General features: G+C 51.0%; 1 protein-coding gene across 1 annotated transcript; it reads left to right on the forward strand.

Annotated features, from left to right (window-relative positions):
- Positions 1 to 258: 258 nt before the first annotated feature.
- LOC144268845 (antigen WC1.1-like) lies at positions 259 to 37,870 on the forward strand. Its single transcript, XM_077824121.1, has 15 exons — positions 259 to 322; positions 5,600 to 5,914; positions 18,367 to 18,681; positions 18,926 to 19,240; positions 23,286 to 23,603; positions 23,683 to 23,997; positions 28,240 to 28,554; positions 29,128 to 29,190; positions 29,266 to 29,584; positions 29,980 to 30,173; positions 32,448 to 32,543; positions 34,009 to 34,092; positions 35,217 to 35,306; positions 36,165 to 36,308; positions 37,533 to 37,870. The coding sequence occupies exons 1-15, from the start codon at positions 259 to 261 to the stop codon at positions 37,679 to 37,681; spliced, it is 3,096 nt and encodes a 1,031-aa protein (XP_077680247.1). The 3' UTR covers positions 37,682 to 37,870.
- The last annotated feature ends 33,431 nt before the right edge of the window (positions 37,871 to 71,301 follow it).

Consider the following 71,301-nt stretch of genomic DNA (forward strand, 5'->3'; position numbering starts at 1 on the left):
ACTCATATATGGTGATGTTTGTTGCTTTCGAGTTTTATTGGATGTTTTAGCTGCGTAAAGTTACAGATAAAACCACTGATAATAACTAAAAAGGCAGATGGTTTTGCTATTGGTTCCTTCCCGCAGCTGATGTCAGCCTCTGAATCTATATATTTCCCTTCCACTGCTTTGTTGTCACTTGTCAGACACAGAGGAGCTCTGGCAGGTGTTTAGAGGCAGCCAGTGCAGTGAGTAGGGGGACAGCAAGTCAGGCTGGCAATGAAGGGCCATCTCTCCCCTCTGGTGCTGTGGCTTCTTCTCCTCACAATTCAGGACATTGCAGGTAAGTCTCCTCAGTGTTTCACCAGGGGAGCTGGGTTAAGTGGAACTAGGGTGGTAACTTTTAGAGTCAGCTTTTTACCATTGGTACCTGGCTTGGACGTTGTGACTTTTCCTTTCGGGATTAGACCTTGCCACTGTTATCAAGGTGTTTGTAACCTTGAGATTGGACTATTCAAATGACCCTAATGTGGGGCTGTACCTTAGAACCATTCAGAGAACGAAGCTGGTGCAAATAGCAGCGACTCACTGATCAGCACATCTCATTGGGAGCATGTTACAGCCGTGCTAGAGGGTCTGCACTAGCTGCCCATTTCTGGGTGGAGGTTAAGGTGTTGGTGATGATTTATAAAGTCCTGAATGGTCTGGGACCAGCCTCCCTGAGAGATCCCCTCTCTCCCCGTGACGTACGGCCACAGCTCTGGTTAGCGGGGGCACCTGAGCTGGTTCCCCCTTTTTATAAAGGAGAGGGGTGGCTGGCAGGGTGCTTTCTGTGAGGGCTCCAGGACTCTGAAACTTCTTGTCCCCTTTGGGCCAAAATAGCCCATATCTGGTGACCTTCTGGGCACACTGCAACAGACACTTGTTTGGGGGTGCGGGTGGGAAGGACCCAGGCTGTGCGTCACATAAAGAGAAAAGGGTGGGAAGGAGTTTCTGTGGGTGTCTGCCTGGCGGAGTTCCTGTTGAAATGGTCACTTCATGCTGAAGGGATTTGAGTGTTATCCATGCCGTCTGCATGCCTAGAGCCTTGGCTGGGCATCGCTTTAGTAATTTCAATCCCAATAAACACATCAATAATTTGGGATCCAACAGAAACGTCTGTTTGGTCCAGAATCCAACAGCTCCAAGGGCCAAGTCCTGGCTCCTCACTGCCCCATTCACTCACTGAAGGCAGAAGAAGTTTTGCAATTTTGAAGTGAGCAGGATTTATCCAAATAAACCCAGAGCTGATTCCTCCCAGAGAAGGGGGTTGTGCATGTGTTGGGGTGCAGTGTGCAATGCCCTGTTCCCATGGGAGTATTGGAAGCTCTGCCAGCAGGAAGAGTTATCCTGCAGGAGCCCTGCCTCTCTCCCCCACTGTTTCTGCTGGAGCAGAGAAGCTTTGAATCCTAGGTGGAGACTAGAGAAGCCCGACCAGCACAAGCTACATGGCAGAGGTGCTGCATCAGGGCCTCTCACGGCCACACTGGTTTCATTCTCTCAAGGCCACTCCTGCCCAGTTTCAGGGCTGCTCTCATTCCTCTAGCACAGAGGGGACTGCAGGCTCCTTGCCATCCCATGTCCCAGCTCCAGGAAGACTTAACAGCAATGCGGGTGGGGGTAGCAGATCATGAGGTACATCAGCATGTGCTGGTGTGTCTTAGGGAGTGAATCTGTCCCAAAGACTCCAAAACTGATCAGCAATAGGATTCAAATTGAAGGTGGGACCCAGATATGATTGAAATAATACAGTGATTGGAACCTGCTGGGCTGGTGTTAGCAGCACAAGAATGATCCATGTGTCTAGCAGGGCAGTGAACTGCTCAGCAGTAGCTGGTTCATGGGAACCCAATGTGCTGCTGTGCCAGCCTGAGAAACTGACCCTGACCTTGATAATCAGCAAGGTCAGTCTAAATTATTGTCTTTGAGAAAAACCTGCCCTGATGTATATTTCACAGACAGCTCAGTCACTGTGAAGTGAGTAGGGGGCTGGTACCCAGAAAATCCTGACAAAACCAACCATCTAGCAGGTGACTTGGACTTTATATTTCAGATTCCCAAGAAGTTCCTATATAATGTGCTGGGATTAGAGCCCATAACACAGCTGTACATGACCGGAAAGCATGGAATTCTGTGGTGACTTCTGCTGATCAGACTGACATTACAGGGGATGGACAATTATTACCACGTGAGGGATGAATTACTGCACAATTGTGGGATGGTGTCATATAGTGATGCCAAGCACATGCTCAGCTCAAAGTATTTTTGTTTGATTGCTGAGGAAATGTGCATCATCTCTTTCATATTTTTTTTTATTTTCTATTGGAAATCTGAGTTTGCTTCACATGACACAGCCACAGTGATGTGGGGGAGTTTACAACATAGGGGATATCACCATGTAGCTACTCTTCCGTTTCCCTCAGTGCCACAATTCTCCTCCTTGAGCTCTAAGTAGAGGCCAGGTCAATCTTTGCCAGAAGATCATGTTTCACAATTATTGACCTCTTTACATTGTGCGGTAAAACTAATTTGTAAAATTCAGTGGGGTTCAGGCCAACAAATGAGAATATATCAGGGATGGGCCAAAGCTGCAGGTTTCACGCCAGACCCAGATCTGAACTTCCCCAACATTCAGAGTGCTGGGTGGGGTCATTATTCCAAGTTGGGTCACAGAAGTGGAGCCAGCTTATGAGAGGTGCAGTATGTAAATGTGATTGTTATCCTGAAAGGTGCTGATGGCTGCCATTGGGGAGTCTTCGATCCTAAGACAATCACAGACCTCATGAAAGCCAATGGCAGGGCGAGAACTCTATTTTAGGCTCAACAGACAGAGCAATCAAGATCCTTTAGGTAGTAAAAACAGCTGCAGACAATGGGGGCTACTGCCAAAGGCACTGGGCACATGGTCAGGGCAGAGCTAAGCCAAGGGTTTCCATTGTTGCCAATACAGGGGCTAGGATACTGGCGTCAGACTGTGTCTGTTGGGGGAGAAGCCAGTAGAAGGAGTTGTGACCGGGATCTTGGAAGCAGAAAAGAAACAAAGTCAGTTGGAGCTCACTGGAGGGGCAGGCTGGGGGATTTCTGAGCAAGGAAACTGCTGGCTGTTCTTAGTTTCTACTGGGTGCAGGGAAACAGAACTGTGTGTGCACCTAGCTACAGCAGTGTTGCAGCCTTGGGTCCTGCCACAAGTGAGTATCGCGGAGTTAAATCCATTGAAAAAAAGCCCCTATTTTTCTTCGTGCAGACTAGGCCCCATGGGTTCCCTGTGGGAGTGCACTGAAGTGAGCTGTACCTGAATAAACGCCCCTGTGGATTGCAGCAAAGTGAGTGGTTTGTATTTCCTTGGCATTAAAGGAGCAGGATGGTCTGGCCACATTGTGGTGTGAACTGCACTGTTCTCTGAGTTCCACGGAGTCTCCACAAACACGGTGTCCCTGGCTCAGCCATCCACTGCTGCAACCAGCCTGTTCCAGGGGTCACAGTGGAACTCTGCATGTAGCCGTAACTCCTGGGCATTGTAACGATACCTGTACTTGCTCCCAGTCTCAGGGACAGTCCTGGCTCTTCACACCCTGTCCTGGGGGCCAGTTCTCCCAGCCAATATCCCATGATTGTGTTGCAGGCAGTGGCCCCTCCTCTCATTCCCTGTTAACTGCCTCGCTCACAGCAGCCAGCTTTGCCTCTCAACAACCCCCACAGATACAAACAACTCTAGAGACAACTGGGGGCAGGAGGAGGAGCTGAGAGCTACTGGGAGAAAAGCCAGTGTCTGGGAGTGGGGGCAGAGTCTGCTTCTCATGTGGGGAAGGAGCAGCCTGTACATGCAGGGCGGAGAGGCCAGGTAGAAAGGGGAGAAGAGAAGGGGGAAGAGCCCAGGGGAGGCGGGTGGAAAGAGACCAGCGGAAGAGGGAAATGTGTGGGGAGGTGGGGAGAGGAAACTCCTGTGGGGAGCACAAGGCTGTGATGCCAAGCTCCACAGAACAAAAATTACGAGGTTATAAAAACCATCCAGTCATGTTACTCAGTCTGTCTCTGGACTGTAGAACCCCCCTCTATTCCTCGGCCAGCGTGGGGGTGAGAACTGCAGACTGAAAAGTCACTGTTCAATGCACCCGAACTGCACGACTCCCCCCAGCTGCTCAGCTGGAGACTGCGCTTACCCTCCCCTCACCCCTGAGACGGGGAACTGCTGTCCATTGCCCCGCACTGCCTTCGCTCTCCCCTCCTGGTTCAGTTCCTCTGACAGACGAAGGGCTGACTGGGAAATAGTTTGACAGCCACTGAGCTAATTCATGCAGCGTGGTTCACACTCAGACAGAACTTCTGTTACTATTCAGGGGCGAGTTACAGATATTCGAGACCTTCACATTGACATCAACCATTCACATCCGCTATAATGTCACCGTAACAGGACAGAGTTGATTTAGCCATTTGCAAACAGCAACACTTCCCAGGCTTCCCCCACCACGGCTCCGCAACTTCTGTGCCTGAGGTGGGAAAGCACTGCCCCCATTCTAGAGCCCCCTCCCCTCTCCTCTCCTTCTCTCCTTTGCTCCTGCCCCTCCCACTCCGGACCCCATCCCCTGCCTACTCCAGACTCCATTCCCCGCCCCAATACTCCCTCCTGTCCCCCTGCTCCAGAACCCCTCCCCTACCTCCTGTCTACCAGCACCAGACTCCCCACTCCATCCCCACTCCTCCATCCTCCCCAATACTCCTGCATATACCCCTGCTCCAGTCTCTCTCCACTCACTCCCATCCTCTGCGCCACACCCCTCCCCTCCTCACCCTCTTGCTGCCCTGCTTCAGGCCCCCTCACTCCTCCCCCTACACATGACCACCCTTCCCCACCCTACCTCCCCCTTCCCCACATTTGAGAGCCCCCTTTTCTCCCCATGCCTCCTTCTGCCCCCCTCTGCTCCCTCTCCCTTCCCCTCTCTTTCTCCTGCCCAATTCCTCACCCCTCCTCACTTCTCACTCCTGTCCCCCACTCCAGACCCCCTCCTCTCTCCACCTCTTCATGCAGACCCCCTTCTCTAAACCCCCTTCTCCACCCATCCCTCCTGCCCCCAGCTCAATAACCCCCTCTCTCCCTCCAGACCACCCTGTGCTCCATCTCCACTCCTCCCTCCTGCCCCAATTTCAGATCCCTGTCCCCTCCCCGCCCCGCCCCTCCCCTTCCCTCCCTTCTGACTTTCTCTCCTGCCTCTCTGTTACCCTACTGTGGACCTTCTCCCCACCATCTCACTGGCTTCAGCCCCAGTGACAAGTGACAGGAGAGGGCACCATTTGGAATAAGAGAAACTCCATGAGTTGGCGCCTTCCATCGTGTTCTCACGAGACAGGTAAAAACTCCCCAAACCACCAGATTGGGGATAAAATGGGGAGAGCTGCAGCACTGACAGCCCCAAGTGCGAGGCCCTGAGATGTTAGAAGGTGGTGCCATGAGGCAGCTCTGGGCAGGTCCCATTCTCCTGGTTGTGGGCGCGGATCCCCTGCTGTCGAGCGCGGACTCTGCTGTGATAATGCTGAGGAGGGGGCTCTCTGCTGCTCTGACCCTGCTCTGTGTCTGTCTTTGAAGGTGCTGAGGAGCTGAGGCTGGTGGATGGAGGCAGCCCCTGTGCCGGGAGAGTGGAGGTTAAACACCAGGATCAGTGGGGGACGGTGTGTCATTTTGGCTGGGACATGGCAGATGCTGGGGTTGTCTGTAAGCAGTTGGAATGTGGAGCTGCTGTCAGTGCCCATCGTAATGCTCATTTTGGAGCAGGATTTGGACCAATTTGGCTGGATAACATTGCCTGTCGTGGTACCGAGTCTGCTCTCTGGCATTGCAGGAACAGCGGATGGGGAGTGCATTATTGTGATCACACAGAGGATGCTGGAGTGATCTGTTCAGGTAAGAATCAGCCAACTCTGTCCTGAAAGACAAATCCCCTGAGACAAAAGGGCTTGAACCCACAGCGTGTTGTGTGCCTGTGACCCTAACGAGAAATGAACCAAAAGCAGAGCAAGTCCTGTAATTATTGTTATTACTGAGCTGCTGTCATAAATATAAAGGGAAGGGTAAACCCCTTTAAAATCCCTCCTGGCCAGAGGAAAACTCCTCTCATCTGTAAAGGGTTAAGAAGCTAAAGGTAACCTCGCTGGCACCTGACCAAAATGACCAATGAGGAGACAAGATACTTTCAAAAGCTGGGAGGAGGGAGAAAAAACAAAGGGTCTGTATCTGTCTGTATGCTGCTTTTGCCAGGGACAGAACAGGAATGGAGTCTTAGAACTTTTAGTAAGTAATCTAGCTAGATATGTGTTAGATTATGATTTCTTTAAATGGCTGAGAAAAGAACTGTGCTGAATAGAATGACTATCCCTGTCTGTGTGTCTTTTTTGTAACTTCAGGTTTTGCCTAGATGGATTCTCTATGTTTTGAATCTAATTACCCTGTAAGGTATCTACCATCCTGATTTTACAGAGGTGATTTCTTTACTTCTATTAAAAATCTTCTGATAAGAAAACTGAATGCTTTTTCATTGTTCTAAGATCAAAGGGTTTGGGTCTGTGGTCACCTATCGAAATTGGTGAGGATTTTTACCAAACCTTCCCCAGGAAGTGGGGTGCAAGGTTTGGGAGGATTTTGGGGGGAAAGACGTGTCCAAACTACGTTTCCCAGTAAACCCAGTTAAAGGTTGGTGGTGGCAGTGGAAATTCCAAGGGCAAAGGGTAAAATCAATTTGTCCCTTGGGGAAGTTTTAACCTAAGCTGGTAAAAGTAAGCTTAGGAGGTTTTCATGCAGGTCCCCACATCTTTACCCTAGAGTTCAGAGTGGGGAAGGAACCTTGACAGCTGCAATTATTACTGTTCATGTCACTGGGCACTGAGGAGCCCCCTGTGTGACTGTGAAGCATTTTCATTATCTCATTTCCAGTTGTTTCAGTGCCACATTGTTCCTTTCCCTTTCCCTCTGAATGGGTCTAAAAATGCAGATAGGAGAGAAAATGGAAAAGGAAAATGTCACGTAGGCTCCTAAGTCACTGAGGCACTTTTGAAAATGTTACACTCATGCTAAAATCCAGACCCAGACACCCAACCGCAGAGATACAGAGGCTGGGGCATGTACGTAGCCCCTTTGCCATCCTCATAGGGTGACCAAGGAATGGGTAGATTCTCCCAGCTTGGCCAAAATTAGATTTCGCTGAAAGCACTCCCCCATCTGCTCTGTTACTTCTCACATTTTGGACCAACCAGTAACAGAAAATTTCACACTCTCTGATACCCTGTAGATCTAGAGTAGAATAGAGAGCTCAGCCAAAAATATACCTCAACCCTACACAGCACAGGAATATCATATTATGGAGGCATTTGTTGTAATTGAATAGTTAACATTACAGCTACAGACCCATTATAAGTTTTATTTTTAAGTTCTCTCTTCTTAACATTTAGTAGGAATAATATCTTCCCCTGAAAGAGCGCAAGGAAGGGTAGAATATTTTCCTATAGTTCCAAAAGTTTTAGCAGCTCCCCCTGGCAATGGGAGCTTAGGGCAGGGTTTAATCTCAACCCTTTCCTGGATTTTGAGTGTTTCAGTGACACACCTCAACATTCTCTTCACATGGTTAGTGGGGGATGTGTGTGTGTATGTGTCACCCTTCTGCCAGGTGGAGCCAGCAGCAACCAGGGCTTGGTTCAATACCTAGTGGTTCCTTTTCAACAATATGGCACAGAACTGGTTTGAGCCCCCACCCAGTAATCTGGAAAATTACACACCACCCCTGGGTGACTTAGAGAGGCAATACTTCCCCACTCTCAAGCAGAGTCTGCATGTAGAAAAGAAACTTTTAATGAAAGGAGGGAAATCAGCTGACATTCATTCAGGAAAATGCTGCAAGCAGGATTCATAAACATAAAACTGTGAGCAGGGCACCTACCCCAGCGTGTGTGGGGCAGCACCTTCCACCTCATGTTCTTGAGTTCTACAACCAAAAGTTCCTTTTCTGTGCCCCTCTCTGCTCCCTCATCACACCCCACTCACAGTGGTTGTCCTTGGTCAGCAAGAACCCAGAGTTCAGAGGTGCATCTGTGAAAGTTCACCTTCTACCCAGAGAAGAAGGCACCTTGCTTGCTCTACTATGTGAGCACTTGCTTTAGCTAGTTAGCTTACCAGCCACTGTTTTTCTCTGTCAGCCACCTGGCCTCCCTACTATACCTGTGCATATCACTCTCTTAAGAGTCCATGCAGCGCCTAATGATTGTCAGCTCTCAATAAAGCAGGCTAGACAGAAATAATACTCCACCACAAGTGTTTTCAGCTCTAGTAAGTACTTAACATGGTTAAAGGACTCCTAATAAAACCTATTTAGCTTTATTTTTGAACAGTGGAGAGAAACAGGTTAAACCAGACCAGGAACCCTTAGGAAGAATCCACACCTTCTAGCTAACACACCCTTCTTAGATTTACAGTGGTCTAGCATTCAAGTCCCTGACTTAACAAGTTTCTTTCAGCTGAGGGTGACCCCCTCATTTGGGACAGGTTAAGCACAGTTCTGCTCCCCTTTACTCATACAGTAAAGAAAACAACACTGATAACAACATTTCACTACCCCTGCATTCAGTACTAAGGTGCTTTGTAACCCAACATTAGCCAAGTTGATCACGTTGAGCAACATGGCTCTATCTGTTGATATCTAGGCAGAGTAGGTGTGTTCATGTAAATACAGTTTGCTCCCAAAGTCTCTCCTCATCCCCGCAGCTGTCAGGGGAGAACTCATTCAGACCCTGCTCACAGCTGCCATTTCCTAGTATTTTTAAGCAATAAAAAGAGGGGTTGGGCAGGAACTTTACAAAAATGAGCTTCACTGTCAGGACTTTGAAACTCTGCAGAAAACAGATCGACCTGCACCAATGTAAACACACTAATCTGGAAATAACAACTGCACAATGCCTTGTGCTGCTCACTGAGCAAGTGCACAGTAGAGAATCCTTTTTTTCTGAACCTCACTAGGAGGGGAGAAGGTTTGACTGAGGAGACCATGACTACTTTCTGGTACCTGTCCCAGTTGGTAGGTTAGTGTTTTTTTTTTTTTCAGGGAGAGAGGTAGATAGTTCCTGCTTTTTTACCTGTCAGCCCTTAACCCGGCCAGGTTCTCTCTTTTTCTGTTCTCTAGGCCTGGTATTAGCTGCAGGTATAGTATGGTGGGGCTAGCTGGGCTGGAAGGCTCCCTTTCATCCCTGCTATGCTGGTAAGGTAGTTCTACAGGGCCTTATATAGTCTTTCTTTTGTGGTTAGAAATCCCCTGCACAAAATGGAGTTTGTAGTCACCTGGGCAAGTCATGTCTATGAATGATTCAGCTTTTTGCAGGCTGATACTATTGTTTACATGTTAGTTTGAATGTTCCCAGGAAAGCTCAGATGTGGATTGGTGTCTCCCAAAGTCCATTGTCGGTTAAGTGTTTCTTGATTGGGCACTTACCGAGAATAGTCCTTTCTCTAGAAGCCGACTAAATGCTTCATTGAGGCTACTTAGAATCAAATAAGTATGTAACCCTTCTGCCTGTCAGAGTTGGTAGCAACAAGGGCTGGGTTCAGTATCTAGGGGTTCCATTCCAATAACACAATACAAAACCAGCTCGAGCCCCCACCCAGTGACCTGGGACAAATATATACCACCCCCGCTGGGCGCCTCCAAGAGGCAATACTTCCCCTCTCGCAAGCACATAGTCTGAGTGTAACAACAAGCCTTTTAATAACAGAGAGAAACAATGTGGCATTATGTTGGGGAAACACCACCAACAGGATTCGTAACACAACCCATGAGCAAAACCCACCCCAAGCAAATTGGGGTATGTCCTTGCCCTTTGGTTCTTGAGTCCAGCAACCCCAAATCACCCAAAGTCCCAAAAGTCCAACGACCCTAAAAGTCTCTGTCCTGGGTAAGGGCAGCCCCAGAGTTCAAAAGTTTATCTGCAGAGTTTTACCTACCAACCTGGGTGGAGATGGGCGGGGGGTTTGTTAAGGGGCACCTTACATGGTCTAACGCTGATGGCCCCACCTCTCCATGGGGCTCTGCTCCGCCAGTCACTCCACTTTTCATCCCACAAACTGCTCTGCCATATAGCTTCAGGCTCCCCCACTACTTAATACAACACTCAGTGATTTCAGCTTGTAGTAGGGGAAACTCAGTGCTGAAGCACCATTAGCCCAAAGTGAATTCAGCTCAACAGCCTGTAACTAGACTCCAAATAGAATCAAAATTAGCTCTGATATTCCACAGTGGAGAGAGGAAGAAATGCAATTAGCATGTAAGGCCCTCACCAGAGACCCATACTACCACATATTAATACCTATTTCCAGCCTCTCTCAAGTCACAGAGTTTTGGAACCCATGTCCCTTGCCTAGCGAGTGCTACTTAGTTGATGGCGAGTCCTTCCATCATAACAAAAGGTCAAGTAGAGTTCCACTGTCCTTGATTCCCATAATCAGGGTAATAAAAATTTATTCTTCCTGCCCCAATAACAGAGACACTGGGGATCCCACAGCAGCCAAAGTGACCATTTGGGCAGCTATGGCCTCATTCTAGGTGGGGTGGGTGTGCCTATACAAATGAGATCAGCCCCTGAAGTTCTTTTCCACAACTTGCCACACCTCACCACCAGATGTCAGGGTGGAGCTCATCCTGACTCTACTTACAAGTACATAGCCAATATTCATAACTTCGAAAACAAAAATGATACACACATACAGGCAGCATAATCATAACCAGCAAACTACAACCTTCCCCTAGACAATGATCTATTAGGTCACAGTTCATGTCAATAACATCACAACTGTAATGTGAGTTTGCTTTGTACAGACTGAGTAGAAACAGAATAAAGGACTCAAGATTGGGTCTATTAAGAATTATTCCAGAAATAACCAGTCATCTGTCGACAAACTGCCCTGTGCAGTGGATATCACTGAGAACAAACACCTACGGGAGCTGTGATGGTTCTGCGATTTTTCAGAGATGCTGACCTGATAGAATACTAGAAAACTTTCCCAAAAGTGACAGTCGTCTCCTCATACGCAGTGTTGCTGTAGCCATGTTAGTCCCAGGATATTAGAGAGACAAGGCGTGTGAGGCAATATCTTTTATTGGACCCATTTCTGTTGGAGAGAGACAAATGTTTGATCTGACAGAGAAGAGCTCAGAAGCTTGTCTCTTTCACCAACAAGAGTGGGTCCAATAAAAGATATTACCTCAGCCATTTTGTCTCTCTTAACCTCTTCTCATCCAGTTTCAGTTTTCATTTCTGGTTGGATTAATACCAAACTTTGCCAAAACATTCTCCTCTGCCAAGGTCCTTGCCTCAGTCAGTGCACAGGCTGGATGGTGACAAAGGAATGAATCAGGGATGCACTGTGGCAGAGGCTGTTGTCTGTAGGCCCACAGCCTCATTGGTTGCAGCAGCATCATCGTCATCATTGACGATCCCTCCATTCCAGGATGATCTCCACCACAGATTTACATATTGGTCCTGAGACGACTAAGGAGTCCGATCCTGGAACCATAGATCTGCCTGCAGTAGGTACAGATGTTTCCTGACGGGTCAGCTGCCTGCTGGGAGAAAGTTCTTTTTCTTTCCCTCCCTCCCTCCCTCCCTCTTTTCAACTTCGAGGGCAAGGCACTTCTCCTCAAAGTGGGCCACTGCCTGTTGGAGGATGTGGCATCACTGAGATCAGTTGGTTGCTTGCTCCTCCCAGCTTGTGATGAGTTTTTTTGAGACATGCTTTCAGTGTGTCTTTGTAGGGTTTCCTCTGACTACCATGGGATCTCTGACCATGGGTGAGCTGAGAGTAGAGGGCTTGTTTTGGGAGGCGAGAGTCTGGCATCCGCACACAATGTCCAGCCCAGCGGAGTTGGTGAGTGAGGATCATTGCTTCAATGCTGGTGACATTCACTTCGATGAGGATGCTGGTGTTAGTGCAGCGATCTTCCCACTTGATGCAAAGGATCTTCCAGAGGCATCGTGGGTGGTACCTCTCCAGACTCTTACAGTGCTGTCTATAGGTCACCCAGGTTTTGCGTCTATAAAGGAGTGTAGGAATAACAATTGTCTCATAGACCTGGATCTTGGTTTCCTCCCGTAGGTCACGGTCTGTGAAAATGCTCCAGATCAGTTTCCCAAAGGAAGCACTTGCGCAATGGATCCTGTGCTGGATCTCACTGTCCATTTTTGCATTTTGAGAAAGTTGGCTACCGAGGTAACAGAAGTCCTCAACTCTCTCCAAAGTCTGTCCCTTGATGGTGATTTGTGGTGGCTCATGTGCAAGGCCTTAAGCAGGCTGATGGAGCACTTTAGCTTTCTTGATATGGAGTGAGAGTCATAAGCTTCGGTAAGTGTGTGCAAAAAAATCCATTGTGGACTGAAGGTCATTCTCAGTGTGCGTGATGATGACACAGTCATCAGCGTTTTGAAGATCAGTCATGGACACCCTGAGGACTTTAGACTTTGAGCAGAAATGTCAAAGATTAATAAACAGCCCATCCATTCTATATTGAATGTCAACTCCAGTGGGGAGGTGGTCTTTATCAAGGACCAAAATGACTGCTAAATACCTGGAGAACAGGGTTGCAGCAATAACGGATCCTTGCTGAACCCCAGTTTTGACAATGAGAAGATCCATCTCTAGGCCATTACAGAGAATGGTCGCAGTCATCTTATCATGAAGAAGCCTTAGGCCCTTAATACATTTTGTAGAGCAGCCAAAACTGGCCAGCACCTTCCCACAGGGCTTCGCGATTGACAGAATCAAAGTCCTTTGTCAAATCGATGAGAGCCATGTACAGGTCCTGATTTTGCTCCCGAGACTTTTCCTGGATTTGGTGGGCAAGAAGATCATATTGGTTGGCCAGCAGGATGGTCTGAAACTGCACTGAGATTCCGGCAATATTTCCTCAGCAAGGGGAAGTAATCGGTTTAAGAGGATATGGGCAAGAATTTTCCCTGCTGCAGATTGCAAGTCAATGCCACGATAATTTGCACACTCCAATTTATCTCCTTTCTTACAGATTGTACCAATGTTAGCATTCCTCAAGTCTTCTGTAATCTTCTCATTACACCAAATTTGAAGAAAAATGAATCTCCCGACAACATAGCTCTGAGGATCATTGGAGCACGCAAGCCCCTTCACCGTAAGAAGATGACGGTCTCCGAAGAGGGGCTGCAGCAGTGGCAAGATGTGTAACCAATAAAATTATGCTGAAAATTTATGCTCCTGGCTGCTGTGGGCCAGACTGGCACCAGGCACCAGAACGGAGATGAGGGAGACTGTATCCACCTATTGGGCCCAGGCAGTGTCGGGAGGAAGGTACCCGAATTGAATGCAGACCGGGGTGTCAGGGGAAAGTAGATGAGGATAAGGATGCAGGGGGAATATTCTGAGTCTGGAGGCTGGTGGATGGAGAGAAACTGGGACTGGGAGAGAAAGCGGGAGATGGGGACTGGCTGGGCAAGGAGCCTGGGACTGGGAGGAGGGGGAAAGAGACTAGGACTGGCTAGGCAGGGCGATTAGGACAGGGAGTGGGTGGGGAGAGACTGTGATGTGCTGAGCAAGGAGGTGGGGAGCTGGGGGAGACTGGGACTGACTGGGGGAGGAATCTGGGACTAAGAACCAGTGGGGAGGAACTGGAGGTGGGTGAGGAAACAGACCAGATGAGGAACCAGGGTTTCAGGGGAGTCTGAGACTAACTGGGTGATGAGACTGGAATAAGCAGCCAGAGTGGGCTGTGGGAGACTGAGAGCAGACCTCCATGAACATTTAGTTCGTGGCAAGCTGGGGTGTAAATCTACCCTGCACTGTCCTGCCATGAACCGAGTGTCCATGGCCCCTGGGGGAGGTGTGGCTGAGCACTGCTTAAGTTGATGTAAGTTACATCGCTCAGGGGTGTGAAAACAACTCCCCCCGTTGGAGCGATGTAACTTACATCGACTTAAAGCAGTGTCTGCATTGCACTATGTCAGTGGGAGACGCTCTCCCACCAGCAGAGCTTCTGCCTCTCAACGAGGTGGACTAATTATGTGGACAGGAGAGCGCTCACCCATCGACGTAATGCATCTTCACCAGACGTGTTAAATCGGCGCCGCTGCACGGATACAGTGGCACTGATTTAGTGTGGGAGCAAAGAGAAGCCCGAGCAGTTCCCTTGTGTGCTTTGATCTCTCCCGGTTCCAAGCACTAGGGAACTGTTAGTGCGCAGCAGCAGGCTCCACAGGGACACTGAGTGTGCAGCAGGCTAGTGCAGGGTAAATTTATACCCCAGTTTGACACAAGCTAAGTGTGTGTAGAGAGAAACCCTGAGACAGGAAGAGGCATCCAGGGAGGGGAACTGGGGCTTGGGGCAGACAGGACAACCCAAGGCAGGGATAAGTGTGAGAAACAGATCAGCTGAGGACCCCAGAGGGACAGCACAGAGAACAGGGGGAAATTGGCAGAGGAAGCCAGAGGTGAAGTCTAGGACTGGCTTGTCCAGGAGACTGGGCCTGGGGATGAGAAGCTTGAGGAGTGGAGACTGGCACTGGGTAGACAAGAAGAATGAGACTGGGATACAGAGCAAGGGATGGAGAAGAGACAGGACTGATACAGGGACTGCTTGGAGGGGATGGGGCAGAAGGGGTTAGGCTTCGGGGGACAGGGGAAGACGGGTCTGTCACTACCAGAACACACACCTCTCCAGAGCCTGGAATGGAACCAGGATCCCTGAGTTTTGCCATTCCCCTGCTGTCAGCAAATATCTGTCAAACTCTCCAACAAAATTTTCTGATCCCGCTCTAGTGCTGGTCCACAAAGAGGATGACAACCTACTACTACTGTCAGTTACGCCGTTAGCTCAAGTGGCTTCTGTGGTGGATCAAGGCCCCGCCCCTTCTCTGCCTCTTCCCCTCAAGGCTCTGCCCTCATCGCTCACTCCCCCTCTCCCCTCGTCACTTGCTGGATCATCTCAAGGAGCCGGCCTGCAGGTACGAAGCTGCCCTGGCTGAGCAGGGGCTGGCACAGATTAATGACCCGGTTCCCCACCCCCCCCCCATGGAAACCAGATTTTTGGTTCAGGTGTCATTTAGGTCCCTTTTCGACTGGATTTTCCAGTCGGAAACCAGGCACCTGGCAACCCTAAATGACATCTGGACACAGAAGCCAAAAACCGGACTGTCCGGGTAAAACTGAGATGGGTGGCATCCGGAGGGTGGCAACATGATTCTGAATCTTGGAACTTCTGTTTTTTCAGTTTGCTTTTTTAAAAACCACAGAAATTATGCACAAAAACATTACTTTTAAGGAATGTTAAGTTTGCAAAGTTGAGCTGTAAAAAATAACGAAATGGCAGAATTAAAGTTGTCTTTGTAACTTTATTTTGGCCCACTTGTACACCTGCGTTGAGATACCTTCTTTAATTACAGGATAACAAGCTATTTTCTCCATGAGACCCCTGCCTCATTCAGTGCACAGGACAGACAGCATGGGCATAGTTTGGGAGGGTGCAGGGGGGCATTGGCAGAGGAAAGGCATGGGGGGGACATGTGGGGTCGGTGCAGGGAACGGGGGTGGGGGGGGATGGAGCCACTTCTCCTGAGGCTGAGAGTAGCTGCTCCGGGTTGTCGCTCTGCAGCTGTGCACGGCTGCCTGGGTCCTAGTGCCTGCCCGTTTCCGGTAAAGCGGTGAGTGCCTGCAGGGGGCAGAGGACACTGGGAAAGGGGGAGGGGCACGGGGCAGCGGGCAGGTGAAGGGGGTGGGATGGGAAGAGAAGGAGAGAGAGGAATGGGAGCGGGGAGCGGGAGCCCAGCATGTGGCGTCCCCTCGGCAGCAGCAGCCCCAGCAGGGAGGCGGCTGCAACGGCCCTGGGAGGCCCCAGAGCAGCAACATCTCTGCAACAGCCGGTGCTGGAGTGGCCACAGCTCCCAAGCTCAGGTCGCTGCAGCAGACAGCAGCAGCTGGGGCTCACCCATTGAGCCATCCTGCCCCGCCCCCAGCCCTGGCAGCCCAGAGACCACTCCAGGCTGGGGTGGGGGGAGGGAGAGTCAGTGAGACAAGATAACTGGCTTCAGCATGCGTCTGTGTGTGTGTGTGTGTGTGAGCGCTCTCTGTCCCCCCCAGATACAGCAGTCAAACTACGCCTGTGCTCGACAGGGCTCTGAATCAGGGTTGGTTGTGGCGTGAAGGAGGCTGGTCTGTGTAGGACCCTGCTTCATTGGTTGCAGAAACTGTGAAGTGTGCTGTGTGTGAGGCAGGGGATTGCAGAAAGAGAAAGGAGGGTCTCTTGTTAAGGCAGCTGAATCCTGCCCTGGGGAACTGGATTCTCTCCCTGCCTCTGCCACAGAGATCCTATGTGATGCTTGACAAGTCTCTGAAACCAAATATTTCACAGGTGGTCATTAATTGTGTGTTCCACATTTTATGGGTGGCCTCCTTGTAACCGTGGGGGTCTGGTCTGCTGAGCATATGCTGCTGTAAACTGAAGTCAGTAGGTCAGGGGTGCGCAAACTACGGCCCATGTTTATGAGTGTGAATATGATGTAACTGGAATATGCTTTTTGCAAAAGGTCTCATGTAAGGTATCAAAACAAAAGTTATAACCTACTGAATATATTCCTCCTATTTGTATGTATGTATCATTCTTGTATCTGAAGCTAGACATATGAAGTATGACTCTGAGGTCCAATTGTAATTATGCAAAGTGTGGGCCATTAATGGTGGTTTAGAATCTTGATGGCTCCCATTGACTACGACAATTGGTTGTAGATGGTTTATTTACCTGCAAGCCTTCCTGTGTATGTGTGGGCCAGCCTGTGGGTAATGAACAATGAGTTCTCACAGGACATCCATCTTAAATCCATCTTAAATCTGGTACTTTTCCATTTAGAAGGAGGGGTAGGGACAAAAGATTCCTACCTCATGCCAAAGCTATAAAAAAGAGGTGGAGCAGGACAGACGGGACTGTCAGTCATGAGAAAACCCCTGTTTTCCACCTCAGATGTCTGGTGGAACTAATAAGGACTGTACCAGGGGTCAGGATTGGGCCCAGACTAGAAAGGAGTCTAGTCTGTGAAGGAAGCTTATTGGAACATCCCTGAGGGTGAGATTTTACCTGTAATCAGTTTCTGAATGTATTAGGCTTAGACTTGCATGTTTTTTATTTATTTTGCTGGATGACTTACTTTGTTCTGTCTGTTATTACTTGAAATCACTTAAATCCTACTTCTTATTCTTAATAAAATCATTTTTGTTTATTAATAAACCCAGAGTAAGTGATTAATACCTGGGGGAGCAAGCAGCTGTGCATATCTCTCTGTCAGTGTTATAGAGGGTGGACAATTTATGAGTTTACCCTGTATAGGCTTTATACAGAGTAAAACGGATTTATTTGGGATTTGGATCCCACTGGGAACTGGGTGTCTGGATGCTGGAGATAGGTGACCTGCTGAGCAGTTTTTGGTTGAAGTCTGCAGCTTTCGGGGTGTGGACCAGATCTGGGTCTGTGTTGCAGCAGGCTAGCATGTCTGGCTCAACAAGGCAGGGTTTTGGAGTCCCAAGCTGGCAGGGAAAACGGGCTCAGAGGTAATTTCAGAACATGAGGTGACAGTCCCAAGGGGGTGTCTGTGACCGAACCCGTCGCACACGTCATTAGTGACTTTTAAGAATAGGTTAGACAAACATCTATCAGGGATGGACTAGGTATACTTAAACCTCTCTTGGTGTGGGGGGATAGACTAGATGACTTTCTGAGGTTCCTTCCAGTCCTACATTTCTATTTATTCCAAGATTTCATAAGCTATTCAGGCCTGCTGATTTTTTTAAAAAGTTTATCCCTACTAGATACTGTTTAACATCCTCCTTAGTTACCAACAGACTGCAGAGTGGTTCACCCTCTTCACATAGTATGAATACACTTCCTGCTTCTATCCAAAACCAGAAAAGTTTATTGAACACTTCTGTCTTATTTGCATCATTATAAACTATTTTACCATCTCCATTTGTAATGGGCTACACCTTTGTTAGGATTTGTTTGTTTGTTTGTCTTTACTCCTAATATACTGAAAAAAATGGTCATTATTGTTCCTAGCCCTGCCAACTTTGGAGTTTTCCCTGATAGCTTTAGCTTCCCTTATCGATTTTCTACATTTCAGAACTTCCAATGTATATCGATTGCTATTAAATTCCCCTCTTTCCATTTGTAGTACATTGTTTTTTTTTAAAATGTCTAATTGCTGCCTGCACTGTCCCACTGCACCAGGATGGGCTTTTGGCTAAAGTTCTAAGGCAGTGGAACAACGAACTCCCTAAGGCTCCTTTGTAATTTTCATCCTTCATTGGCTTTCTAGGACACATTGAGCTCCAGCTGGTTGGAGGGGACAGTGCCTGCTCAGGACGTGTGGAAGTAAGACATGGAGACACTTGGGCTACAATCTGTGATGCACACTTTGATCTCAAAGCTGCCAGTGTTATCTGTAATGGACTACAGTGTGGAACAGCTCTATCTATCCCAGGAGGAGCTCATTTCAGAGAAGGACATGGACCAATCTGGACTGAGGAATTCCAGTGTGTAGGGAATGAGTCACACTTCATGTACTGTCCCAGGATATCACACAGGAATCAGACGTGCTCACATGCAAATGATGCAAGTGTCATATGCTCACGTAAGAATTTGGCACAATGTCTCTAAAATCCCAGTGATGTGTATTCTAGAGTAGGGTGCAGCAAAAAAATGATCCTACTCTGTAGGAAGCTGGGATAACAAAGCTGCTATCAGCTTCCAGTAAAACCTAAACAACTCAATATAATGGAAATGGGTTCAATCCCCCCCAACTTTCCTTTTCTTTATTATTTAATCTAAAATATCTTAAATGCTCCCTCTCTAAACCCCTTCTCCCTTCTCCCCAGGGCTCACAGGGTTCCGGCTGGTGAACGGCAGCACAGCGTGCTCAGGGAGGGTGGAGATCCAGGTTCTTGGTGCCTGGGGAACCCTCTGTGACTCACGCTGGGATTTACCAGACGCCAACGTTCTCTGTCGTCAGCTCGAGTGCGGATTCGCTGAATCAGCCCCAGGAGGAGGGTCTTTTGGGAAGGGAACTGGCTCTGTCTGGACAGACACATTTCACTGCAAAGGGACTGAAACCCATTTGGGCCATTGCTCTGTTACTGCCCTGGGGGCCTCTCCGTGCTCACACAACAACGATGCCGGTGTGATTTGCTCAGGTAAGTGCAAGAGAGATGCTGGATTAAGGACACCTGCCCCTCAGTGTGTGATGCTGCCCCACAGTACTTACAACGATTAAAGCCAAAATTCCCAACTCGCTACTTATTTGGGAAAAAGAAAAGGAATACTTGTGGCACCTTAGAGACTAACCAATTTATTTGAGCATAAGCTTTCGTGAGCTACAGCTCACTTCATTGGATGCATACTGTGGAAAGTGTAGAAGATCTTTTTATACACACAAAGCATGAAAAAATACCTCTGTGTGTATAAAAAGATCATCTACACTTTCCACAGTATGCATCCGATGAAGTGAGCTGTAGCTCACAAAAGCTTATGCTCAAATAAATTGGTTAGTCTCTAAGGTGCCACAAGTCCTCCTTTTCTTTTTGCGAATACAGACTAACACAGCTGTTACTCTGAAACCTACTTATTTGGGGTGATTGAGCAGCAACCTGAGACCTTCAGGGCCTGATTCTCCAGAGTACTCACCATTTCTGCAGAGCTTTATGTGTTCAAAGTACTCTCCAGACACTAATAAACCCTCACCAAACTCCAGGGAAGTAGGTGGGTAAGTATTATTATTATTAGCTCCTGTGATAGGTTGGATCACAGAAACCCCTTGGGGGCTGCCACCTGATGTGTCAAGACTACTTCTGCCCCTGCTTTCCCTGCCAGCTTAGGACTCCAGCACCCTGTCTCGCTGAGCCAGACATTCCAGTCTGCTCCAGCACAGACCCAGGGTCTGAAGCACGTACCCCAAAGCTGCAGACTTAACTGAAAGCAATTAAGAAGTGTTCCTGTCTTTAACACTCAGATGCCCAACTCCCAATGGGGTCCAAACCACAAATAAATCCGTTTTACCTTGTATAACGCTTATACAGGGTAAACTCATAACTTGTCCGCCCTCTATAACACTCGGAGAAAGATATGCACAGCTGTTTACCCCCCTCCCTGGTATGAATACATACTCTGGGTTAATTAATAAGTAAAATGTGATTTTATTAAATACAGAAAGTAGGATTTAAGTGGTTCCAAGTAGTGTCAGACAGATCAAAGTGAATTATCAAGTAAAATACAATAAAACACGCAAATCTAAGCCTAATACAGTAATAAAACTGAGTACAGATAAAATCTCACCCTCAGAGATGTTTCAATAAGTTTCTTTCACAGACTGGATGCCTTCCTAGTCTGGGCACAATCCTTTCCCTGGTACAGCTCTTGTTCCAGCTCAGGTGGTAGCGAGGGGATTTCTCATGCTGGCTGCCCAGTTTGTTCTGTTCCACTCACTTATATATCTTTTGCATAAGGCGGGAATCCTTTGTCCCTCTCTGGGTTCCCACCCCTCCTTTTCAATGGAAAAGCACCAGGTTAAAGATGGATTCAAGTTCAGGTGCCAAGATCACATGTCACTGTAAGACTTCATTACATGCTTGCTAGTATACAGGAAGATTTAGAAGTAAAACAGAGCAATCCACAGTCAATTGTCCTGGTTAATGGGAGCCATTAAGATTCCAAACCACCATGAATGACCCACACTGTGCATAACTACAATAGGACCTCAGAGTTATATTTCATATTTCTAGTTTCAGATACACGAGTGATACATTTATACAAATAGGATGACCACACTCAGTAGATTATAAACTTTGCAATTATACCTTACAAAAGACCTTTTGCAGGAAGCATATTTCAGTTACATTATATTCACACTCATCAGCATACTTTCATAAAATCCTACAGCGTGCAATGTCACAGCTCCATTTTACAAACGGTGAAACGGAGAAAGAAAAGCAAAGTGACTTGCCCAAGGCCACCCAGAACTCTCAACAGACATCTACTCTCCTCTTTACAACTGATACCTTTGTACCTTGGGGGCAAAAAACCTGGCAGTTCTCCTGCTTCTCACAGAGGCTGCTACCGGCATTCCTAACTGAATTCCCTGCAGCCCTGCCCGGACTCTCCTAACTAGATACCCAGCCCATACCCTGGTTCTTGGAGGGAACTCCTCAGCACATGAAAGATGCTGATTTCTCCCTAGAATTGCTGGAAGGAGAATCCCTTCTAAGGAAAAGCACCTGGTCCCTTCCATATGAGCTCCATCTGCTGTGATCCCATCCGGCCTTCCTGAGGGGCTGTGGTACCCAGTTATATCCATGAGCCTCCTCGGAAAGCCCCAGATCTACTCTCTGCCCTCACACTACACTAGTGGCATACTTAGGACAGGAAACTTGGCTGAGCCCCAGCTTTCGGGGCTGTGACGGGAGGAGCAGAGGGAGGGGTGCAGGAGGAATCCGGTGCCCTGGGAAGGGGGCAGGAGGGAGGGGGGCTCTCCTCCCTCCACCCCTTCCAGCCGGCCCTTACCGCTCAGCAGGCACCCAAAGCTGAGGCTGCCCGGGCACAGAGGCTGCGGGGCGTGCCTAGGGTAACCAGATAGGAAATGTGAAAAATTGGACAAGTGGTGGGAGGTAATAGGCGTCTATATAAGAAAAAGACCCAAATATCAGGACTGTCCCTATAAAATCGGGACATCTGGTCACCTAAGCGTGCCTTTTGGGCAAAGTGGGGTCCCACTAGGGCTCAAGCTCTGCTCACCCTCCCCGACCCTGGCTCAGTGTCCGTCAGCCCAGCCACGTCCCTTTCCTGCCGGTGCTGGGAGCTGCTGCCCATGTCTTTGGCCCCAGCACTAGCCCCACCCAGACCTGCCCTCACGAGGCACACCCCCCATGGGGCTAGTGCTTGGGTAAGAGACCAGGGAAGCAGCGCATGGCGCTGGCAGGAGAAAGATGCAGCCAGGCTGTTGGACACCGAGCTGGGGGTGGGAATCCCAGCCTGTGGATTCGGGGGGCTCCAGCCCTGATTTGGGTGGGCCTGGATGATAACTGGGTGGGCCACAGCCCACCCGTGGCTACACCCCTGCACTACACTAGCTGCATGCAGGCAGTCTCCTGGACCAGTCTTCGGGCGAACTCCTGGCTCCGTTGAAGTCAATGGAGGTTTTACCATTGCCGTCAGTGGGGCCAGGATTTCACTCTTCGCCTTGAAATGTCATTTGGCTACTGAGATCCTTGAGCTGGTTGGATCCAGTGCGCACACACTGCACCTGTCAGGTTGCCATACTAGTACATACTGTACCCGGCACAGCCAGTGGGTGTGCCCTGCACTGACTCTGCTGTTGTCTTTTAACATTGTCAGTCTCTCCTGGCTGCACCTGGGTCTGAACTCGGGGAGTAATTCCTAACTTACCACCTTGCTGTAGGACTCTCTAATTCTAAGACACACACAAATACTGAGATTCACATCCCAAGGGAGTCACAATATTCACCAACAGAGCACGTCCCCTTCCCCACCCCACACACAACCTGCTTCTTGTGCTATGAATTGATCAGCTGAAATCTCATGTTAGACTCAGAGATGACACCACATTTCAGGGGACAGCTCCAGTTAGAACCACCAGTGCTGGGAACTATCTAACACTAGGAGCTCCTGCACTGGATCCATGTGAACCAAGAAGGTTGCCACCTGCTGAGCAAAGATCAGGGGGAACTAAGGGAATTTACCAACAATAACCTGTTCCTGACCACCATGAACCCTGCTCTTCCATTGGCCAAACTCCCTCAAGGCAAACTTGCCTAAATCATTCACGACCCACCTGCTAAGTGCTTGTGCAGACACCATTCACTGGCTTCCAGGCATTTAAGCCTGGATAAAGTGACTACAAACCTCAGCAGCCATTCCACCACCACACACAGAGACTATTTTCCCAATCAGTAATCTGCAGGAATTCCCTCGCTCACTCATTTAGAGAGTCTGTTGGCAAGCCCTTGTGTCAAGCTCAGAGTTTTAAAATCCTTGCAGCACCTTCCACTTTTAGATTCACAGGAATAAGTGTCTTCTGACAGAGGTTGTTCCCTTCAACACTGTGACACACTCTGATGACTGGCTTATACCTTCTTATTGAGAAATAGTCCACAATTTCATGTGCAGTATTTCTAGTGTATAAGAGAGAGTGTTTTTCAGTGTATTTCCCATCTCTCCTGAGCCCAGGTCACTCTGAATCACTCAGACTCCTGAATGGAGAGAGCCGGTGTGATGGGAGAGTGGAGATTTCCCTCCGTGGTGTGTGGGGCAGAGTGTTGGATGACCAGTGGGACATGGACGATGCCAGCGTGGTGTGCAGGGAGCTCCAGTGCGGAGTCGCTGAGAAAGCTTTTATCCCCCCGAAGTCTCAGAATGGAACGGGCCCTGTGGGTCTCAGAAGAGTCCAGTGTGCAGGAAATGAGACTCGTCTGACTCTCTGTGACATCTCCACGTCTGAGACAGCCCAGGCAGGAATTGCTGAGGACGTCGGTGTCCTTTGCTCAGGTGATTCATTTCCAAATCTCACAAACATTGTCTGTTCAGTAGGAAAATTCATATTAATAGCTGGGATCTATCCCTGCAGGGAGCCGGCGGATCAGACTGGTGAATGGGACAGGTCGCTGTGCTGGGAGAGTGGAGATTTATTACAATGGCAGCTGGGGGACAGTCTGTGATGATTCCTGGGATCTGTCAGACTCCGATGTCGTTTGCAAACAACTGGGATGTGGACGTGCCATCAGTGCAACTGTCTCTGCTCATTACGGGCAAGGATCCGGGCAGATCTGGCTGGACGATGTGAACTGCTCTGGGAACGAATCCGATCTCTGGGCGTGTCCTTCCGGGGGCTGGGGCCAGCACAACTGCAGACACAAAGAGGACGCGGGAGTTCTCTGCTCAGGTCTGTTCTGGGAATGCACACGTGAGCCTGGTGACCAGGGGATTAAATGGAGGGGGCAGATGTTTAAGGAGATTGCTGAGAATGACACTCTCACTTACTGTCTCTGCCTCCCTTTCCCTTCTGTAACTGCCTACCAGGGTCACCATTAGAAAGTCCTCAGCTCCCACCCAGAGGTGTTGGAGATATTGCAAGATTTCCCTTAGAATCATAGAATATCAGGGTTGGAAGGTACCTGAGGAGGTCATCTAGTCCAACCCCCTGCTCAAAGCAGGACCAATCCCCAATTTTTGCCCCAGATCCCTAAATGGCCCCCTCAAGGATTGAACTCACCACCCTGGATTTAGCAGGCCAATGCTCAAACCACTGAGCTATCCCTCCACTGAGCTATCCCTCCTTAGAATGCTAGAAGGCTACATCTCAGGTATCTAAAGGAGATTATATCATGGAAAGCAGTGACTGAAAAGGATGTAGGGTCCCAGTGGAGAAATAACTGAACATGAGCTCCCAGTGCCGTGTGTGGCAAAACGGGCTAATGCGAACCTTGGATCTATAAACAGGGGAGTAGTGAGTAGGAGTGGGGACTAAATTTTACTGTTGTACATGATGCTGGTGAGACAGATACTGGAATACTGTGTCCAGTTCTTATGTCCACAAAAATTGGAGCAGAGAAGAGCCACAAAAGTGATCTGATGAATAAAAGCCTTACGATGAGAGATTTCAGATGCTGAATCTGTTTAGCTTATCAAAACGATCAAGAGGTAACTTGATTACAGGGCATAAGTCCCTTAACAAGGAGAACATACCACTTCCTAAAGGGCTCTTTAATCTAATGCAGAAAGGCAGAACAAGAGTCGATGGCTAGAAGCTGAAACCAGACAAATTCAGATAACAAATAAGGCCCAGGTTTTTAACAGGGAGGATGATTAACCATCGGAACTAACTACCAGGGAAATGGTGCATTCTACATCTCTTGAAGTCTTCCTGTCTAGACTGGATGCCTTTCTGGAAGCTATGCTTACGTCAAACTCAAGTTATTAGGCTCTATGCAGCTGCTTTACAGAAGGTCAGACTATTTGATCTCATGATCCCTGTCACACTGTCTGTAGAGGCTCACGGCACTGAGTGCCCACCTCAGGGCAGATGGTGAGAAACAAGGCAATACCCCAAACTGCTGATGTGTTCTATAAGTAGATTTCACCAAGCCTGTAACAGATGTGAACTCCTGGACCAATGTTCTCTCTAATTTTTACATCCATGTGCGGAATGAATTTTGTTATGTGCACCAGTCTAGAGGTGATGTGTGGTGGGGTTGGGGCTGAGGGGTTCAGAGTGTGGGAGGCAACTCAAGGCTGGGGCAGAGGGTGGCTGTGCACAGGGTGAGGGCTCTGACTGGGGGTGCGAGCTCTGGGGTGGGGCCAGGGATGAGGGATTTGTAGTTCTGGCTGCCCTGGGGCTGCAGCGGGAAGAGAGGACTCCCCCAAGGCCTCTCTTGCTGCAGCAGCCTGGGGCCAGGGGAGAGGCACCTCTCCCCACTGCGGCAGCTCCAGGGCTGAGGAAGAGGTGCTTCTCCACTCTAGGCCCCTGTGGCTGCATGCCTATGCGGCCTTTGATAGCCTTCTGTGCGTCCACATGGCCACGCAGCTTAGAGGGAACTTAGTCCTGAATCACTGTATCTATCTTACCATGGAGTCACAGACAGTCCCCTTAGACTCTCCAGTCTATTGTCACCCAAACAAACTGGACTTAGTGATAAGTGGTCACTTACACCAAAAATCACATCACATTCAGGTTTCTTCCAATCCCAAGAGACCAGCCACTTACTCAGATCACTTGGTACCCTGAATCTTACACCAAAGACAATGCCTGTAGCCAATCCTGTAATAAACTATATACAGGTTTATTCATTAGGAAAAAGAAATAAAAGGGCTGTTTACATGGTTAAAGCAAGCAATCATCTACACACAAATGAGTTACCATTTATATCCTCGGAGTGACAGAGTTGTAGTGATCTGTCAAGTCCAAATGTCCTTCAGCGCTGATCCAAGGGTAACCCCTTGGGGTCTCGGGCTTCAGTTTGGATTCTTTAGCCCTGTCAAAGTTCAAACAGCCAAAAAAATGAAAAATCTTCCCATCTATTATTTTTATTTCCCTCTTCCAGCCTTCAAATCAATGGGATAAGACCTTCTGCATGTACTACATGCAGGGGATGGGCGGCGGGGATCATTCCCGTGCCTGAGTTCACAAGTTCAGAGCAAACATTTTCAGTTATAAAGCAAAACTTACATATGTTCTTGTTGCATAGACCACAGACATTACAAGTGAGATTAATGCCTGCAGCAACTAACCAGTATTTCATAAAGTCTAAACACTCAATACATTCTTACAAGACTAATACCTGTTTTCAGCAAAACTGACACACATGTGACCCTGCCTGGTCTCCAGCTACGAGATTGTAAGTTCTCATCTAAGGCCTGCAGCCTGGGCAAGAGCTGGAATCATAGAATCATAGAATCATAGAATATCAGGGTTGGAAGGGACCACTGAAGGTCATCTAGTCCAACCCCCTGCTCGAAGCAGGACCAATTCCCAGTTAAATCATCCCAGCCAGGGCTTTGTCAAGCCTGACCTTAAAAACTTCCAAGGAAGGAGATTCCACCACCTCCCTAGGTAACGCATTCCAGTGTTTCACCACCCTCTTAGTGAAAAAGTTTTTCCTAATATCCAATCTAAACCTCCCCCACTGCAACTTGAGGCCATTACTCCTCGTTCTGTCATCTGCTACCATTGAGAACAGTCTAGAGCCATCCTCTTTGGAACCCCCTTTCAGGTAGTTGAAAGCAGCTATCAAATCCCCCCTCATTCTTCTCTTCTGCAGGCTAAACAATCCCAGCTCCCTCAGCCTCTCCTCATAAGTCATGTGTTCTAGACCCCTAATCATTTTTGTTGCCCTTCGCTGGACTCTCTCCAATTTATCCACATCCTTCTTGTAGTGTGGGGCCCAAAACTGGACACAGTACTCCAGATGAGGCCTCACCAATGTCGAATAGAGGGGGACGATCACGTCCCTCGATCTGCTCTCTATGCCCCTACGTATACATCCCAAAATGCCATTGGCCTTCTTGGCAACAAGGGCACACTGCTGACTCATATCCAGCTTCTCGTCCACTGTCACCCCTAGGTCCTTTTCCGCAGAACTGCTGCCGAGCCATTCGGTCCCTAGTCTGTAGCGGTGCATTGGATTCATCCGTCCTAAGTGCAGGACCCTGCACTTATCCTTATTGAACCTCATCAGATTTCTTTTGGCCCAATCCTCCAATTTGTCTAGGTCCTTCTGTATCCTATCCCTCCCCTCCAGCGTATCTACCACTCCTCCCAGTTTAGTATCGTCCGCAAATTTGCTGAGAGTGCAATCCACACCATCCTCCAGATCATTTATGAAGATATTGAACAAAACCGGCCCCAGGACCGACCCCTGGGGCACTCCACTTGACACCGGCTGCCAACTAGACATGGAGCCATTGATCACTACCCGTTGAGCCCGACAATCTAGCCAGCTTTCTACCCACCCTATAGTGCATTCATCCAGCCCATACTTCCTTAACTTGCTGACAAGAATACTGTGGGAGACCGTGTCAAAAGCTTTGCTAAAGTCAAGAAACAATACATCCACTGCTTTCCCTTCATCCACAGAACCAGTAATCTCATGATAAAAGGCGATTAGATTAGTCAGGCATGACCTTCCCTTGGTGAATCCATGCTGGCTGTTCCTGATCACTTTCCTCTCATGCAAGTACTTCAAGATTGATTCTTTGAGGACCTGCTCCATGATTTTTCCAGGGACTGAGGTGAGGCTGACTGGCCTGTAGTTCCCAGGATCCTCCTTCTTCCCTTTTTTAAAGATTGGCACAACATTAGCCTTTTTCCAGTCATCCGGGACTTCCCCGGTTCGCCACGAGTTTTCAAAGATAACTGGCCTGCCAATGTCACAATCCTTCCCAGCCTTTATCTATTACACTCTGTATGTAGCCGCTGGTAAATGGTGACCTTCCAGAGATGCCCACTGTATTTCGAAGGGGCCTGTGGTGTCTAAAAGACTCTCTTACTCTGGGAGTGGTTCTCTAGCCGTTGCTCCTGCAGAATGATGCACAGGATCGTTAGCAATCGCTGGGATTTCACTCTTCACACCCCCGTTCATTTCAGAATCAAATTATTTAAATTCCCTTTTTTTGCGTTTTCTTCTAGAGTTCACAGATGTGAGGCTGGTGAGCGACAGTGACTGTGCTGGGCGGCTGGAGGTTTTCTACAATGGGACGTGGGGCAGTGTTTGCTCCAATCAGATGTCTGGAGTCACCCCAGCAATTGTCTGCAAACAGCTGAACTGTGGGGACGGAGGGCAGATTGCAAGAGACTTTGAATATGGACCAGGTTCTGGTCCCACGTGGCTGGACCACGTTGCATGCAGTGAGCAGCACAGCTCCCTCTGGCAGTGCCCGTCAGAGACCTGGGATCCAAAGTCGTGTGATAACCGAGCAGAAGAGACCCATATTTCTTGTACTGGTAATTCTGAAACTACCTGCATGCGGGCATGCAAACCCACATGTAAACGATGAGTTTAATTAATTGAAAGGTTAGGATAGAACTTTTGTTGTTGTTCACATCTCAGTGTAGGCAGATTTAAATTCTCAACACAAGATACAAACATATTTTCATGATGTTTTATAGGAATAACCATTTGTCTGATTAACAACAAACATGGAAGTTAATCAATTAATCTTAAAAGAGACCGGTGTTAGACACTGCGATAAGGTAGTCTGAGAGCCAAGAAAAGCCTCTCCCTAGAGACCGTCATGAGGCAGCTCTGTGGTTATTAATCCTTTTGGGATGAACATTCAGGGGTGGGCCCAGGCTGTGCAATTTGGGTCAGAACTGGAATCCCCCAGAAGTCTGGGTGAATGTCGGCCTGTGTGTCTGAGTAACAGCTGAATAGCAAATTAATTAAGTATTAAATGACCCAGAGTTCACATTTCAGTTCACACAGTGCTGAAATTAGGGGTTTAAAATACAGATAAATTCTACTCCCACATCACACACACAACCCAGTGCATTCACCTCAGCTTTTTCTCTCCATAGGAAAAAAACCAAAACCAACTCAGACCCTGTTTGCCGAATGCCCGAACTCTCCCAGCTGCACAGGTATCTCTGCTTCTCACTGTCTCCCTCTTGGTCCCTAAGTTATCCCAGTAACATGTGAGGTTTCTGCATTTCTAGACCAGGACAAGTTACGTGTCATGGGAGGAGAGGACAGATGCTCGGGGAGAGTGGAGGTTTGGTACCGTGGCTCCTGGGGAACAGTTTGTGATGACTCCTGGGACATGGCGGATGCTAACGTTGTGTGTAAACAACTGGGCTGTGGATCTGCTGTATCTGCCCCGGGCGAGGCTGCATTCGGCCAGGGGACTGGTCCCATCTGGGTGGAGACGTTGAATTGCAGAGGGACAGAGTCATCTCTCTGGGACTGTCCTGCCAAGCCCTGGTGTGAAAGCAACTGTGGTCATAAGGAAGATGCTGCCGTGAATTGCACAGGTGAGTGACAGGAGATGTTTCTGCTACTTGCTGTAATATTCAGAGAGAAGGATGGTTTAGCCCACCCATCCCCTTTGGTCCCAGACCAGGCCCTCCCATCTCCTGTGTGCCAGAGCATCCTGGATGTTGAGGGTGGAACGTTTGTGAGGTCAGATTGGCTCAGGCATCAGCCCACATAGCCCCTGCATCCATCACAGGCCCCACTGTGCTGGTTTGTTATGAGAGTCCTCATTGCTGCACAAAGCACAAGGGACTTGGGCCCTAAATCACTAACAAACAGGCCCAGTGCTGCTGTGAGGGAGTCTGTGGAGGTGACAGCTGGAGACAACCAGGGACTCTCAGAGGTGAGGATCCCCCCGGGAACAAACAAGTCACCTCCCCCTTGCTACAGGTTCATAGGCTCCCACGACTCTCACAGGCTAATCTCTCCCTGTCGCATGTTCATTTCCATCCAGCTCCCCCGCGCCGCCCTCCGACCGACAATGGGAGAGTCACGGTGCCTGTGGTCATCAGCATTATCCTGGGGGCCCTGCTCTGCCTGGTCTTAATCATCCTGGGGGCGCAGGTGCGAAGTGCCAGGGCACAGCTCAGAGGTGGGTCCTGATTGGTGTCACTGTGTGCAATGCTTCTGCAATAGCAGGGGGGCTGCAGGGTGTCAGGGTGAGGGGAGATACCAGGCTGGGTGGGGTGGCCATGGGTGCCTGTTAACTCCTCTCTCGTTCAATATTTCATTAACTGTCTGGCAGTGGAACAGCCCAGCCATGAAATCTGGAGATGATACTGGCTAGGGACTTTTACAATTTCAGAGAAACGGCATCTGTATCCCCCCGCCCACCCTCCAGTGATCCACTCCAGGAATGCCTACTCAGGCCTCCTGCTGTCACGTGTCTCTGGGTGGGAACCCCCTGTCCCATCTCATTGCGGCCAGGGGGTTTTAAGACTGCACAGCCCCCTGCCTTCCACTGTGATACCCCCAGCAAACCAGTCTGCCTACAGGCCAGCCCCCATGCTGTGCTTTCTCCTCAAGGGCTATGAGCAGGGCATTGCCAGCAGTTACAAGTTACCACCCAGCTCTCTCTCAGCAGATTACACCTTATTCCTAGGATAAAAGTGTCACAGAGAAAACATTAAAAACAATAAAAAATCCTCCACACTTGCTGAACATACCAGAATTCACCCATCTTCCTCATGGCCAGCCTGGTAGACCAACATCCCTCCAACGATTCAGTGTTGGGATCCCCATGGACAGAAGGTCCTGCCCATTGCAGAATCAAAATGAAGGCCCTGAGGCTTTTTAAACTCAGCCTTTCATATCAGAAGTCCTCCTTTATCTCTTGGTCTCTGGTAAACCAGTTTGAACCAGTCTGTATAAACCACCCTGAAGGTTTTTACCTTTCTGGAGTTGTTTACAATCTCAGTGATTTACCTTAATCATCTACCCACACACACACACACTCAGTGTTTTTTCTTCCTGGAGGAGCTGTGGTAACCCTCCGACATGCAGTAGAACATAAACCATTCATAGCTTTAATCTAGTGATTCCCAAAGATACTGCCTGGAGCTGCAGTATCTGCCACAGGGAGGGGATCTGAATATCATGAGGAGAGACATCATGGAAAAGGGACCGAGAGAAACTGGAAATATTATCAAGGAAAAAAGGTGTATAAAAATAGAGCTGTGGTAAATAGTTGTGAAGAGAGTGATCCAGTAGAAAAGACAATCTTAGGAAGGAGAAGTGTGGGAAAGGAGCAGTTTACTATCTTGTACTCAAGGCTGGCACTTGTCGGGGATTTTACATCTATAACACACTTTATACAAATATTAGCGACCAGCTCCTTGGCAAGAAGATAGAAGATGGGATTGCCATCCACATACATGTAACAGTCACAACTTTGCAGTAAGACAATGACTATAATCAGATCTCATGCTTCAGGGCTTCAGCCAGTCGCCTGCAGGGGTCAGGAAGGAATTCTGGGAAGCCCCCATCTTTGTGTTTTGTTTTGCTTCGTTTTGTTTCTTGCCCTCCTCTGAAGCATCAGACTTTAGCTACAGAGGGAGCTGTGACACTGGATGGGCTGGACCAGTCCTCTGAGTTGATACAGAGAAACCTCTTTCGAAGATATCTGGCTGGTGTGTCTTTCCACATGTTCAGGGTCAAACCAATTGTCAGATTTGGGGTCAGGAAGAAAATTCCCCCCAGGTCAGATTGGTAAAAAGGGACCTTGGGGGATTTTCCTCTTCCTCTGAACCATGGAGCATGAATCGCCAGCAACGATTATCAAGGCATCTCTCAAGTAATCAGTTCCCTGCCACTGGGGGGCCCTTGGGCATTGGTGGTACCTTACTCGCTCCTGCTTTCTGCCTGTGACACACAATAGCTTATTCTCCTGAGGACTGAAATGCTTTACTCGAAGTGCATCTTTGGGCTCAAACCTATTGGTATCTGGGTGAAATGCAGTGGCCTGTATTATACAGGAGGTCAGACTAGATGTTCTAATGGTCCCGTCTGGCCTTAAACTCGATGAAAAAAAAAGAGGTTCTCACCATTTTCAAGAGAAACACCTGCGTGGGGGAAGAATTATTTAAGCTGCTCCAAAGGGGAATAGCCAGAAATAATGAGATGAGGTTAAAAAACATTTAAGATGAATGTGAGGAAGCTTCCTGACAGAGAATTAGCCCTGGGAACCATCATCAAAGGGCTGTTGTGGAAAGAAATACTGTCACCTGGCTCATTTAAATTCCAGCACTGGGAATGTGTGGTAGGGTTCAGGCTTGCACTGAGCCCACGGGGAGGGGCTGGATGATCCCATAGTATTTCCCATCTCTGGTTTCAATGACCCTGTGCAAACCCTGCCCTTTGTTTTCAGGCTCCAGAAGACCCTTGGATCCCTTCTCTGAGGCCGTGTACGAGGAGATTGATTATAACCTGATGAGAAAAAAGCAGGAGATGTTCAGTCGCTCAGGTCTGTGGGTCTCACTCTTAACAGGGAGCAGCTATCTAATGCCCTGTCCATCTGAGGCCCTGACCCAGAGTTAAATCACTGCAGCTTCCGCCCTGTGAGCTTGTCATTGGAGCTGGGCACAAGTCTCCATTGCAAAATGTTTTGGTGAAAAATGCAGATTCAGAGACACCGAAACATTTCACAAATTCTTGTCGATTTCACCCAATTGTTTCAAATACACACAGAACGATTCATTTCATTTCAACACTTTCTAAAGAAAACATTTTGTTTTTTTTCAATTGGATATTACTTTGCCATTAGAAATTTCCTTTAATATTATCGGGAAAAAAAACAAATAAACAAAAATTAACGAATGTCCAAAAGAACACCAAATGGTTTCATTCAACATTAAACTTTATTTTTACTTTTGCATTTCCCAAAAATTTCCCAAAAAAGTCATTTTTTGCTCAACTCAAAACAATCTTATATTTTGCTTTTTTCCCAAACGGTCAGAAAACCAAACCATCTGGTTTTTTTGCCAAGCTCTAGCTGTGGGAGCTGGGTCTGTGGTGAGACCAGCAGTTACTCATGTAGACTGAGGGAGATGGGTTTCCTTCCCACCATACACTGAGTGTCCCAATTCTAGGGGCAATTAATTTCCCATCTGCCCGTCCTGCAGCCTTGGCGTGCAACCAGTGAGGGGTCAGGAAAGCGACTGTCTGGGGCAGGCTAAACTATCATTTGAAAACTTCTTTGGAGCAGGGGATGTTCTTTGCCCCCCTCCCACCGCAGCCACTGGTCTGCTGGGTCGGCTCCCTCCTGCCCCCGGAGCAGAGAGATCAGCTCAGGAGAGCCTCATGACTTTGACTCCCGGCCCTTTTATCCTTTGTGCCATTTTGTCTCAATGTCTGATGGGAACATCCTGCCCAAGGGCTGTGCTGTGGTGGGGCTCTGGGAACATGCTCAGGGCATCTCCCAGCATCACTGCCAAGATGGTTACAGTGAATGACAAAAAGAAAAGGGGTACTTGTGGCACAATAGAGACTAACAAATTTATGAATCACAGACTTTGCTCTGGGGCTTTCTTGGTTTAATCTGGAAACACCATGGAGAGCTGATCGACTGATTCATGGGGGAGGTTGGTATTTACCCTTAAGAAGGAGGAGTCCCCTCTGTGGCTGAGGAGGCCAGGACAATTGTGGAACTTCCCTGGACCAGCAGCCAGAGATGGGCCCTTCACTCACCCCAGCATCTTTCAGGTCAGATCGTATCATCCCCTCAGTCACATTTATCACAGTAACATGGAGATTTCTCTTGGGGAGTCTGTGTCAGCCTCTCACCGCTCAGAGTTGCTGTGAGTCACCATGTCCTGTGAGAAGAAGGTATAGACTGAGACTGGAAATCCTGCTCCAGGCCCCAGATGTGTTCCCAGTCCTGCAGTTCTGCTGTTCTCACTGTAATGAACGTCTGGTTCTCGTCTCTCCAGTCTCCTATTCAGATGACTCAGTGACAAAGCTGCAGTATTACACCGGGGACAGCGAGGGGGAAAACGATCCTGGATCAGAAGAAGGTAATGGGGGAGGGGCCGAGAGACCCACATCTGGGCAGAGAAATGAATTTCTATCACACTTTCTGCAATCGCAGCCATTTCCACCCCCGCCCCCCCTCACACACACACGGTTCCCATTGTACACAGTCGGGTCTCATCCCATTGAACAGGATTTCTGTCAGAATCTCAGGATGGGAACATGTGACCATCTCCTGAGCACACACCCCTCGGAGTGGCTCCCAGTGACCTCCCCAGGTGAGGAGCTGGAGGAGATGGGTCAGTCTCTTTGGGTGGAAGGCGTCAGTGCCCAGCAGGGCTCATCTCTTGTCCCCGAGAGAGAGAGGAAGATTGTCCTATGTTACAATTACAGATGGGCTCAGCCCAACTCCCTGATCCGAACCCACCAGAACTTTTGGGGGCATAGGGATTTGCAGATTCTGACCCCAGGTCTGGATCTCAGTTTTGGGGCTGGCACCTGTCGCTGTAACAGGCTGAAGCAAAATCCTGGACCTGAACTTCCGGGCCTGGCCCCATCTCTAATCATAAATGGGGCGGCATTTCTCCCCGAGCTGCTCTCAAGGGAGTCCATGATTTGGGCCCTGTGGGAGTTTAGCCTGTTGCTGGGGGAGGAGACACTGAGCAGATGAGCCAGTTCTGCTGAGAAGCTGGAGCGCTGCCAAGCTGAGCCCTGGGCTGCCTAAGAGGCCAGTGGAGAGCAGGAGCTCACAAAGGATCAGGCCAGTGACCTCCCAGTAGGAGCTTTAATTCCTGCAGAGGGGAGGTTCCCCCTCCCCAGTGTAACAGGAAAATTCAAACCTGTCTGCAGAGATCAGCTGGATTCACACAGGCCGGCTCTGGCCTGGCAGCGCCCGTGTTCCAACCTGTTATCTCAGCACAGGCCCAGATCCTGCTCCCACGGAAAAACGTGAAAGAGCTGCTGTTGGATTCTGCAGGGACAGGATTGGCCCCTTGTGATTTCTGGGTCTCCTGTTTTACTGTAGTTCTCTGACTTGTGCCTTTCTCCCCATGGGCCCCTGCGACTTCCCCTCTCACGTGCTATGATACACAGTTCTAGTTAGAAGGGCCACTTGCACTGAAGAGACGCTGCTGGTGTCATGGGCTGAGTGTGGTGTTTGCTGTTCCAGAGGGAGTTTCCCCAGGGGGGTCTCAGTTGGATTACGATAACGTGGAGGAGCCTGCCTTGAACGATGTCCCCCAGACTCCAGACGGCCGAGGTGAGCAGTGAATCCGCCTCCTGGAAGCAACGTCACCCTGACGAAAAACTAACTGTATTTCCCAGTAGGGACAATAGTGGTTTGTTAAGAAAACCAGGAAGTTCACCCACCAGTATTGTCTATTGGCGTAACGCTGGGGGCGCTGACCAGGTGCGTGACAAGACCTGTGTGGAGGTCCAGGGGTAGGGAAGCATGTGATGTCCTAAGGCATAATAAAGGCCCATTGCAGGGACTGAAGGAGCAGTTTGCTCAGGAGCTGCCCACACTATACTTGGCTCAGGTCACTGCCCCAGCTTATATACATCTGTGTCAGACACGCTGTGCTGGGCGGGACATAGAGATTTTACACCCAAGGATCTATGTCCCGACCTTATTAGCTGGCTCAGCTCCAAGTGGTGTCAGTGCCTTGGAGACTGATGGCAGTTTATGGGGTAAACTTTATCAGGAGAATGCACTGAAAAGTCATTTTTAAAGTAATGTCAAGTTTAGGAAGCCAGGGACAAGCTCTGGGCAATTCCAAGTCATTTCTGTTTGTAATTATTATAACCAAATGCCTTGTGGAGTAATCCCTCTGGACTAGATCCTAGACACCCTTTCTAGACCTCCCCCCGTCCCACGCTTGTAATCTAGGAGCTCTAGGATCCTCTCAATTAGCTCCTGAAACATATCAAATCAATGTGATATGTGAAATCCCCCAGGCTGAGGGTTCCAGAGGAGGGCTTCTCTTAATGCCCTGAAGTTGGAAGTTAAGTGCTGAGAGATCGCCAGGGACCAGTGAGGCTGGTGCAGCTGCAGCTTGTAGTTTATTTCTGTCTTCACTGTGAATATTCTCTTAATTACTGCACATCTTCATGTCAGATGCCCCTGCGCTGCCTGGAGATGTCCCAGGGGCTGTTTACGATGATGCCAGAGAAGTGTCTGTCCCTGAAGGTGACCCTGGCTTGGGGCAGAATGGTGAAAAAGGCACTGGGGCGAGTGACAGGGACAGGGATGCACAGACAGGTGAGTGGAAAACTGTTTGCACTTCACAGTGTCTCTGCAGAGTGGGGTAGCTGGAAATGTGGGATGCACAGCAAGGGAACAGCCCTGGCCAACCCAACGCCTGTGAGAAAAACTCTCCTTCTCTCATCTCTCCATTCCCTCAAAGAAGAGGCTTCAGTGCCTGAAATAGAGAGAGGAAAAGTAGAATCTGTGCTGGGTGGTACTTCCTGGTCAAACCAGCAAGATAGCTCGGATTCCCTCAAGCTCTAGGTTCAAATCCTTGGGTGTGGCTGCCCTACTCTTGATGTACTGGATTCCTACCTATTTACTGAACGTGTATCTTTTGGGCAGAATCTTATAAACCAAAGTCATGTTACTGCTGCACAAATGCTAAAGAGCCTATGACACTTCCTGTAAAAGTCGGGCTTAGCCCATTATCCTTGGCCTAAGTTTCCACTCCCCTCCCTGTTGTGCCATGAGCAGAGGAGGTGCAGTGGTGATGAAATGTGCATTGCTTAGTACTTGATGCTTATGTTCATTGTTAGGGCAGAGTGAAAGTTCTGATGTCCTTAAGTAAGTGCTCCTGGCTGGTAAGTGCTTGGGATTTTTTTCACCAATGTACAGGTAGCTATAGCTGGCACTTGGCAGTGTTAGCTGGTCTGGAAACCAAAGGTTTTAATTTCTAGACTATGTATCGAGATGATGGATTAGAACTTGTTCTAGACGAAGCCAGAAGACTGAAGGGGGAACAATTCCTAGCCCACACCGTAGAGCAAAGGTTCTCAAACCGTGGAGCATAGAATATATTCTGGGGCAGCATGAGAAGCCAGAGCAGAGAGCAGCGGCTACTTTCCAGGTGCCCAGCTTCGAAGGCAGCGCTGCAACCAGCAGCAGCGCAGAAGTAAGGATGGCAGAGAATGGTGTTGCCACTCTTACTTCTCTGCTGCTGCTGGTGGTAGTGCTGCCTTCAGAGCTCGGCAGCCGGGGAGCTATGTACTTAGATGGCTCTTTGTGACTCAATGCCCGACTGCTTTTCATATTTAGTGAGAGTTGCATGTTGATTTTTGTAAATCGGTAGATGTACTTGTGTGGTGGGGGTGGGGGGCGTCAACTACAATGGACACAAAGAAGGGGGCTGATCAAATAAGTTTGAGAACCACTGCTGTAAACTCTGCCTTGCTCTGCTGCTGCCCATCACCGTAGAGGGGATCCACTGACTGTATGTGTCTCCCTTGGTATTTTCAGGTGGGAGTCTGCACTCGCGAAGGAGTGAAGGTGTATCTGGGATGGAGAAGGAAACCCTGTTTCTGCCTCTGGGAGATACTGGTTATGATGATGTGGAACATTGTGACTCTGGGGGATCAATATCAGAACAATGTGATTGGACAAAATAACCTTGTGCTGATGTAAACGCTTCGCCTCTTTCTCTTAGAAATGCTCCCCCTGTTATGATGGTCCAGAGACAGTCCCTTCCAGTCTGATAGACAAAGCAGGTGTTTTTATAAGATTTGTGTGAAGTTGCAAGAAATTCAAGTGTGAGAGGGAAAAGATTCATAAACTTTCTTTGTATATTTTTCCATTGTTTCAAGGGGTGGAAGTTTCCTGCTTTTTTTATGCCTGTAATTTCTTCATCTTGAATTTGTGCCTTTTTACATATTAAATCCTTTCTGAAAGTCTTCCCTGTTGTGGAAGTGTTTCTTGCCAGATGAATTGTGCAGTTTCCAGGGTTCATCACAGGGAGAGGCTGAGATACAACAAACCAACAGACAAGGGCAGGCCACCTCTGGGTATGGACGGCTGTCTGATGGGAGGTGAGTTTACACTGAATGTTCTATCAGGCATGTGGTAAAAGTGAGACACCGGCAAGAGAACATTCTGAGATGAGCAACATGGTTGTTCCTAAACCTAATTCAGATCTGAAACTTTCCCTGAATCCAAGGAGATAAATGGGAAATTCTCTCTGGGTAATTCACACCTGAACTGAAGGAAACGGGTAAAAAGAATTCCCCATTAGCGATAAATACAGAGGATGAATATTTCTGCTAGGACAATAAATAAATTGTATAGAAAATAATGACAAGAGGACGGTTAATAAGAATCTGGGTTTCCACTGAAGCAATAAGGCTAAAACAAGTAACAAGTCACTGAATTGTTACTAGAAACCCCAGTAAAATTGATCGTTTTCACACAGTGGAATATTCACTTCCATGACAATCTACGAATATAGTTTAAAGTCAATGCTGAGCTGAGTACTGACTAGTGGAGAAGCCAGAAGTGTTCTCTCAATGAACCCTCAGTGGAATCAATACCAGAATGCCCACAGAGTACATCGCTATTTCGCAGAAATATCTTTCTTTCCTTCACCACCAATCCTGCTTGCAGTTTGGTCACTTCATCTGTAGAAGGATAGAATGGAAATAGAAATGATGAGAGAAGGAGTTTCCAATCATCTGCATTCAACAGGGTCAGGGGTCATATGAAGACGCAGAAATACAGCAATTTACTTTCAAAAAGAGAAAAAAATTAAAAAGACAAAACTGAGACATGTCACTGACCCGTGGAGACTGAGGAGGGAAATCTCAGGGACTGTGCTACCCTGTTCCAGGGCAAAGAGAGGAGGAGAAGTCCCCCGAAAATGACACCTGCAGATCCTGGAGAAAAGGAAAGAGAACAGGGACAGCAGCAGGTGAAGGTAACTGAGTGGGGGATTCCCTTGTATAAGTGGGGGATGTTATAGAGATATTGTGATCTGGATCACTTGGTAAGCTGGGTCCATTCAAACACTGAGCTTTAATAAAACGCAAGGTCATATTTCTGTGACTCGGAAGAATTTAGGTGTCATAGCGGACAAACAACTCAGCATGAAATCCCAGTGCCATGCTGTGGCCAAAAGGACCAACGCCATCTTTGGATATTTTCATGGGGTCAACTCACTGCACGTGGTGCCTCCTCCTGGCAGCTCTGGGGATTAGCTCTTGCCAGGCACTACCCTTCTCTGATGGTGTCTCTACCCATCATCTCTTTCACCCTATGGTCCCTCTCACTCTTAGAGCGGCAGCTTCCTTTTAGTGACCTGGCCAGAGGGCTGAGCCACGAAGGTTCTCCCCTTCCAGGGAATTCAAAGTCCTTGTGGACAAGCTGTCCAGCTGGCATCCCCAGCAAGCTGGGCCACTTCCCAGTGGCTGATAGGGAACCCAGGCCTGCCTCTACACTGACTTCCAGCCATGCAACCCTCACACAAGCATCCAAGTGCTGTATGGTCCTACTCCGTGCTGCAGTTGTCCTGGGCTTCTTCCTACCTATCTGGATTCCCCCTTTCTGACTCCTACGCGTAGGGGCAGCTAGGGGGCTCTGCACACTGCCCCCACCCAAGCGCCACCCCCGCAGCTCAACATTGGCTGGGAACTGTGGCCAGCGGGAGCAGTGCTCCCTGGCTGCTCCTACGCACAGGAGCCAGAGGAAGGACATGTCACTGTTTCTGGGAGCTGCTTCAGGTAAGTGCGGCTCAGAGCCTGCACCCCTGACCCCCTCCCATGCCCCAACCCCCTGGCCCAGCCCTGATCCCACTCCCGCCCTCCGAAGCCCTCAGTCCCAACCAAGAGCACACTCCTTCACCCCAGATCCCTCATCACCAGTCCCACCCCAGAGCCCACACCCACAGCCAGAGCCCTCACTCTGCCCCCCCACACCCAAACCCCCCACCCCAGCCCTGATCCCCCTCCTGCTCTTTGAATCCCTTGGTCACAGCCCAGGGAACCCTCCTACAACCCAAATCCCTCATCCCTGGCCCCACACCAGATCTTGCACCCCCAGCTGGAGCCCTCACCCCCTCTTACATCCCAACCCACTGACTCAGCCTGGAGCCCCCTCTCGCACTCTGAACTCCTCATTTCTGTCCCCACCCTGAAACCCACACCCCAGCTCCCTGAGCCAGCCTGGTGTAAATGCAAAGTGAGTGAGTGAGGGTGGGGAAAGTGAACGACAGAGTGGGGACAAATACAGGATGAAGTGAGTTGGGGGCAGGGCTTCAGAGAAGGGGGGGCAGGGCAAGAGTGTTTGGTTTTGTGCGAGTAGAAAGTTGGCAGTCCTATTCTTCAGGCACAGCCTGGGAAGTTAATTGTCCTGCCTAGCCACTTTAACCCCTCAAGACCTTGTGTGGGGTGGGCACCCAATCACAGATATATAGTAACAAAGTTCCTGCTCTACCTTGGTGGGTCTTGCACTTATTGGCGGATTTGCTCACCTTGGAGCTTCACGGCAGCCCTCAGCTTGGCCATTTTTCTGAACTCACAGTCCAGGTCAACTCCTCCTGTGTCTGACCAGGAGTTGGGAGAATTTGGGGGGAACCTGGGCCTGCCCTCTACTCCGGCTTCCAGCCCAGGGCCCTGTGGAATGCAGCTGTCGAGAGTGCCCCCTGGAACAGCTGTGCAACAGCTACAACTCCCTGGGCTACTTCCCCATGGCCTCCTCCCAACCCCTTCTTTATCCTCACCATAGGACCTTCCTCCTGGTGTCTGATAATGCTTGTGCACCTCAGTCCTCCAACAGTCCGCGTTCTCACTCTCAGCTCCTAGTGCCTCTTGCTCCCAGCTCCTCACACGCACACCACAAACTGAAGTGAGCTCCTTTTTAAAACCCAGGTGCCCTGATTAGCCTGCCTTAATTTATTCTAGCAGCTTCTTCATTGGCTGCAGGTGTTCTAATCAGCCTGTCTTAATTGTCTCCAGAAGGTTCCTGATTATTCTAGAGTTTTCCCTGTTGGGAAACGGAACGTCCTTTGCTTGCTCCTCAGCTATCTGCTTTCTATTCTTTCCTAAAGCCCCCTGGCCCGGATTTTTCTTACTTTTTGCACCTGCCTTAGTCCCCCCCCGACCGGGCCAGACGCTTTTTTTTGTTTTCTTTTGATTCTTTGTTTTTTTTTCCCGTCTACGTGCTTCGGCCCTTAGCATGCCAGCACCTGCCCCCCCGCACGCCTGCTTTCGGGCGCAGCTATTTGCCTCAGATGAGCCCCCGGAGGATGGGGGGGAAGATTGGCGATTTTGCTGTCCGGAGGGGGGAGTGGAAACCCCCAGACCCAGCCGTTTTGCCGGCAGCTCGGACTTTACAACATTCTCAGCATGCCGGAAGCCTTGGAACACAGCCAACAAAGCTGGAGAAGAAGATTTCAGAAGACAGGAGAAATAATCCAGGACAGCTATAAATCTTCGTGAAGGGGGCCGTAAGACTGAGTAATTTTCTGAATTATACTCTCGTGGGGGGGAGTTTGACTGTGGTTACTTGCGTATGTGGCGGCACAGGGGGTGTGGCGTGGAGACCCCCACCCCCGATCCATCGGTGCCCTTAGCCCCCCATCGTTATTACAACTGTTACGGCCCCCCCGCCATCTGTCCCTGCTGGCAACATGCCATCTCTCTTCGGATCCAGCTGTTCGCTTTGAACTTTGCCTTCCGGACCGGACATAACAGCCAACCAACCGAGACCCTTTGGACAAACGTGTGTGGGTCTGCACCCCCCCCCCCGGATTGCTTATCCCACAGCTTGCCCCTATTACCGGACCCCGATTTTGTTTCTTCCCCCCCTCCCAGTCCAACCCCCTCGGCATTCCCCCCCTCCCCACCTGCAGCCTAGCGGGGAGGACTGGTTTTTTTCCTGTCCCCCTCCCCACTTCTCCTTCCGGTGTCTCCCTGTCTCTCCCTGCTCACAATGGCGGGGAACGAGAGGGGCGAGACCGCTTCAACAAAATTAGTTGTCCCTCCCCCACCACCACCGCTGCCCGACCCCCAAGGTCCCCCCCTACCACTATTGTCAAGATACTTGCCACCCCCCCGCTGGGGCACCGGTAGCAGGAGGCACCAGGGTGATTGCTGCTGCTGCTGCACCCACCGCCCCCCCAGATTCTAGGAAATCGCCCCCCCGGTTGGCCGGAAGGGCCAGGGCGGGAGGAAAGGGAAGGGCCCCGCTAAAACCACTGAGTCCTCCATGGCAGAGGCTGCCCCCACCGCTGTGGCCTCGTCATCAACCATGGCGCCCCTCCCTGCGTTTCCCTCCACCAGCTCTGCGATTGTCCCTCCCCCGGCCCCCAGGACGTATGCCCGGGCGGCAACGGGCTCTCCCCTGCCTGCCGCCTCGTCATCTCGCACCCCCCCCACCTCCGCCACCATCACCAGCGGCCGGGGCCCTTTCCCCGCCTTGACCAGGAAGCACGGCGTCCGTTGCCTCCTGGTGCCCTCCTCGCCCCACGTGGAGACATACGTGCAGGCGTTGGCGAAGGTGGTAGGACCCACGGCTATTGTGGCGGCCTCCAAGATGTATGGGAAGGTCGGTTTTTTTTAAGCCTTGGAGGATGCCGCCCAGGAGGCGGTGGAGAGGGGCCTGATGGTGGGGGGCGTGTTTGTCCCCCTAGAACTGTTAGAAGACCTGGGCGTTCTCCTTGTCCTTACCTCCGTTCCTCCCTTCTTACCCAATGCTGCCCTGTTACCCGCTCTCTCCATCCTGGGGAAACTTGTCTCTGTTATCAGCCCTCTCCCGTTGGGCTGCAAGGACCCCACCCTCTGTCACATTTTTTCGTTCCGCCGGCAAGTGCAGCTTCTACCGCCGGCAGGGGCGTGTGACAAAGAGGCGCTCGAGGGGTCTTTTCTAGTCCCCTACCAGGGAGCCCGCTATCGGGTCTTTTACTCTACCGGAGAGGCCTGGTGCTACCTCTACCGTTCAGCGGGGCATGTCCACAGAGACTGCCCTTTGGCCCGGGGGGGAGGGGCACCCGAAACCCCCGAGACCCGGCGGGACATCGGCCCCGTCGCTGCCGACACCCCTGGCTGCCCGGCACCTGAAACCAACCCTCCTCCTACTCGACCCATCGCTGCTTCCATCCAGGCCCAAAAAATACCTTCCCTACAATGCCCGGGCGAGCAAGGGAGTTCCACCCTTGCTAGTACCAATCCAACAGAGCCCATGGAGGAGGGTGTGGCAAGGATATTACCGGGTATAGGAAAGGGCCCGCCCCAAGGAGAAACCCCCGCCCCTCATGCTGCCTCACCGCTACCCCCCCGAACCCCTGAACCATCGCCTCCGCCCCCCGACACGACCCCTGCTAACCAGCCCCCAGATGATGCTCTGGAGGACTGGACCCTAGTCCAGGGGAAGGGAGGCAAGCGGAAGGCTCGAGCTCCGCTGCATCCATCCGACGCGGAAACCCCCCGGAAGACCAGGAAAGGAGGCACTGCTATCGAGCCTCCCGCCACGGCCACGAGCGAGATCCATCCGCTGGTGTCGGAAGGGGAGGACGGATTGGCATTGGAGGACAGAATCCCCCCTCCACGGGAGACCCTCCCCTCCGAGACTTCTGAGGACGCCCCTTCTGCCTGGATACCACCCGAACCCCGCGCGGATCCCGAGGTGACCGTTGAGGCAGGCCCTAGAGGAGAGGCCCCCGGGTGGCAGGAGCTGGCCTCTCCCCCGTGTACGCGGAGATTGAGGCCCTAGATTTGACCCCGGTCACCCAGAGAGGGGATGATCTGCTGCCGGCTGGCCTCGAGCTGGGCAACCTTACCCCAGCCTCCCTTTCCCCATGCTCCCTCCCCCTAATTGCCTTCCCGGGTGAGCACCCTGCAGAAGGTGGTCCACCACCTGATGCCATGGCCGCTAAGACCACCATGGAGCCAGCGCCTAGCATTATTTGGAGCCCCCTCCCTTACCCCTTAACCCTTGACTCTGCTCAGGAGGCACTTTCCTTTAGCTGCTTGCCTCCTGAACCACAGAGCCTTACCCCTGCCCCTGCCCCCACCCCTGCCCCTGCCCAAGTCCCCTCCTCCTGCAATGTTAATGCCGCCCCTGGGGTTATTTCCTTTCCACCTTTCGCAGATTCCCCCCAGGGAGCAGTCTTTGCATTTTCTAGCCGTGACCCATTAGGAGTGGCAATTTTTCCCCTGTTATCCCCCTCCACCCCAAGGCGTGAAATGAATTTAATAACCCCAGCCTGTCAGACGCCCCGTCAGTGGTCCGCACCCTGTCTACCCACTTTAGCAGACCACGAGGCTGTCTTAAGAGTCCCATTAGGGAACACCTCGGGAATTGTAACCCCACCATCCCATGAGCTGCGGCATGCACTACGGAAGTTCCTAGAGCACACCCGTGACGCCCGCGATAGGGCACAGCTGGCTCTTCAGCTATGGGGGGACTTTGATCAACTCCTTCAGGCCACAAGGGCCCTTATAAAGGAGGGCAGGGGGCAAGGAAGGCATGGTGCTGCGGCCTACGAGCGAGCCCGCAGCTTCCGACGCGATCTACTCACCCACGGGATGGGTCACGGGTTGCTGCGCAACCCGCCGGGGGCCCTGAACACCCCCGCCAGCATGACGCCCCCACCCCCCCCAGCCCTCCGCATGACGCCTCTTATTATTGCGACCCTGAATACCAGGGGCTGTAGGATGGCTCTCCGCAGGTCCCAGGTGCTCTCTTACCTTCGGGAAGGGAGGTACTCTGTAGTTTTCCTGCAGGAGACCCATACGGACCCGGCCGCAGAGGACAGGTGGCGGCTGGAGTGGGGGGACGGGGTATACTTTAGCCATTTCGCGACCTGGCAAGCTGGAGTGGCGACCCTGTTCTCCCCCAACCTATGGCCTGAGGTGCTAGGGGTCAATGAGGCCGTGCCTGGCCCCCTGCTGCACCTTCAAGCCCGTATGGAGGGGCTTGTGGTTAATCTTGTTAACATCTATACCCCGCAAATGAGCTCCAGGCGGCCACAATTTTATCAGCGGGTGTCCGACTTTCTCAGCACCCTGGATTTGCACGAGTGCCTGGTCCTGGGAGGGGACTTTAACACCACCCTCGAGGAACGGGACCGCTCAGGGGCCGAACCGAACCCGGCCGCTGCGAATATTCTCCAAGGGATAGTTGACCATCACTCCCTTGTGGACGTCTGGCGTGACCATCACCCAGATGACACCTCCACGTTCACCTTTGTCCGGGTGGAGGCCCATCGGTCACACCACTCTCGGTTGGACCATATTTACTTATCCTGTTTCCATCTTTCACAGGCCCACTCCTCCGCCATTCGGCCGGCCCCATTCTCCGATCATCATTTAGTCACCGTAACGGTCTCCCTCTGTGCAGAGAGACAGGTGCCGACCTATTGGCACTTTAATAACAGCCTGTTGGAGGACAAGAGCTTTGTGATGTCCTTCCGGGAGTTCTGGCTGGCCTGGCGAGAGCAGTGGCGTGCCTTTCCCTCGGTGCGGCGATGGTGGGATCTCGGGAAGGTGCGCGCCAAGCTCTTCTGCCGTGACTACACTCAGGGCACCAGCCGACGGCGAAATGCGGCGATGGAGCAGTTGGAACGGGAGGTCTTAGAGGTGGAGAGGCACCTGGCCGCCAATCCCGAGGACCCGTCCCTCTGCGGAGCATGCCGGGAGAAGTGGGAGGAGCTCCGGGTCCTCGAGGACCACCAGGCCCGAGGTGCCTTCGTTCGGTCCCGCATCCGCCTCCTTCGGGAGATGGACCGCGGCTCCCGCTTCTTCTATGCCCTGCAGAAAACGAGGGGGGCCAAGAAACATGTCACCTGCCTTCTTGCGGAAGATGGCACCCCCCTCACTGATCTGGAGGAGATGTGTGGGAGGGCCCGTGATTTCTACACAAGCCTTTTCTCCCCGGACCTGACCGATCCTGGCGCTTGCGGGGTGCTCTGGGAGGAACTCCCCACGGTCAGCGTGGGAGACTGAGACTGACTAGAGCTGCTTCTCACCCTGGCCGAGTTCTTGGAAGCCCTCCATCGCATGCCCACCAATAAATCTCCGGGCATGGACGGGCTGACCGTGGAGTTTTACCGCGCGTTCTGGGACATTCTCGTCCCAGACCTAGTCACCGTCTGGGCTGAGTCCTTGCAGAGCGGGGTCCTTCCTCTGTCGTGCAGGCGAGTGGTGCTTGATTTGCTGCCGAAGAAGGGGGACCTCCGCGATCTACGAAACTGGCGTCCCGTCTCACTCCTTAGCACGGATTACAAAATCATAGCGAAAGCAATCTCGCTGCGGCTAGGGTCCGTGACGGCGGACGTGATCCACCCAGACCAGACCTATACTGTCCCGGGTTGCAGCATTTTTGATAACCTCTTTCTAGTCCGAGACCTTTTGGAACTCGGGCGGAGAGATGGTCTGTCGTTCGCCCTCCTGTCTCTTGATCAGGAGAAGGCGTTCGATAGAGTAGACCATGGGTACCTCCTGAGCACTCTGCAGGCATTTGGATTTGGACCTCAGTTTGTGAGTTTTCTCCGGGTGCTGTATGCCTCCGCGGAGTGTTTGGTTAAGCTCAACTGGACCCTGACTGAACCGGTCAGCTTCGGGCGAGGAGTGTGGCATGGGTGCCCCCTCTCGGGCCAGTTGTACGCTCTGGCGATCGAGCCTTTCCTCTGTCTCCTCCACAGGAGGATGACAGGGTTGGTGCTTTGGGAGCCGGAGCTGCAGCTGGTCCTGTCGGCGTATGCCGATGACGTACTCCTCGTGGTCCAGGACCCGGGCGACTTGGCGCGAGTGGAGGCATGCCAAGCCATCTATTCGGCAGCCTCCTCCGCCCGAGTCAACTGGGTCAAGAGCTCTGGCTTGGCGGTGGGGGACTGGCGGCAGGTAGGCTCCCTCCCACCAGCACTTCAGACCATCCGGTGGAGTGCTGGTCCACTGCTCTATCTCGGCATTTACCTTTCCACCACGCACCCTTCCCCGCAGGAGAACTGGCAAAATTTAGACGGCGGGGTGATAGAGCGGATCCAGAAATGGACGAGACTACTCCAATGTCTCTCCCTCCGAGGGAGAGCACTTGTGCTTAACCATCTAGTCCTGTCCACGCTCTGGTACCGACTCAACACCCTGGCCCCAGCCCCGGGTTTCCTGACCCACCTCTGGAGATTGATTCTAGAGTTCTTCTGGTCAGGAATGCACTGGGCCCCTGTTGGAGTTCTTCATCTACCCCTGAAGGAAGGAGGGCAGGGCCTGAAGTGTCTGTACACTCAGGTCCGCATTTTCTGCCTCCAGGCCCTGCAGAGGCTCTTTTATAGTGCACATAGTTCGGCGTGGAGCATACTGGCGCACGCCTTCCTGCGCCGTTTCCAAGGGCTCCGATACGACCGGCATCTCTTTTATCTTTCTCCGAGGGGTTTTCTGCGAGACCTCTCCGGGCTGCCGGTCTTCTACCAGGACCTCCTCCGGACCTGGAAACTGTTTCTAACAACCAGGTCCGTGGGGGCCACTGTGGGAGCAGATCTCCTCATGGAGCCCCTGCTACACAACCCCCAGCTCCATGTGCAGGTGGCGGAGTCCTGCTCGGTGCACCAGAGGTTGGTCCTGGCGGAAGTCACGAGGGTCGGAGACCTCCTGGACTATGACCGGAGAGACTGGCTTGATCCCCTGACGCTCGCTCGGCACATGGGGCTCTCCAGCCCCCGTACCCCCGGCGCGTACTTCAGGAGGTGAAGGCCGCCTTGACCCCCGCTGCTTAGGCTTATGTTAGCCGAGCCTTGTGCGAGGATGCACCCCGCCCATCCTTTACCCCAGGCCCACCGGACCTTTCCATCGGGCCCTTACCCCGTAGATCCCAACAAACCCCTCACCCTTTCACTGCAAGCCAGTTGCTCGAACTGCAGCCGGTTAGTTTTCAAATTGCAACACAGAAATATTTATACACACTTACACTTCACACCCTTCACGCCCACACCCTGGTGTCCCGCCCCGATACAAAGTGGCAGGACCTTCTGCCACCTTTGGAGGGTGAGCAACCTCGATGGGCCAGCCTGTATTTCACCTTGGTCCCGAGGCCCGTTGGGGACATCAGTTGGCGGCTCCTTCATGGAGCTGTGAGCACGGGCGTGTTTCTGACACGATTTACCCTCATCCCAGATACTTGCCCTTTTTGTAATGTGAGGGAAACCCTGGTGCACGTATATCTAGAGTGTGCCAGATTGCAGCCCCTTTTCCGGCTCCTTACAAATATTCTATTACACTTCTGGCTTCATTTCTCCCCTCACCTTTTTATCTATACACTTCCCATCCGTGGCCCCACAAAGTCGCGGGATCTCCTGGTCAACCTCCTCCTAGCCTTGGCTAAAACAGCCATTTATAAAACCAGAGAGAGGAGGTTGGCCCATGAAATGTCCTGCGATTGTAGGGCCTTTTTCCGATCCTCAGTACATTCACGTATCCGGGCGGAGTTCCTCTGGGCGGCGTCCACCGACTCCCTTGACGCCTTCGAGGAGTGGTGGGCCCTGTCCGGGGTTCTCTGCTCAGTGACCCCGTCCGGTTCCCTCCATCTGACCCTTTGATTGAGGGGAAGAGCGAGAGACGCCAGCCCCAGCCGTTGCCGCTGTGGATACCATCATTACTGTCATCTAGGAGGGGTCCTATAATACATGGGTGTCTACCCCCCCCCACCCTCAAACCGCCCACCCCGCAGCCAAGCCCATCTTGCTGGGCATTCTCAGTAGAGGGATAATCGGTGACACTGGGCGCGGCACTAGGTAACTCGAGGGGGTGGAAGACCACGAGTGTCGAGGAAGCCCCCCTGCTCTAGGCCACCAGGTAACTCAGGAGGTTGGAAGACCATGAGTGTCGAGTAAGCCCCCCCGCTCTGGGCCCAGGCTAGCCTGAACACTTCTCCCTCCTGAAAGCTGCTGTGTTATACCTTCTGTTTGCATTGTTTTGTTGCATAGTTTGTTTTGTTTTCTTTGGTAACTTTTTGCAAGTGTTACACAATAAAATTCTTTTCTGTTTCAAAAAAAACCCCCAAAACCTTCCCCGTTCCCTTACCCAGGGAAAAGGGACCTACTTAGCCTGCTCTCCTACTGCTGCCTTCTGGCCTGGGCTTTCCTTGCTTTTTGCCCCTGCTCTCGGCTTCCCCCCTGACCGGGCCAGACGCTCTCCCCCCCTTCTCCTCCCTTTCTTTTCTTTTTGTTGTTTTTTTTTTCTTTCGTGTTGTTGCTAGAGTGCTGGCCGGTTGCCGGCCAGCTGTTAGCTCCCCCCCGGCCCGCTCTCGGTCACTGTTGCCGCTCCAACTGAACCCCTCCCCTGATAGAGGGGGTGCCTGCTGGCCCGCTCCTCAGAGGGGGAGAGTGGAAGGACCCAGCCCCCAGACCCAGCCGCTTGCTGTTTGTCTACAGACCCATCTTCGGTTGAGAGGACTCTTCTCACCTACTTTGGCATTTCTGGAATGCTGTTGCTGAAAAAAAGAAAACCCGGAATAGACAGAGAAAATCCATCCACCAGAGGAACACCGCCCGGGGAATCTACAAATCGCCGTGGAGGGGGCCTAAGACTGAGTAACTTCTGAACCGTGCTCTGGTGTGGGGGGAGGTGTTGACTGTGTCTTAATTGTGTTTGTAGGGACACGGGGGTATGGCACGGAGCTGCCCCCGATCCATCTGTGTCCTCCCAACCCCCACACCACGACACTCCTCACTGTCCCCCCGCTCCGCCATCTTTGCTAGCTATCTAATATCTGCCTCTGGACTCAGCTGCTTGCCCTGATTCCACTGCATGGACCAGAAGCACCAGCCAACCAAACAGGACTCTCTGGACAAGCGTACGGCGGTTTATGTGCCCCCCCCCCCCCGAATTGTCCACCCCACAGCTTGTCCCTTTCTATCTGACCCCAACTCCTGTTAACCACCTGCCACTGCCCCTCTGGGGCATTGGCAATGGAGGGCACCGGGGTGACCTCCACCGCTGCCATGCCCATCGCCTCCCCAGACTCTAGGGAAGCCCCTCCAGCTGGCAGGAAAGGCCAGGGCAAGAAGAAGGGGAAGGGCCCCGCTAAAACCACCAGGCACTCCACGGCAGGGGCCACCCCCCCTGCTGCGGCCCCGCCACCGACCACGACATCCTCCCCTGCTGCCCCCTCCACCAGCTCTGAGGATGTCCCTCCCTCAGCCCCCCGGACGTATGCACGGGTGGCGGCAGCCCCCCGCCTGCCGCCTCGTCATCTCTCCCGCCCACCGCCTCTGCCACCATCAACAGCGGCCGGGGCCCCTTTCCCACCATGACAAGGAAGCACGGTGTCCGATGCCTCCTGGTGCCCGCCTCACCCCACGTGGAGACCTATGTGCAGGCGTTGGCGAGGGCGGTGGGGCCCTCGGCCATTGTGGGGGCCTCCAAAAGGTACGGAAAGATCGTCTTCTTCTTAGCATCGGAGGCTGCCACCCAGGAAGCGGTGGACAGGGGCCTGGCAGTGCGGGGGGGGTGGTGTTTATCCCCCTAGAGCTGCTGGAGGACCTGGGCATCTGCCTGGTCCTGACTTGTGTCCCTCCTTTTCTCCCCAATGCTGCCCTGTTACCCGCTCTCTCTACCCTGGGGAAACTGTTTCTGTCATCAGCCCTCTCCTGTTGGGCTGCAAGGACTCCACCCTCCGTCACATTTTTTCCTTCCGCCGGCAAGTGCAGCTTCTACTGCTGTCGGCGGCGCGTGACAGAGAGGCGCTTGAGGGGTTCTTCCTAGTCCCCCACCAGGGGGCCTGTTACCTGGTTTATTTCTCCCCGGGGGAAGCCCGGTGCTACCTCTGCTGGGCATCGGGACATGTCCGGAGGGACTGCCCCTTAGCCAGGCAAGGAGAGGTACCTGGGATCCCTGAAACCCGGCAGGACATCGGCCCCGTCATTGCTGATGCCCCTGGCCGCCCGGTACCCGAACGTGCCCCTCCTCCTCTTTGGACCACCGCTACTCCTGCTCAGGCCGAAGGGGCACCTCCCCTACAATGCCCAGACGAGAGACAGAGCCTCGCCCTTGCTGCTGACAATCACATGGGGCCTATGGAGGAGGGTGTGGCAGAGATACCACCAGGCATGGGAGAGAGCCTGCCCCAGGGAGAATCCTCCCTCCCTTATGCCACCCCACCGTTCCTCCCCCCAAGTCCCTGAGCCATCGCCTTCACCCCCTGACACGATCCCTGCTAACCAGCCCCCAGATGATGCCATGGAGGGCTGGACCCTAGTCCAGGGGAAGCGAGGCAAGTGGAAGGCTCGAGCTCTGCCTCATCTACATGAGGCAGAGGCCACCCGGAAGACCAGGAAGGGGGGCTTTGATGCCAGACCTTCTGCTTTGCCCACGAGTGCGTCCCATCCACCGGTGTCAGCCAGGAAAGACGTGGCAGCACCGGCGGATAGTATCTCCACTCCACGGGAGACCGTCCCCTCCGAGACCCTCGGGGAAGCCCCTTCTGTCCTGACGCTACCCAAAGCCCCCATGAACCCCGAGGCAACTGTCATGGCAGGTGCCGTCGGGGAGAACCCCGGGGCGATGGAAAGTGTCCTCTCCTCCATGTTCGAGGAGATCGAGGCCCTAGATCTGACCCCGGTGGCCCAGGGGGAGGACAACCTTTTGCCAGCAAACCTCGATTTGTGCGACCTCACTCCACCCCTCTTTTCCCCATGCTCCCTCCCCTAACTGCTGCTTCTGCTCCCACCTCCGAGGAGCCCCTGGACTCCTCCATCGACCCATCCGCTGATGGCACCCCGCTGACGACCACCGAGCCTGCTCAGGTGACAGCCAGCGCCACGCGGCCAGGACACAAGTAGCCGGGGCACCCCCCGTTGGTGAGGAGCAATCGATTTCCTTCCCGGGCGGGGGCCCAACAGAAGATAATCCACCTCCTGATGCTGTGGCCGCTAAATCCACCATACAGCCCACGCCTGGTATCACTGAGAGCTCCCTCCCCACACCCTTAACCATCAAGTCTGATCAGGAGGTGCCACCATCCAGCTGCTTGCCTTCCGAAACCCAGAACCTCGCCTCTGCCTCTGCCCCTGCCCCTACCCCTATCCAATTTACCTCCTGCAATGTTATTGCTACCACCGGGGCTGTCTCCTTCCCTTTCCCAACTGATGACCCCCAGGGAGTGGCCTTTGTGTTCTCCTGCCCCGACCCATTAGGAGCTGCTATCTTCCCTCCACCACCCCCTATCGCCCCAGAGCTTGAGGCGGGCCTAGACGCTCCAGCCCATCAGGCACCCCGTCAGGGGTCCGCACCCTCCTTGTCCGTTTTAGTGGACCATAGGGCTGCATCAAGGGCCCCGCCGAGGAACAACCGGGAAACCGTAATCCCACCCCCCGCATGAGCTGTGAGGAGAGCTGCGGAAGTTTTTAGAGGATATCCGTGGCTCCTGCAACAAGGTACAGCTTGCTCTCCAGTGATGGGGGGAATTTTTTCAAGTCCTCCAGGCCACAAGGGCCCTCATGGGGGAAGGTAAAGTGATGGGGAAGCAGGATGCCACGGCCTACTGCTGGGTCCGCGTCTTCCGTGACCAATTACTCACCTACGGGATGGGTCACGGACTGTTGCGCGGCCCGCTGGGGGATGCAAGCGTCCCTGCCAGTGAGGGTCCCCCCCGGTCCCCCCCATGACACCTCTCACCATCGCAACGTTGAACACCCAGGGTTGTAGGATGGCTCTCCGCAGGTCCCAGGTGATCTTCTTCCTTCAGGAGGGAGGGTACTCTGTGATTTTCCTACAGGAGACCCATACGGATCTGACTCTCAAAGACAGTTGGCGGCTGGAGTGGGGGGACAGGGTCTACTTTAGCCATTCCCCGATTCGGCAGGCTGGAGTGGCGACGCTGTTCTCCCCCGACCTATGGCCTGAAGTGCTCGGGGTCGCCAAGGCTGTGCCGGGTCGCCTGCTGCGTCTCTGGGTCCGTATAGAGGGGCTCGTGGTTAACCTCGTTAACGTCTATGGCCCGACATCAGTCCCGGAGCGGCTGCAATTCTATCAGCAGGCGTCCTCCTTCCTCGGCACCTTAGATTCTCACAAGTGCCTGGTCCTGGGAGGGGATTTTAATACCACCCTTGAGGAGCGAGACCGCTCGGGGACCAAGCCCAGCCGCCGCGGACACCCTCCAGGAGATAGTTGAACTTCACTCCGTAGTGGACATCTGGCATGATCACCACCCGGATGACAATTCCACATTCACCTTTGTCAGGATGGAAGCCCATCGGTTGAGCCACTCCCTGTTGGACCGCATTTATTTATCACGCTTCCATCTCTCACGAGCCCACTCCTCCAGAATTCGGCAGGCCCCATTTTCTGACCATCACCTAGCCACCGTGACAGCCTCCCTCTGTGCGGAGAGGCCAGGGCCGGCCTATTGGCATTTTAACAACAGCGTGTTGGAGGATGAAGGCTTTGTGATGTCCTTCCGGGAATTCTGGCCGGCCTGGAGAGGGCAGCGGCGTGTCTTTCCCTCGGCGTGGCGATGGTGGGACCTGGGGAAGGTGCACACCCGGCTTTTTTGGCGCGACTACACCCGGGGCACCAGCCGATGCAGAAATGTGGCGATAGAGCAGTTGGAATGGGAGGTCTTAGAGATGGAGATGTGTCTGGCCGCCAGCCCCTAGGACCCGCTCCTCTGCGGAGTGTGCCGGGAGAAGCGGGAGGAGTCCCTCGAAGACCATAGGGCCCGGGGCGCCTTTGTTCGATCCCGCATCCGCCTCCTTCGGGAGATGGATCGCGGCTCCTGCTTCTTCTATACCCTGGAGAAAACGAGGGGGGCTAAGAAACACGTCACCTGCCTCCTGGCAGAAGACGGCACCCCCCTCACGGAACCGGCGGAGATGTGCGGGAGGGCCTGAGCCTTCTACGCAAGTCTTTTCTCCTCGGATCCGACCGACCCTAGCACTTGTAGAGTGCTTTGGGAGGAGCTCCCTACGGTCAGCGTGAGCGACCGGGACCGGCTAGAGTTGCCTCTCACTCTGGCCGAGTTCTTGGAAGCCATCCGTCGTATGCCCACTAATAAGTCTCCAGGCATGGACGGGCTGACCGTGGAGTTCTACTGCGTGTTTTGGGATGTCCTCGGCCCAGACCTAGTCACCGTCTGGGCCGAGTCTCTGCAGAACGGGGTCCTCCCTCTGTCGTGCAGGCGAGCGGTGCTCGCCTTGCTGCCGAAGAAGGGGGACCTCCGCGATTTACGAAATTGGCGTTCCGTCTCGCTCCTCAACATGGACTACAAAATCATAGCGAAAGCAGTCTTGCTGCGGCTAGGGTCTGTGATGGCGGACGTGATCCACCCAGACCAGACCTACACTGTCCCGGACCGCAGTATCTTTGATAACCTATTTCTGGTTCGGGACCTTCCGGAACTCGGGTGTAGAGATGGTCTGTTGTTTGCCCTCCTGCCCCTAGATCAGGAGAAGGCTTTCGATAGGGTGGACCACGGGTACCTCCTGAGCACTCTGCAGGCATTTGGCTTCAGACCCCAGTTTGTGGGTTTTCTCCGGGTGCTGTACACTTCCACAGAGTGTCTCGTTAAGCTCAAGTGGACCCTGACCAAACCGGTCAGCTTCGGGTGAGGAGTACGGCAGGGGTGCCCCCTCTTGGGCCAGCTGTACGCTCTGGTGATCGAGCCCTTCCTCTGTCTCCTCCGCAGGAGGTTGACAGCATTGGTGCTGTGGAAGCCAGAGCTGCAGCTTGTCCTGTTGGCTTACGCTGATGACGTGCTCCTCGTGATTCAGGACCCCCGTGACTTGGCATGGGTGGAGGCTTGCCAGGCCATCTATTCAGCAGCCTCCTCCACCCTGGTCAACAGGGTCAAGAGCTCTGGCTTGGCGGTAGGAGACTGGTGGCAGGGGAGCTCCCTCCCACCTGCGCTTCAGACCATCCGGTGGAGCGCTGGTCCGCTGCTCTACCTGGGCGTTTACCTTTCTGCCACGCATCCCTCTCCACCAGAAAACTGGGAAAATTTAGAGGGAAGGGTGATAGAGCGGCTCCGGAAATGGACGGGACTACTCCGATGTCTCTCCCTCCGAGGGACAGCGCTGGTGCTAAATCAACTAGTCCTGTCCATGCTCTGGTACCGGCTCAAAACCCTGGTCCCGGCCCTGGATTTCCTGACCAACCTACGGATATCGATTCTGGGGTTCTTTTGGTCAGGAACGCACTGGGCCCCTGTAGGGGTTCTTCATCTACCCCTGAAGGAAGGAGGACAGGGCCTGAAGTGTCTACACACTCAGGTCCGTGTCTTCCGACTCCAGGCCCTACAGAGGCTCCTCTATGGTACAGGCAGTTCGGCGTGGACCACACTGGTGCACGCCATCCTGCGCCGCATGCGAGGGCTCCGATATGACCGACAGCTCTTTTATCTCCATCCGGGAGGCCTTCCGCGAGACCTCTCGGGGCTGCCGGTCTTCTACCAGGACCTCCTCCGGACCTGGAAACTGTTTTTAACGACCAGGTCCATGGCGGCCACCGAGGGGGTAGATCTCCTCGCGGAGCCCCTGCTACACAATCCCCAGCTCCGTGTGCAGGTGGCGGAGTCCCGCTCGGTGCGCCAGAGTTTGATCCTGGCAGAAGTCATGAGAGTCGGAGACCTCCTGGACTACGACCGGGGAGAATGGCTGGATCCCCTGACGCTCGCCTGGCGCATGTGGCTCTCCAGACCTCACACCCACCATCGCATACTTCAGGAGGCGAAGGCCGCTTTGCCGCCCAGTGCTCGAGTTTACCTCGATTGGGTCCTGCTCGAGGGCACAACCTGCCCACCCTCTACCCCAGGCCTTCCGGACCTTTTAATTGGACCCCTGCCCCGCAGACCCAATCGACCCCCTCACCCCTTCACTGCGAGCCAGCTGCATGAACTGCAGCCGGTACGCTTCCAAACCGCGCCAAGGAAACATCTATACACACTCGTACTCCACACCCTTCACGCCCTCACCCTAGTGTCCCGCCCCGATACAAACTGGCGAGACCTTCTGCCACCTTTGGAGGGTGAGCAGCCCCGGTGTGCCAGCCTATATTCCACCTTGGTTCCGAGGCCCGTCGGGGACATCAGTTGGCGGCTCCTTCATGGAGCTGTGAGCACGGGCACGTACTTGGCGCGGTTCACCCCCTTCCCAGATACTTGTCCCTTTTGTGGTGTGAGGGAAACCCTGGCGCACGTATATTTGGAGTGCACCAGGTTGCAGCCCCTGTTCCATCTCATCACAAATCTCCTATTATGTTTTTGGTTGTATTTTTCCCCTCACCTTTTTATTTATGCACTCCCCATCCGTGGCCTTACAAAGTCACGGGATCTCCTAGTTAACGTCCTCCTGGCCCTGGCTAAAACGGCCATCTATAAAATCAGAGAGAGGAGGTTGGCTGATGGAGTTTCCTGTGACTGTGGGGCCATTTTCTGATCCTCTGTCCGTTCACGTATCCGGGCGGAATTCCTCTGGGCGATGTCCACTGACTCCCTTGATGCTTTTGAGGAGTGGTGGGCGCTGTCTGAGGTTCTCTGCTCGGTGTCCCCATCCGGCTCCCTTGTCTGACCCTTTGATTGGGGGAGAGAGTAAGGGACCCCAGCCCCAGCCATTGCTGCTGCAGACACCACCACTTTAGAGGGGTCCTTTCATATGTGGGTGCACGTGACCCCCCCCCGGATTGTCCACCCCACAGCCTGCCCCTCTTGTTGGGTGCTTTCAGAGGAGGGAATTGTTGGTGACACTCGGGCGTGGCGCCAGGTAACTCAAGGGGGTGGAAGACCATGAGAGTCGATGAAGCACCCTTGCTCTGGGCCACCAGGTAACTCGGAAGGGTGGAAGACCACGAGAGTCGAGGAAGCCCCCCGCTCTGGGCCCAGGCAAGCTTGAACACTTCCCACCCCTGAAGCTAATGAGAAAACAATTGTGACTGGTTGCTGTGTTACACATTGCATATGCTGCTGTTTTTACTTTGTAAGCGTGTTATGCAAATTAAAAAAAAATCTTTTGCTTAAAAAAAATTACTCTCCTATCGCCATCTGGCCCGACCCTGTCACTATATATATATATATATATATATATATATATATATATACAGGAGAATAGTGACTAGCAATAGGGAGGTGATTTTACCCCTGTACAGCATTGGTCAGACCGATATTGGACTACTGCATCGAGTTCTGGTGTACACATTGTAAAAAGGATGGTGCAAATTGAAGAAGGATGGTGAAAAACAGAGAAGGGCTACAACCATTATTCAGGAGCTGAAAAAAATGTGTTATAGAGAGACAGAACAGCTCAACCTGGTCAGTGTATCAAAAAGAAGATCAAGAGGTGACTTGATTATGGTGCATAAATACCCTCACAAAGAGAAAGTACTGAGTACTAAAGGGCTCTTTAATCTAGAACAAAAATGCAAAACAAGACCCAATGGCTGGAATTTAATGCCAGAGACATTGAAATCTGAATCAAAGCACAAGTTTTTAATAGCCTGATTAACATCGGAACAAATTACAGATGGATGGATTCTCCACCCCACATGGGGTTGGGGCTGAGGAAATACTCTGAAGTGGTATAGAAAATTATTTATCTCATGTGCTTAAAATCATAGAATCATAGAAGATAAGGGTTGGAAAAGAACTCAGGAGGTCTTCTAGTCCAATCCCCTGCTCAAAGCTGGACCAACCCCAACTAAATCATCCCAGCCAGGGCTTTGTCAAGCCCGCCCTTAAAACTCTCTAAGGATGGAGATTCCACCACCTCCCTAGGTAACCCATTCACCACGCTCTGAGTGAAATAGTGTTTCCTAATATCCAACCTAGACCTCCCGCACTGCAACTGGAGACCATTGCTCCTTGTTCTGTCATCTGCCACCACTGAGAACAGCCTAGCTCCATCCTCTATGGAACCCCCCTTCAGGTAGTTGAAGGCTGATATCAAATCCCCCCTCACTCTTCTCTTCTGCAGACTAAATAAGCCCAGTTCCCTCAGCCTCTCCTCATAAGTCATGTGCCCCAGCACCCTAATAATTTTCATTGCCCTCCACTGGACTCTCTCCAATTTTTCCACATCCTTACTGTCGGGCCCCAAAAAGACAAAGTACTCCAGATGTGCCCTCATCAGTGCCGAATAGAGGGGAAGAATCAGTTCCCTCGATCTGCTGGCAATGCTCCGACTAATGCAGCCCAATATGCCATTAGCCTTTCTTGTCAACAAGGGCACGCTACTGACTCATATCCAGCTTCTCATCGACTTTAATCCCCAGGTCCTTTTCTGCAGAACTGCCTCTTAGCCAGTTGGTCCCCAGCCTGTAGCTGTGCATGGAATTCTTCCGTCCTAAGTGCAGGTCTCTGCACTTGTCCTTGTTGAACTTCAACCTTGGTCACTCTGGACCCTATCCCTACCCTCCAGCATATCTACCTCTCCCCCAACTTAGTGTCATCTGCAAACTTGCTGAGTGTGCAATTCATCCCATCATCCAGATCATTAATAAAGATGTTGAACAAAACCGGCCCCAGGACCGACCCCTGTAGCACTCCACTTGATACCGGCTGCCAACTAGACATTAAGAAGTTGACCACTACCCATTGAGCCTGACAATCTGGCCAGCTTTCTATCCACCTTATAGTCCATTCATCCAATCAATACTTCTTTAACTTGCTGGCAAGAATACTGTGGGAGACCATATCAACAGCTTTGCTAAAGTCAAGGTATATCACATCCACCGCTTTCCCCATATCCACAGAGCCAGTTATCTCATCATAGAAGGCAATCAGGTTGGTCAGGCATGACTTGCCCTTGGTGAATCCATGTTGACTGTTCCTGATTACCTTCTCTCCTCTACGTGCTTCAGAATGGATTCCTTGAGGACCTGCTCCATGATATTTCCAGGGACTGAGGTGAAGCTGACCTGTCTGTAGTACCCTGGATTCTCCTTCTTCCCTTTTTCGAAGATGGGCACTATATTTGCCTTTTTCCAATCGTCCCGGACCTCCCCTGATCACCACGAGTTTTTAAAGATAATGGCCAATGGCTTTGCAAGCACATCAGCCAACTCCCTCAACACTCTCAGCTGCATTGCATCTAGCCCCATGGACTTGTGCATGTTCACCTTTTCTTAACCTGTTCTTTCAACACTGAGAGCTCCTCACCTCCTCCCCATACTGTGCGGCCCAGTGCAGCAGTCTGGGAGCTGACCTTGACTGTGAAGACCGAGGCAAAAAAAGCATTGAGTACGTCAGCTTTTTCCATATCATCTGTCACTAAGTTGCCTCCCCCATTCAGTAAGTTTCCCACACTTTCCATGACCTTCTTCTTTTTGTTAACATACCTGCAGAAACCCTTCTTGTTACCCTTTACATCCCTTGCTAGCTGCAACTCCAATTGTGCTTTGGCCTTCCTGATTACACCCCTGCAGGCTCGAGCAATATTTTTATACTCCTCCTTAGTCTTCTGTCCAAGTTTCCACTTCTTGTAAGCTTCCTTTTTGAGTTTAAGATCACCAAAGACTTCTCTGTTAAGCCAACCTGGTTGCCTGCCATATTTGCTATTCTTTCTGCACGTAGGGATGGTTTGTTCCTGCACCCTCATTAAGGCTTCTTTAAAATACAGCCAGCTCTCCTGGACTCCTTTTCCCCTCATATTAGCCTCCCAGGGGATCCTGCCCATCAGTTTCCCTGGTGGCAGGATCTGGGTATATCTCACCAAATCAATTCCCTGCCAAGGCAGGGGCCTCAGGTATTGGTGCCCCTCAGTTCCTCCTAATCTCTGCATGTGGCACACAATAGTTTATTCTCCTGAGGACTGTAACTCTTTGGTCTAATTCAGGTTGGTGGGCTCTGTGCAGGTGTAACCCTTCTGCCAGGTGGAGTCAGCAGCAACAAGGGCCGGGTTCATTATCTGGGGTTTCTATTCAACAATACAACAGAAAACTCGAGCCCCACCCAGAGACTTGGAACAATTACACACCACCCTCTGGGTGCCTTTAAGAGGCAATACTTCCCCTCTTGCAAGCAGAGAGTCTGAGTGTAGCAAAAACTTTTAATAAAAAGAGGGAAGTAACTCAGCATTAATTTGGGAAAACACCACAATGAGGGTTCATAAACACAAACCATTAGCAAAAGACAAGAGCAAGTAAGTTGGGCAGCGTCCTTTTCCCTTCAAGGTCTTAAGTCCAGCAACCCAAAAGTCTCCTTAACATGCCAGTCCGTTCTCTGTACCCCTGTAGCCAGACAGCCAGCCCCCACTCTCAGACCAGCATTGCTGGGAACACAAGGGAGCCAAAACAACAGGGCACTTAACATAAATTCCAGCACAGCCTTTGAAGCTGTGAGAAGCACAGGTGTGCTGCTACAATGTGCCTCTGAGAACATATACAACGATTAGGCTCACAGCAGACAGAGAAGCTGTGACAGACATGGCTCTTAGCCCCTACTAAATAGCGTGATGCACACACCCCAACATCCTAGGTGGGAAAATATTTACCCTGATAAAAGGAATGTCCAGTAGTCAAAACTTATTGTTTCTCTCCCTTGCAAGTGTAAACTACTCTTGCGAGAGCTGGCGTCGCCCAGACAGACCAGCCCCAATTTGGCATAAGAAAGGAGAAAGAGAATAAAGGAGTACAGAGATATAAGTATGCGACCTACAGCACCATGATTTTTGAATGCTTTTCACTATCTATCTGCTGGGCAGATAAGTGACAGCCTCCCAAGGCTTCTGCAGCTAAGAGGATCCCTAAGCCTTGTCCCTTATTCGTCTTTCCGCGGAATTGAGTGACCGATCCTTGCTTGGCACCGCTGGAATTGAGAGATGCAAGGAGGGTAAGAAGCACCCACACCTGATCTCCTATCTTTAGTGTACACATATTTTGAAATAGAGCTCTATACTTTGTTTTCTTTCTTTGGGATTGTGGCTTCAGTTTTGTAACTTGTTTGTGTGTGTCACATCTCTACATTTAAAAAAGTAGGCACTAGCAATTTTGTAACCACATGATTAGAATCTAGTTTAATAAATTTTGGTAACCATTTGTGCATAAGCCTGACTTGTTTCTCTGGTTTACTGTAAAGCAGCCAACACAATTAAAGAACCTCAGCCGTTTTGGCTCTAAAGCCTGGCCATTAGGTGAGAGTACTAAGATCCTAGCGTTGAGTTGTGCCGCCTCCACGGGGCAAACTCTTGGGGCGCCTGTCAGTCAATCCTGACTGCCCACTGCGAAGGAGCTCTGAGCTCTAGCAGTTAAAGTCACGGGTGTGGAGAGGCTCTTAGTGCTGCCATTGGGGCACCTGTCAGTCAGTGTTGACTGCCCACTGCGAAGGAGCTCTGAGCTCTAGCAGTCAAAGTCACGGGTGTTTAGGACCTTGGGGCATCCGTCAGCCTAGCCCGGGCTGCCCGCCGCGAAGGGACAGTGCGTCCTAGCGGTTAAAGTCACAGATGGTATAAAACGGGCATAGCTGGCACCTCACCAAACATCCTTGGCCATCGGCTAAGAGAGTTCATAAACACAAACCATTAGCAAAAGACAAGAGCAAGTAAGTTGGGCAGTGTCCTTTTCCCCTCAGGGTCTTAAGTCCAGCAACCCAAAAGTCTCCTTAACGTGCCAGTCCGTTCTCTGTACCCCACTCACAGTTGCTGAGTTTACCTCCCACCCTGAGTGGAGGGGGCAGGGTAAGGAAGCACCTTACAGACTCCACCGCTCAGGCACTTGCTCATTGCCCCAACATCCAATTGTCGCACCTCTGTGGGGCCCTGTTCTGGCCCTCTCCACCAGCCACACCTCTCTGGCAGCTTCCCACTCACCAAGATGTCTTCAAGGCCCCCACACTTGACACAGCTCTCAATAATTTCAGCTGTTCGTGGGGGATCTTCACTGCTAGTGCACAGTCTCTTGCAAGAGAGACACTGTCCCAAAGCAGGTCTAATATTTAGACCCAGATATAACTGATTTCAGCTCTACAGCATGAAACAAGACTCTCAACAGAATCTAAAAGAGCTCTTTTATTAGACCCTGGGCAGACAAGAGGAAAAACCCAAATCCCTCTTTCAACCCATTGGCCTTTGCAACCTATGTCCCCTGCCTAGCGAGTGCTGTTTGTTGAGGGTGAGTCCCTCCATCAGGGTATGCCAGGTACAGTTCTGCTGCCCTCAGTTGGCGCAACAAGAATAAGAAGGCTTTATTGCTCCTGCCTCAATAACAAGGAAACTTGGGATCCAATATCAGCCACAAGTGATCATTTGGGCAAGTAGTCCCATCATGCTGAGCACCTAGGTAGGGTGGGTGTGTCCATGGAAACAAGATCAGTTTCTGAAGTCTTTTTCCACAGCTCACCACTAGATGTCAAGGGAGAGCTCATTCAGACTCTGCTTACACAGGGGAGACTTTTGTGGCCAGTGATATGTGTATAGGGGTTAGACCGGATTATTTAGTCATTCCAACCGGCCTTAAAATCTGTGGATCTATGTCAGTGGTGGGCGACCTGTTTCTCGCAGGCCAGGAGACAGTTTGTTTACATTGACCGTCCACAGGCATGGCTGCCCACAGCTCCCAGTGGCTGCGGTTCGCTGCTCTTGGCCAATGGGAGCTACAGGAAGTGGTGGACAGTGTGTCCCTGTGGCCCACGCCACTTCCCTCAGCTCTCACTGGCCAGGAACAGTGAACTGTGACAAAGTGAATGGTAAAGTTTACATCTTCCTTTTCAGCTCACTTCTGTACCTTTTCAATTACAAACTTTACATAACATAGTTTTGGGAACACACTGATTTCCTGTATTCTTTACTGATTTAACCCCAAAAGATTATGAAATTTTATCACAAAATGTAAATTTGGGGAAGTCAAAGTGTTTGTGAAAATTTTCTTTTTTTTTTCTTGTTAAAACTTCTCTTGGGTCAGTGGATCCTGGTCCAAGGACTCTTGGGCCAGACTGAAGACTGGGTAAGTGAATGGAATTTGATAGACAAATTTTCTCTCTCTCTCAGCAGCAAGGTCAGCAAAGCCAGTGTCACATAAGCTGGCAGGGACCATGTCCAGGACAGGTAGGGTACATCTCCAAAACCTTGAAGATAGCGTGGCCTGAGGCTCAGTAGGACTGACACTCTGTAGACTTGAGTCTAAGAAAAGAAAAGGGACAGACCCCGAACAACAAGTCAGCACAACCCACCCCTTTTCACTCTGGGGTTTTCAAAAATCAAAAAGTTCCTTGATGTTTTTGTTTTGGGTTTAGATTTCCATTGAAAAACAAAAAGTGTTTATGAGAAATTAAAACACACACACACACACACACACACACACACACAAATTTGATGTTTTTGGACATGCTCTCCTTCATAGGAAGTAAGGCCTTCCCATTTTCCCAAGAAGACTGTCTATAATCTTTAAGGTCTATAGCCATCATTAGTGACTCCCCTGAAGACAGGCTCTGTCAGCGGGTGATTCCACCATCATGGCACATGCTTCACTTCACCATGTCTCTTCTGGCTGTGGAAGGTGGGACCATGGTTGTGGAGAAAAGCTTGAAAACAGAGGGTCCCCTAAAGGCTCTGACACAGCAGGCAAAAGACAAGAACCCAAACATATTGCTTTAAAACAGTGCATGATTTTTAAGCCAATCTCATGATTCTGGGACCTGATTCCTGATGTTTCAACTATTGAAGTTGGCAAGAGATTCACCGGTCCCAGACAGGCTTGAGCTGCACATCATGTCCACAGGGGTTGTCCTACCAGAGCAGCTGCACACCACATTGTGTTCCCAGGGGTTCCTGTAGGCCTCTGAGGCCTGTTTCTACCTTCTCTCATCCAGCAACTGCCTGCTAGGGACAGTGTTCTCTACCTGCAGCAGACAGAACAGCTAAAAGCTGAGAGATGCTTACAAGCCTGTGTGAGAGGTTTCGAGCCACTGGAAATCCGATTGCTTTGTCTCCGTGGAGAAATCAGACATCTGGGCTGGTCCAGAAGATCAAAGAGGGAATCTACATATTGACGGCTTTCATCACACATAGACAGTTTTGGAGACTTTTGTTTCAATGAAGTACTGCTCAGCAAATCATCTGCCTCTGAGAACTTCAAAGGGAAAACGTCATAAGGGGTAAAGAGGTCCTCTGCCAAATGAATGATATTCCCATACACAGGTCCATGCAGAGCCAACATGGCCAATGTCTCTTCACAGTAGTAAAGGGACGAGAGAAGTTAGGCCTAAAATTAATCAATAAGGGTGAGGTCTCAGAAAACAGGTCAAATCATTGAGGGACAGAGGTCAGAGAAGACCCAGGAAATGTTCAAGCCATAACCCAGATGAGTGAGGCTCAGAATATCAGTGAAGTATATTTATGCATATGAACCTCCTGGGGAAATGTCCATGCTGCCTGGAGGAGAAGTCAAAACCAGCTCCCCACTCCATACATTTCAACGTGGCACATGGGGTTGCAGCACCACTCAGGATCTGGCCCTGCTGCTCCTCCATAATTATGGAGGGGAGGATGAGCCAAACCTGACAGGTCATGCAACCCCATGTGCCAGCTCACAACACCCAGAGCAGGGAGCCGAGCCCAGCCCCATGGAACAGCAGCTGCTGCTGGTGGGTGTGTGAGGTGCTGGCTCACTCTCCAACTCTGGGGCTGCCCCTCTGCACCGGTCCAGGATTCTGTATTGTGGTGCTGGGGTGGAGGGTGCAGATAGGTCACGGTGGGTCACAAGAAAAGTAAAATGCTGTTACTGGGCAGTCTTAGGAAAAGATGGGGGAACCGCTGCTCTAATCTACCTAGCTCGGGTACCAAAGCAGTGAAGCTACTTCAGCAGAAGCTTCAACACAGGCTAGTCCCAGGCTAGCACAGGGTTCTGGATGGGCTTGTACAGAGCTGATGAAGCGCATGGTGCTCTGGCTTCACTGCTCTGATACCTGAGCTCGCTAGATTAAAGCTAGAGCCAGTGTGACAGCTCAAGCTGTGATCACACCCTGCGATTACAGTGTAGATGTACTCTCCAAAGTGAAACAAAAACCAAAGGCAGATGAATTGCTAAGTTATGACCACTGCAAAGAGGTCTGGACAAAAGGGCAACATCGGACTTCTCCAGGAAGCTGCACTGGGTGGTTTCAGGTGATCTTAGCCTAGACCCCAGGCTGTTGTTGAAGGGGTCCAGACTAGTCATCCCCACATGGGTGTAAAAGGACATTCTCCAAAAACTGCACAGGGGCCACCAACCCAGCCCCAAATGCACAGAAACAGCTCAACAGTCAGTTCAGTGGCCTTGCCAGAGGAACAAGTACCAGAGAGAGAGGTGAGAACTCTGAGATCTGCATTCACATGAGAACCAACCAACCAGAACCATCGTTACCTTCATTGCCCCAGATACACCATGGTGGAAAGATCTTCTCCAGCTGGCTAATGGAACCTCCCTTCCATTCACTGGCTCCTTGTCAAGATTTACTGAAATAGCCAAGGTGCTGATCACTACATCTCAGACAGTGGGGTCAGGAGGAAATCCATGTTTGACTGCAATGGAATCCCACTGTAAGTCTGCTCTGATAATGATCCTCAGTTACTATCGGACACTGTTACATTTACAAATCCCTGCAGTTTCACCATGTTACATCAGTTCCCAGTTTTCATAAAACCATGGGGAAGCACAACTCTCTGTGAAAACAGTGGAACAAATTCTTACAATATCTGGCCCTGTTCCCCTGCTTGCCAGCACCTCTGGCAAAAGGATTCAGGCCCAATGAGTAGCTGAGTTGAGTTCCATCATCCCAACCATCCCTTCACTATAAGATCTTAGTTGGACTGAATTTCTAATGCTACTAAGAAAGGAAGAACAATCTAAAAGCCGTCAGAAGAGAAACTTTGTCAGGAGTCACAGACTCAATCCCCTGAGGGAGCTGAACACAGGAGATCGGGTATGGTTGAAAGGCTCTGCAGAAGAAGGAATAGTACAGGCAGAGCTGAACACTCCTCTATCTTACCCTGTTGGAGTTCTGGAGTATCATTTCACACCAGGTTTTTTCAGCAGGTAAATCTCACGGAGCACTCAGATCCGTACTTCCGGGCTGAACCTGTGAGTAACGAGCCCCCTTCTCAAATAGACCATCCACCATCTCCTCCGAATCTGACTGAAAGGAGACAGCCAGCTAGATCTAAGAGCCTCCCTCCTTCCTGAAAGATTAGGTCAGACCTTGGGTACCTGAGGAACTCAGGGATTTAGTAGCCAAGTGCTTTACTTGGGCAAAACAATCCCCTGGCACGAGACTGAAGGGTCAGGCAGCCTTCCCAGCCTTCACTGGGCTGTTTTTAATATTCTGTGTTGATGTTTAGTGCATGGCTGGATCGATGAATGATTTATTTTCATTCCCTCCTCACAGAGGAGGATTTTGTCTAGGGACACTTTTAGACAGGCCACTAGGGGGCCTTAAAGAAGAAGTACACAGCTGCAGGCAAGGAGGAAATTAAGGTTATTCTGTTATTTACCTGCCCTTTAGCAGACGCTGTGAATTCAGCCGGCTGGGCTGGAAGGCTGCACAGCAGCAATGAGATTGATTCAGGTCACTGGGATCAGGGAGGAGTTCAGATGTTAATGGCTCACACTGCTGAAACTCATGCAGGAGGCTCTAGCTGTCTGCCACATCAGCCATCTCTCCTGCAGGGAGCTGAGACCCTGCATTCACTATGGCACTAACCAGCTGTTGGCATCAGCACATCTGTGACACTGGACTAACACTGTGAACTTCCTGAGCCCAGCCTGGATCTGTGCTGTCGGTCACATGCACAGGAAGGGAGGGGTCCTTCAAATGCAGCCAGAGAGAAAAAATCATTATAAAAAAGGCTCACAAATGCTGAACCCCTTGTGGGAATCAAGCAGGCAGTGACGTAGTGGTAAAAAAAGGAGGTGGGTGAACTTCCAAACTAATCTCCATATTCCCCAAAGGACACCTGGATAAACACTGTTTACACTCGTTTACTCCCAACTACACGACTGCAGGCCGGTGCCGAAGGATCAACTTGGATGCCTAATTCAGGCTGCTGGTTTTGAAAACCAGGCATTGAGCGTGTTCCTCACAGAGTTTGCAGGCCAGGGACTCTCTTTTATTATGTATTTGTACTGTACAATGGGGCCCGAATCCTGACTGGGGCTGTTGCCCCTTTTCCACCCAAGCAGCTCGTCAGAGTTTGGGGCTCTGGGGCTGTTCCAGCTGGAAGCAGAAATTGTTGGTGTCTGGTATTTTCTCTGGTGCAACCTTGGTTGTTTCCAAGGAATGTACAAAGTCTGAACACAGGAGGGACTAAGAACAGAAGGAGCCGTTTTTTTAGTTCACTAGCCCTCAACTTCCTTAGCTAACGGACCCTCTCTTTAGCACAGGGGTCTGCTCTATGAAGGGCCTGTCCAGCCAGGGAGCAGGAGGCTCTGGCCTAAGGAGAAGCTCAGCAGGCAAGTGTAGGGAACCAGCTGATCCAGCTAAGCAGCAGCTAATGCGTGGCTCCAGTTCCCAGCTGGAAGATGTAAGAGAGGACCCAGGCCTGGGGGAAACAAAAGACAAACACTTCCCTGAGCAGTAGGAGGAGGAGAAGGCTACAATAGTGCAGGGCCCTGTAGCCCCCTGAGGCAAAGGGAGGGCTGTGACCCTTGAGCTATTGGGGCTAGAGGACCCTGAAGTATCAGCCCAGGTCAGGACTATCACTTGTGTTACTTTTCCATATGCCTTGTCTTTGTGTGGCAGAGGAATAACAGAGGTGACTAAAGCAGAGTCGGGTGGGGCTGGTTGATTTGCCCCCAGGCCGGTGGACAGGCCCAGCGGAAGGGTGGAGAATGCAGGCTGTGTCTGCCACTGCCCAGGAAACCATGGATCTTGAATCCTCTTTACAATGGAGGGGGGAGCAACTGTAGCTACAACATGAGCAGCTGCAGCAGATTGTGACCCAACAGCAACAGTTACACCAGAAGCTTCAGTTACAACAACAACAGTGCCAGCAAAAGCAGCAGGGAGCAGCAGTGGTTTATGCTTCATCTGGAGAACTGGAGCCCACAGGTGAATGCGGGGCTGTGGTTTCCTGTGTGGGAGGAGAAGCCCTCACCAAAATGGGGACAGAAGATATTCTTGAGGCCTTCTTAGGGACTTTTGACCAGCTGGCCAGGGCATACTATTGGCCCTGGGAGGAGTGGGCCACTAAGATTGCTCCCTACTCAGCAGGAGAGGCCTAAGCAGCATGTCATGACCTGGGGGTTGAGATGGCAAAGGACAATGGGACACTGGAGCAACCCTACTAGCCTGTCTAGGACTTAGTGGAGAGGGCTATCATCGTCCATTCAAACATGAACCCATTGGCTCTACATTTCCCACTGAGGGCTGCAGCCCAACGATTCCAGGATTTGTGTTCTCTTCTTGGCTGAAATCAGAAACTTATTTGCCAGTGGAAATGGTGATGTTAGAACAGTTTTGCCAAACTATCCTGGGGTGGCCTAAGTTGTGGGTTGGCTGCCACCGGGTGACTTGCAGTCTGCCTCATAGAGAACTTTCTGGAGACTGAACTGGAGCGTGAGCCCCTGGGAAAAGCTTAGGAATACTTGTGGCACCTTAGAGACTAACAAATTTATTTGAGCATAAGGTTTCATGAGCTACAGCTCACTTGGCAATCAAACACCCACAGATCTCTAAAGGGGCCGAATTGGTCTTTGTAGAGTGTATTCATCGGGATGTTTGGTCCTATCCTGTGGCTAAAGTCAGGTTAATGGTCTGGAGCAGCAGGTTGAAATGTCAATGGCAACGGCCTGACTCCTAGCCTACCTGATGGTATTGGGCTGGGACTGGGGACCTGTAACCAGTCTTGTGAGGGTAGCTGGGAAGGCGGGGTTGGCACTTAACCTCCTCTTGGCATCCCAATTTAAGCTTAAAGAAATTTTCCCCTTTTCTGACCCTGAGCTGTTCGGTTCCAAACCAACGTGCTGCTGGGAGCAGTGTCAGGCCTGAAGGGTCAGGGTGCAGTGCAGTTTGGAGCTCCCTGAAGAGCAGCCACAGGCACAGCCTCCTCCTCGGGACAACCCACTGGCCTGAGAGGAGGGGCCCAACTTCATCCAGAGTCAGAGGGAGGAGCCAGTCTTGAGTCTTCCATATGGCTGGTTCACTTGGTCACATGTATTGTTGGTTGCTCCTGACCAGGATGCCCAGTACCGCCATTTTGAACTAAAAGGGGATCTCTTGGTGTGTGTGATCCGGGACAAAAAAAACAGGACCTGTCAAACCCAACTCCTGGTCCTTAAGTTGTATTGGAACTAAAGTTGTATTGGAACTAAGTGTTAAAACTGACCCAAGATGTACCGTGGTCCTGTCACTTGGGAGTGGAAAAGACCCAAGGGAGGATTCTGGCCCAGTTCTTTTGGCCCTTGGGTATATAGCTTGGGTATATAGCTATATGTTATAGCAACCTGAAATATTATTGTTCATCCTGTCCAGAATGACAACTGGTGGCCCCAGAGCCAGCCCACAGGGCCCCTCAGTCCTCTTCTATTGCTGAGAAGCCCATTTGCCACCATTGGGGTTGACCTCTTGTGGTCCCTGGAACCAAGTTCAATCTGATGCCAGTTTATGTTAGTGACTGTTCATTATGCCACTTGGTAACCTGAGCCATAGCCCTGTGCTCGGCAGTGTCCCAGACACAATCGCTACCCAATTAATGGATGTGTTTGCAAGAGGCGGGTTTCTAAGCGTTCTCCTGACAGACCAGGCCACAGCTTTCATGTCCCAGTTAATACCTCACTTTTGTGGTCTCCTGAAAATGTACTCAGTTAAAACCTTTGTTGCCCGCAAACAGACGCTCTGGTCGAGCAGCTTAACCCTACATTAAAAAAGATGTTTCAAAAATTTGTAACTAAGGTGTAACACTCTGCACCTTATAGTCACCATAGTAATATCATTATGAATATGGTTATGAGATGATTGTGATATTTTTTGGACAAAGTATGCCTTGCGAGACATTTAAAAAGTCTTCATCGGTTACAATTTAACAGGATATTAATGTTTCTGGGCTATCTTTATATCTGGAGTTATGAAGTTTTGCTCAGCATCTGTCACTGAAATATGTTGTGAAGTTAAAAACACCCAAAACCAGCCTTTCAAGTACAACAATGAAAAGGCCAAACAGTGTTAATGGCCGATTGAGGGAAATACACTCACAAGAATTACCCCAGGAACCGGGTACCATAGAAACCTCTCAGAGATAGCACTACGCAATAAGGACTGTTTCAGTCAGGTCACAGCAAAAGATCTTTCCAGGAAGATGGAAGAAGCTGTAAAAGGGGGAAGTGATATCACTAAGGGGCCTCACTCTCCCCCTACAGCACAACACCTGGAAACACCTGAGGAACAAAGACTGCACTGGGGAAGGGGGGTGCCAAGCAGGAAAGAAGGAAGGCTGCCTGTGTATGGAAGCTTGGTGGACTACTTGTACTATCCAACAGGGTGAGACGCAGCTTGATTCAAATCCATTCCAGTTTAGAGAACTTAGATTGTGTTTTTTGTTTTATTTCCTATGGTAATCTACTTTGATCTGTACACTATTACTTATAATCACTTAAAATCTATCTTTCTGTAGTTCATACATCAATTTTATACTTTACCTAAAAGCTGTGTGGTTTGAATGAAGTGCTTGGGGGAAAATCTCAGTTCAGTTAACAAAGTTGTGTGCATTGTCCTTTCCACATTGAGGGAGGGGTGGATTGGGTAATAAACTCATATACTGATCAGGCTTTTGACCAGAGCAGGATAGTGTAGTTCAGGGGTCTCAAACTGGGGGTTGTGACCCCTCAGGGGGTCATGAGGTTATTACATGGCAGGGGGGTCACAAGCTGTCAGCCTGCACCCCAAGACCCCCTTCACCTCCAGCTTTTATAATAGTGTTAAATATTATTATTTTTTTTAATTTATAAAGGGGGTCACATTCAGAGGCTTGGTATGTGAAAGGGGTCACTAGTACAAAAGTTTGATAACCACTGGTGTAGTTCATGGGGGCAAGGCTGGGGAGCTGGGGGTATTTTGTCTGGAGTTTCTCGCTATTGTTAATTCATGAGTGTCTCTGGGAGCATTTATGCAATCTAGCTGGGTATGGTGCTCCACATGCTGTTGTGACGAGTGAAAGTAGCACCTGGAGGGGTCTACTGGTTGTCACTAGCAAGGCATTATGAGAGACAGCCCAGGCTGGAGAGTTAAGGGAGCACAGTGGTACCCCAGTTCCAGGCTGCACCATGGGAATGCCCATCACATAAGGAATCCCAGAATTGGGACAAAATGTCCCTGAATATGTAGTCTGCAATTCAGGAGGTCCCACAATCCTCCACCAGCT

This window comes from Eretmochelys imbricata, chromosome 1, assembly GCF_965152235.1.
Source record: "Eretmochelys imbricata isolate rEreImb1 chromosome 1, rEreImb1.hap1, whole genome shotgun sequence".
NCBI classification, from domain to species: domain Eukaryota; kingdom Metazoa; phylum Chordata; order Testudines; family Cheloniidae; genus Eretmochelys; species Eretmochelys imbricata.

Bases quoted from the DNA above. Each gene is read 5' to 3' on its own strand.
- LOC144268845 (XM_077824121.1), top strand. From the start codon at position 259: ATGAAGGGCCATCTCTCCCCTCTGGTGCTGTGGCTTCTTCTCCTCACA. The intron at 28,555-29,127 runs GTAATTCTGAAA...TTCTCTCCATAG, and splicing joins GACCCATATTTCTTGTACTG to GAAAAAAACCAAAACCAACT. The intron at 34,093-35,216 runs GTAATGGGGGAG...TTGCTGTTCCAG, and splicing joins CGATCCTGGATCAGAAGAAG to AGGGAGTTTCCCCAGGGGGG.